The sequence below is a fragment of the Myodes glareolus genome, chromosome 4 (genome assembly GCF_982192425.1).
Source record: "Myodes glareolus chromosome 4, mMyoGla1.1, whole genome shotgun sequence".
Lineage (NCBI taxonomy): Eukaryota > Metazoa > Chordata > Mammalia > Rodentia > Cricetidae > Myodes > Myodes glareolus.
This window is the reverse complement of record NC_142029.1, coordinates 33,668,432-33,739,775: the sequence shown is the minus strand read 5'-3', so window position 1 is coordinate 33,739,775 and position 71,344 is coordinate 33,668,432. Positions and strand designations below refer to the sequence as shown.

The window sequence follows — 71,344 nt, the reverse complement described above, 5'->3', positions numbered from 1 at the left end:
CTGGTTGGATTTTATGTATGGGATATTTTTAATTTTTGTAGAGATGAGATATTATAGATCCATTAACTGAAGTTGGGTTGGGTTATCTTTGATACTTGACTCTTGGAGACAGGGTCTCATGTAGCCTAGCCTTCCCAGGCTGGTCTTGAACTCACTATATAGCATCAATGATGCCCTTTATCCTCTGAGTGCTGGGATTATAGGTGGGTATCACCACACACATGTGATGCTGGGGAAGGACTCAGGGCCTTCCTAGGTGGGTACCATCCTGAGCTATGTCCAAGTAGGTCACACTTTTGTTGTTGTTGCTGCTAATGTTGTCCGTTTGCTTTTTGAGACATGGTTTCTCTGTGTAGCCCTGGGTGTCCTGGAACTGACTCTGTAGACCAGGCTGGCTTGGAATTCACAGAGATCCGATTGCCTCTGCCTCATGATTGCTGGGATTAAAGACGTGTGCACTACTGTCTGGCTTACCCCACTCTCTCTTCTCTCCTCTGTCCTCTCCCTCAAATCCCCTTTCTGAGACAGGATCTCTACAGCGCTGGCTGGTCCTTGCGCCAAGCTGGATTTGGAAGACTGGCAGTTCTCCCACTATAGCTTTAAGGTTTTTACTTGTATTTGTGTTTGGAGAGTGTGTGTCTGTAAACACATGTGTACATGTGACTAAACATGTGTATGTAACCTGATAGGTCAACCATTGTGTATCTTTCTCTATTTCCACCTTATAACTTTATATTTTTACATTTTTACTTATTATTATTTTGTTTTTAATTTTCAAGTCTGAGTCTCACTACGTAGCATTGACAGGCCTGGAACTCACATTGATCCACCTGTTCTATTTCTATTTCCTGGTCCACACACCACTAATCCTCAGCCAGTTTACTTTTGAGTCAGAGTTCACTGGCAGGCTGTGCTGCCTGGCCAAAGAGCTCCAGAAATCCTCTGGTCTCTATCGGACCAGCTTGAGGGTTACAGGCATGAGCTACAATCCTTGACTTGCACGTGCCGGGGCGGTGAGCACAGATCCTCGTGCTTATGCGGCACGCACCCTACTGATGGAACCATCTCCCCAGGCCCTGTTACAATCCCTGTTACAGTGTTGAGTGCTGGGATCACAGGCAGGCCACACCGTAACTGACTCAAACACTTTCTAATGGTGTTTCCTAAAACTTTATTCTGCAAAATATTAGTTCCTGGAGATGGGAAGTTCTCTTCCTATTGCAATATGAAATATTTCCTCACTAGCCCAGAACGGAGTATAATAAAGGCTAATTTATAAGGGGGGTAAACTCACAGAATGAGTAGCAATCTGCAGTCCTCTGCGTGTGCTGGGAACTGGAACTGAATCCAGCAACCAAAGGGCTTGCACCCTCCCCTCCATCTGCCTACGTAGGACACGAGACCACGCCCGTTAGCATCCCTCAAACCATTGGCTGAAGGAGTTCCCACAGCATCTTCCCAGATACAACTAATTACAAATTCAGCTGAGAATGAAAACGTCTCCACAAAGGAAACACATCTGTGGAGCTGGGCTTGCCCTAGCTCTGTGGCACAGCAAGGAATTTGTCAGGGAGCTTGGACTTTAGAAGGAAAGCGTGGAGCAAGGGTGTTTGATGTTTGAACTCAGAAGCCAAAGACTCCTCTTTCAAAGAGATCTTGCTGCTGTCTCTTGGAACAGGTGAGAACACTGCTGTGCAGGCTCATCCTTAAAGAAAGACCTAGAACTGATCACAGCAGCTGCTGTGTCGCTGATTTGCTGTTTGCTCTGTGTTCGTTTTTAATTTCTGATTAAACTGGTACCAGCTGATCTGATTCATCTGATTCATGGGGACTTCAAGGCCACCTGGGGCCATTTGATAAAGGCTCATTAATATAACACAATTGTGTTGCCCAGGTTTCCAGGCTGCTTTCACAAACATGAAAGGCAATCTGGGGTATAAATGGTAAAAGGAACCGCTGAGCTGGAAGAAACCTGAGAGATTATCTCCTTCAGCTCCTTCATTGTAAGGATGAAAACTGAGGCTTAGCTTCTGTTGGGCGACTTCCCCAAGAAAGCATGCGTCAATGCCAGCTAAACCAGTACCCAGTGCCAAGTGCACTTTACCTGACGCAGCTCTTCCAAACAGAAACGGTGTGACTGTGTGTCCTGGGCAAAATCTAGATCCTTAGGCGGCAGAAGCAAAGCTCTATGGTTTTAGATTTATTCTTATTATTTTTAATTATTTGTGGGTGTGGCATATGCACATGAGCGCAGGTGTTCATAGAGGCCAGAGATGTTGGGTCCCCTGGAGCTGGAGCTATAGGCAGTTGTGAGCCAACTGAGGTGGGTGCTGGGAACTGAACCTGAGTCCTCTGAAAGGGCAGTGTGTGCTCTTAACCACTGAGCCATCTCTCCAGCACCAGAAGCAGGATTGCATCAGTTCTTAACGGCTAGCTCTTTTAGATGTTCTCCAAATTGTTTCTCTTCCCCCGAGCCTCTGCTTTCTCGTCTATAAAACAGTATTGATTCTGTACCTAGCTGACTTGTGGAGAAATCCTAAGGGTCAAATGAGGTAATGCTTTGGAAACACTTTAAATAAACTTTGTGGTTCTGGGGATGGAGCTCAGCAAGGTGGAGGGCTTGCCTAGCAGTTTCAAAGCCCTGGGGTGAAAGGTGGGTGAGGTGGTGAACAGTGAGAGAGGATCAGAAGTTCAAGGTCATCCTCCTGATCACAAGGAGTTCAAGGCCAACGTGGACAATGTGAACTCCTCTCAAAAAAAAAAAAAAAAACTCACAAAGTAGCCATTTTCTTTTCTTCTCCCTTTGTCAAGGACACACAATGAATAATTGAGAGCAAATCCACAAAGCATTTGCTCAAGGACTCTTGCAGATAAAAAACAAGCACCCACAGCTACGACCCTATTGGGCTTACTAGTTGAAGGATCAGATGTTTGTCTTGAATATTCTTGGTGCTGAGAGGCCAGTTAGATAGGCCTGTCACAAATGCTTTAGGGCGAGGCTACAAACAGGGAAGGGCTCTTATACCCCGGGTCTGTACACAGAGAAGTTGTAAGCAAAGCAAAGATGTATCTTAACAAACACACTCTTATCTCGCTATGATGAGGAACACACCTTCATAATAACCCAGAGCTGTGTGAATATAATATTCTCGGAATTTCACACACACAAATGTGGCTTCAAAGAAAGAATCAAACCTGGTCCCAGGCCCAGGCACCTGGCCCCTGCTCATAGCCCACGGGTGTACTTTTCATCTGTGGACACTGGCTGCGCTACGCAGGCAACCCCTCCACGTATCTGGCCATCTCAGTTCCCATATTCAAACTGGATCTCCACATTCCCTTTGAAAAATCCATTACCAGTCCATCCGCTAGACCAGGAGGTGTGTACTAGAAAGGTGGAGCCTAGGGAAAATGCTAACTGGCTCCCATTGCAGGCTCAGGACATTGGGATCAGGCATTGATTCCAAGGAATTTGAAGGCTCAAAAAGAGTTCTGCAATAGTGGTCTAGATTCAGGGACATATATTTCGAAGCAGGTCTCTTATCTGCCATTTCACCGCCGCCCTGACTTTGCCAAGAGAGGCAAGGCCCGTGGAAGGACAATCAGGATGTAAAATAAACATACAGAGCTGGGGAGATTGCTCAGGAAGTTAAGATAAGAGCACTGGCTGTTCTGCCAGAGGACCTGAGTTCAATTTCCACAACCCACACGGAGGCTCACAACCATTCGTAACCCAGTCTCCCAAGAGCTAGGATTCCAAGTCCACCCGTCAAACAGAATCGGTTCTTGTTCTTAGAGAGTGCTGAGAAGCAAAGGGGTAGAATTCCTTGCAGAGCAGGTCTCCCGCAGGTGCCGATAACGTCTGTGTCTGGACTATCAGGCAGTCGAGTGTACCCTCACTGCTGGTTCCAAATCAGTTGAAGGACAGTCTCAAGAGCCTACTAGGAACCCCAGTTTTCCTGAGAGCAGAGAGTACAGCTTGACCTTGTGACCAGGGGATTGCTGTCAGTCAGCATTCTACCATCTTGCTCTTCCTGTGGGTAGGGGTGCTGATCCTTGCTATCAAAGAGGAGATGCAGAGGGATGTGGGCCTCCCAGGGAGGCCGTGGGTCTCAGTTATCTCTGCCTGGCACATGGGAATAAAACCAGAGAGGGCAAGGGGCAGGCAGACTCAGCAAGAAAGAGTGAGCGAACAATGGACCTTCACCCCATCTGTCCCCAACATGGGCCGCTCCTCCCCAAGGCCCAGAGCCCAGAGCAGCTTTTGTTGCTTTACTGAAGGACAAAGTGTGAGCAGAAGTCACTTCAGGGCCAACAGTGGCAGAAGAGACGAGTGTGTCTTTCCTACTCAGAACATTGCAGAACAGGGGTTCCTGGAAGCTAAATTTCTAAAAGAACTCCCCTTTTTACAAGAATCTGCTAGCCACTCCATGTGGCTCTGGGTGGGTGAATGAGGTGGCAGAGAGGACATATGTAATTTACAAACTGAGCCGTGGCAACTGGAACTCTTGATACCAGTTTTGAAAAGTAGCCAAGCGCTTCCTGCTGGGAGTCCCACCCGATGGGATTGGAGAGAAGAAAGTGATATTTGTGTGTATGTGTGTGTTTTGTGTGTGAATGTGTGTGTGTTGTGTGCGTATGTGTAGGCCAGAGGTCAACCTTGAGTGCCATTTTTGAGGTGCTGTTTACCTTAGGTTTTGAGACAGGGTCGCTCATAGACCCAGAGCTCACTATTAGACCATCAAGACTTAGGGATTATTCTGAATCCACTGCCTCAGGGCTGGGGTCACAAGCGTGCAGTACCATATCTGGCTTTTTTTCTTTTTGATGTGGATTCTGGGTATCAAACGTAGCTCCTCATGCTCACGCAGCAAGCATTTTAGTGACAAGCCCATTTCTCCAGCCCCCCTCCCCCTCCCCGAAGTGAAAGGACAGAACAAAAAAAAACATGTCCCTCCTGGGACTGTAAGTCAGAGAGAAAAGTTTGGGGTTGGTTCGGGTGCCTAAGGATGTGCTGGAGTTTTGGCAGAAGTGTGAAAATTAGACAAATTTCTAACGCCTTCTCTCTGGCTCCCCTCTTCTCGTAGCTTCCTGTATGCCTGTCCCATCTTCCATGTCTTTCCATCTGAACTAAGTCAGATTCAGGCATCTCTTTATCCCTTCACATGTAGCTCATGGGTAGATGGAGGAGAAAATGTAATTAACTAAAATAGCCAACAGTGACGTAAGACTCCTAGGTCTCCTAAGACACCAAAGACACTTTTGTGCTTTGAAAGAACAGAGTGCTTATGGGAATAAGCTCAGTGGTTTACGTTCCAGGCAGAATTCTGAAGCTGTTTGTCTGGGGATGGGAGATAGGTCTGTTCTCAGCCCTCACAGACAATACAGCCTTCTGTGAGACAGTGAGCGGGGAAGAGCCAGTCACAGACTCAGCAGGGGTCAAGCATGGAGACATAGAGATGACCACTGATGGTGTAGAATGAGGTCACTGGTTACTTCAGGAGCTAGGGAAAACTGTCGATGATAAATGATACCATGTGGATTTGGTTTAGCAAGGAGTTTGGGGTGTTTGTCTGCTTAAGCCTGGGCTAATGTAACAATCTAGAGGGAATATATTACTTATATTATTCCATACTTATTGGAATAATAGAATATTGCTTCTGAGAAGTCAGAAAAAAAAACTTTTTAGAACACTGAACATTTAAAAAAAAAAAAAAAGGCAAGGTGTTGTTTCCCCAGGTTAACCTTGAACTTGCTGTGTGGCTGAAGCTGGCCTTGAACTCCTGATCTGTTGCTTCTATCTCTTGAATGCTGGGGTTACAGGCAAATACCATCAAGTTTAGCTATACCCTGGATGTGTAACAGTAAGCTTGATTCTTTTTCTTAAGCAAACCTTTAGTCTTTAACTAAGGAAAAGTTAGCCTGTCCCTTTCTGCCAACTCATGGACACCTGGCCCTTCTGCTGATGTAAGCACTTGGACAGTCTAGCCAAGCACGCAGTCCCTTCCTCACCCCAGGCAATCCCTCTCCTTCCTGATGTTGCTTTCCTGCTCTTGCCTTGGAGCCTTCATTCTTCTCTCCTCTCCTCTACTCTAGGTTCTCCTCCACCTTTCCAGCAAGGCTCCCCCTGCCCCTCAGAAGAGTGCACATCCTTCCAAGCTGGCTCAAGATTCCAGAACTTTAAGTACCAGGACCCCCTACTCCTGATTACTGAACTCTGAGGTTCTATCACCTTTTTGATCTATCTATATATCTATTTGTCTACATCTATCTATCTATCTCCACCATCGTCATCATTTTATTTGTACAATACTAAGGTTGACCTTTAGGCTCTTGAGCATTCGAGGCAGGGGCTCTCTCAATAAGCTACAGCCCCAGACTTCTTTTCACTCTTTGAGACAGAGTTTCACTTGGTTTCCCAGGCTGATCTTGAACCCATTCTCTAGCTCAGACAGGCCTTGAACTTGTAATCCTCCTGCCTCATCCTTCCCAAGTATCTGAGATTATACCCTGTGCCACCAGGTCTGTCTGAACTTGCAATATAATAACAACGTTCACAGTAACTATCATGCTTGTAAGAATGAGGCCTTAATGTTGGGATATTACAAAGAATGGCAACAACATGCGATTGCATTTGAGTGTTACAGGATTGTTCATAAGATAAGGGATTAGTAAGATTACTGCCTAAAAGTAAAAAACAATGAAAATGTTCAACATGGAAGCTGAGGTCCAGAAAGAACAAATTTGTTTCAGAAGATGGCGAGGTACCTGTGGTGGTTTGAAAGAAAATGGCCCCCAAAGGGAGTGGCACTTTTAGGAGGTGTGGCCCTGTTGAAGTAGGTGTGGCCTTGTGGAAGGAAGTATGTCACTGTGGGGGTGGGCTTTGAGATCTCTTTTGCTTAAATTTCACTCAGTGTAACACTCAGAACAATTCCCGCTGCCTGCAAGCCAAGATGTAGGACACTCAGCTGCCTCTCCAGCACCATGTCTGCCTGCATGTCCCCATGTCCCACCATGATGATAATGGACTGAACCTCTGAACTGTAAGCGAGCTACCCCAGTTAAATGCTTTTCTTTATAAGAGTTATTATGGTCATGGCGTTTCTTCACAGCAATAGAAACCCTAACTAAGACAGCCCCTTTCCATTTTGGTCTCTTGGACTTATGGACAGCTATGTAAATGGCCAAACACATGACAGACTACTTAAATCATTTAAGGGCTTTGTTTTCACATCTTAACTAGGCAGTTCTCTGTAGATGACAAACAACATCATTTTGCAATGTCACAAGTTTGAACACACCTGGTAGTTTCTGATCAACTGGGGTTTTACAGAAGCCAGGTGTGGTGGTACATGTCCGCAGTCCCAGCTAACTACTCAGGAGACCGGGACAGGAGGGGCAGGAGTTCTAGACAAGACTGAGTTACATGGTGAATTTGAGAACATCCTGAGTAAGTTATCAAGACCTTGTCTCAAGCACACGTGTGCTCACACAACCCCCCTTGCAGTGTTTTTAAGTCTTTTCCATTGCTAATTTGGCTCTCTAGTAAGATCACAGGTTTCTTCAGGGCAGGAGACCTCTAGTAGGGTTTTCATTTTGTTTGTATTTTTCTCAGCTTCTAGAATTGTAGCAAATGTGTAATTGGGGCTTGGGAAGGGCCACATCGAGCTGGGGGTGAAGTTCAGTGGGAGGGCATCCCTCCAGCATGAAGGAGACCTGGGGTTACACACCAGCAATGAAGGAGGAGGACCCTGTGCAAACATGAGTGTGGAAGAATGGACTCCTGGGTGAGTCCACGCACCTCATCCAGGTGTTGAAGGGAATGGAGAGTGTAGAGACTTCAGAGGACTCTTTGAAATGGAAGCTTCATTACTAATCTCAAAAGTTCTTCAGTGTTGGAATCCAGACAGGTAGGAACAAAATGTCTCCCTGTCAGATGCACATGGTAATAATGAAGAAGGCATACTGGGAAGATTGGCTATCCTGATGCTCACTTATTTATCCAAGCGGGGAACCAAGGAGCAGGGTTTTCTCTTTCCTGAGGCTGAGTTGGAGAGCGATGGCCTGCTGTTGATCCCTGGACAAGAAGAAAGAGAGGCCCCTGCGCTTGTTCCAAGTCCCGTTCCTAAAGGTGAAGCTACTGAAATCCCTGTGCAGACAGTGGGGACAGACTGAGAATGGACTGACTGTGTGTCCTCGGGATACTGGAGCCACTGGGTGGTGCATCTACTTGCTTGTTGCCACATAAACTTGTGTCCCACAATGAGGATATGCAGTCTTCTAATGGCATCAGAGAGCTTTGCAAAGATTTACATTTGTAAACATAATGGATGGAACATTAAAGTTTCAGTACCTGGAGTAAATCCTGAGTATCAATCACTGTGCAAAAGATTAATTTGAACCGCATTCTAAGTTGAGTACATAAACATGCCAGCAAGATTTCAGAAGCAAAATTACCAGTGTATGCTTCCTAGTCCCCAGATCACCTTTAATAAACATGTAACAACTACTTCGTTTCTAACTAAGACATCAAATGTTCCTGAGAACTTGACCTTCTCTGGAGGGAAATCAATCAAACTATGATAAGCAATGAATGCTCTGAATAAACACAAGAGCTGGGGAAATAAGAAGAATATTTGTGATGACAAGGATTATTTCATTTTCCAGAATTTTCTCCTTTCTATACATCAGATTAGGAAGTTTTAGAGACAGAGAAAGTTTAAAAAGTAGTTTGAAATTCTAAGTCCACGGGGTGGGGGCGTGTAGCTCAGCATAATGGTGTTTGCCTAGTGTGAATGAGTCTGGGGGGGTCTGATCCCCAGCATTCATAAACTGGGCATGATGACTTGTGATCCCAGAACTGGGGAGGTAGAAGCAGGAGGATCAGAAATTCAAGGTTATCTTTGGCTACATAGAGAGTTCAAGGCCAGCCTGGGCTACATGAGACCTTACCATAAATATAAAATAATAAATTCTAAGTATGAAAATACTTCTTGTATACATAGCAAGGTGTAAAATCATATCAGACATTCAGGGAAGCAATCAGAAACTATACTTTAAGCAAGAGAGACCAAAACATGGCAGATGTATGGAATGGGGCTTGTTATGTAGTCTGAGTTTATTCAACTGGTCTCTGAGGGTAAAATAGCAAGTTTTTCAGTAATGTTAGTTACATGCCTAGTGTTATCTCAAGCAATTTAAACATATTGACATATTTAACTGTCAACTCGATAACTTAGATTTTATTCTATTTGTTTCATAAATGAAGGAATCATGACCCAGATCAGTTTAGCAATTTATTCAAAGTCACACAACCAGTAAATAACAGCACTGAAAATATAATCCCAAGGATTCAGAGGCAAGATTATTTAGCCCAGCCTGACCTTCAACTCACAGCAATCCTCTTGCTTCAGTCCTGGTATTGTATGTATGCACTATCATGCTCTGCAAGGTCATGGTCTTAACCATATAGAATCTCATGTTTCAAATATGACCACTGATAATAGCAATAATAATAATAATTTTAGCTTTTTTCTTATGTTAAAATCCAAGGTAAAAGTTGGAATATTAATGAGATACAGGCTTGCAGACACCTGATCACAGTTCTATAGCAAGCCATATCCATGATCCCATCTTATTATGTCCTGGATTGTGACTGACAGACAAGGGGCTGGTTCTGGAAAATTCTGGAAGTTGAATGCTAGCTCACAGCTCATCTGAGGAATTCTCTACATATAGATTACTTACTGTGAGCTGTGGAGACATACCTTCCACTCCAGGCACAAACATCGGCTGGTGCCCTGCAGAATGGCCGAGGCCGAGGCCTTTGGCCACTCCTGGGACAGGCCCAGCCAAACTTTCTCTGTGCTGCTTCTCATGTGAAAGCAGTGTACCCAGGAGGAGTGGGTACCCTGTGGTAGCAGAGGCTAGACTATTTGGGAGGGGCAGAGCATCTGCTGGCTAGTGGGTAGCGGTAAAATGACGAGATATCAGTTTTGCAGACTTGATAGCTGCAGAGCCCATGGGTGACAGGACTGTGTGGCATCTTGAACCAACCCAAGTGACTTTGTCTGTGGAGACGGCAGTGTGAATGTGGAGATGTTCTCGGGTGTTCTTGAAGAGCCCATGAACCCTTAGGAGCAAGTCCTATCCTCCAAGAGGGCTGTCACCGTTTCCTGTTCTGCGATAAAATGTCTAGACAAGATGCAGCGGGGGTGGGAGAGCGTGTTCTAACACGTAATTCCAGGTTCCAGTCTGCGAGGGAAGTATGGGACCAGAGACTTGAAGCAGAGAGTCACGTCACAGTCGCAGGCAAGAGCAGAAACAAGTGTTCACTGCTCAGTTATCTTTCCTCTACTCCTGTATAGTTCAGGGCCACAAACTGGGGAGCAATGCTATACACTTTAGGGCTGGCTCTCCCCACATCAGCGGAGGCAGTCATGACACGCCAGCACAGACATGCACACAGGGCACCCCCTCATCTAGACAGTCTCTCGCTGAGACTCTGTTCCCAGGCCATTCTACTTGTGCCAAGTTGACAGTTGAAGCTGGCCGCGCTAAGAGCCTTTTCGCAGCTGGCAATAAAAAAGAACTAAGCAACTCAGGCACTGTGAGCCCCTTCTCCATTTCCCTGCTCCCAAGACCACCTACTCTCAAACAGAGCCAGCTCTGTCTGCCAGCCTTCATTCCCAACCTACCTCTACTGCGAGTCCCTCATCCCTCCAACAGAGGCCTACAAGGAGCTCCCAGTAGGACTCACTTTAGAAACAGAATTTGCTTAATAAACGAAACATTCTGATAAAGAATTTTCAATGAATTCTAGGCTCATTTGCAAAAAGAAAAACCTTTAAAATTTTTGATTAGTATGCTATTACTGCTGATTGGAATCAGAACATATGGAAATTTCCGAGCTGGGTTTCAGCAAAAGTGCTTGCATAATGGGGACATGGGGCTGAAAAATAGCGATCATGATTTAGGAACACACGGATTCCTTGGGGGTCTGCTTTACCTTGGTGAGGTGTCATTCACCAACCTTGACGCCCCTCAAATTCCATGTCAAAACACACCAATCTCCTGCCTTGAGAGATGCTTAGAATAATGGAGTGTTACCCACCTTTCTGCTCATACTTAAACTATTAATGCTGTTTCCAGGAATAACAAATACTTAAAAAAAATTATTCAGGGGTCCCATTGGCACAAAACTATGTTCTTAGTAACATAAAGCTTGGGTTAAAACTCTGCACAACAAAAATAAATTATTTATGAGCTAGGAGGGTACTAGGGCCCTGGATCTACAAGACAGTATTAGGTCATCTTCACCTCTTCTCCTCTTGCCTCTCCAGCCACCCTCTGCCGGTGCCCACCGTGCTGGCTGCTCTGCAAGATCCCGCTGCATGGAGCCCCTCTCAGCCTCTCCTTACACAGTGGTTTCTGTTGGTTCCTTACGCCATCCCAGATGGTTGAATTTGGTCTATTGGGAAAAAGCCCTTACTATTTACTTTCTCCTTTTCTCGCATCCCTTCATTCCCTTCCCCTACCCCTCTTCCTCTCTTGTACTAGAACTCAATCTGTAGTCCAGAATGGCTGCAAATTCTTGTCAATCCTCCTGCCTCAGGCTCCTGAGTGCTGGGATTCCAGGCATTAGATATCTAATGGTGGTTCCGACAGAGGCTCTCCAGCATGCTACCGGGATTCCCATCTTTGACTGACCACAGTTTTCTTATGCCCTGATGTTCCACATTTGGACTCACATTTTGGTAAGTCCTGGTCTCTGGCCTCCATCTTTGACCCCTCCACTCCCCCCAGCCTATTTAAACAGCTCCCCCGGAAAGGAAAGTCTCCTCTTGACACCCCCTCCCTTGTGATCGCATCCACAGCTTTCTGTTTCCCCCTCCGGGCCACCCGAGAGTGCAGGAATCCCATTAAACCTGGATATTTTTTAATTTGGCTTGTTGTGATTTGGCTTGATTGGGATTTTTGCATCAGCAGAGAACTTGTGTTAGGAAAATTCCTAACAGTCTGCATTCCTGAGAATTTTCCCGAAACTTCTATCAGCCCAGTGATCCCAAGAAAGCAGATTTTATGGCGGGCCCTGCTGTTTCACAAGCATCTGAGTATCACATACTCTGCTGTCTCAGGGGCCTCTGTGAGCACGTTGTTGTTCAAGCTTTGTGATATCAGCCTGAGTAATCTCCCCAGGGGACTCCCACCTTCCTTATGCTCTTAGACCTGGCCATACATTATATGCGACCATTTAGGCTTCCTGAGAATTAGCGACCAATCATTCCCATGAAAACTGAGGTCGACTCTTACAGTTCCTCTCACACAGCCCAGGAGGCAATCCCAGCTGCTGAGTGCCCTGAGTTCATGTTTAACCACCAGACATCTGCTGCTTGTCAGCATTGCGTCCAACAGGCTGCGTGAGCCACAGGGTAGGTTGGGGCTATGGAGTGGGCTTAAGCGCGTTTCAACATTAGGGAGCTCCCATCTCAGGCCCATTTCAGAGAGCCTCTGAAAAGACAAGGGAAACACCTTCCTTTCTGGTCAGAAACATTCCTGACGGAAATGACCTCACAGATGAGGCGGGGAATCCTAAATCACTCACAAGCCCTGGTCTTCTTGAGACACAGCACGGGGGATAGAAACTCAAGTTATTGACTCACCCGGAAAGGAAAGCCCAGCCACCTGTTATGACTCACGCGGGCCGTCTGTCAATGGTTTCCAGGTTTACTCTCCGATTAAGAAGCTGAGCGTAAGGACCGAGCCTGTCGGGTAACAGGTGTTCAGACCCTGAGTCCATGAAATCACTCCCAGCATGGGGACTTCGTCTGAAGATGAATTCTGATTTTTGAAAGTGGTTAAGTCAGGGACTGGGGATGCAGCTTAGCTGGTAGTGCCTAGCATGCACACAGCCCTGGGCTTAATTCTTACCACTGGCTAACCAGGCGTAGAGGCAGGAGGATTCCAAAGTTCAAGAGAGGTCAGCTGCTCAACCCTCAGGGTACTCTTTGTCTCTCTCTGTGTCTCTGTCTCTCTCTCTGTCTCTCTCTCTCTGTCTCTCTCTCTCTCTCCACACACACACATACACACCCCAACACACACATAAACAGGTGGTTGTGAGCTGATACGTATTATTTGTATATTATATAATATATTTTATATAGTAATTATATTTAAAATTATACATGAATAATATAAGTAATATATCACATCTGTATATGATATATTGCATATAATTTTAAAATTAAAGAAACAAAAATTACTGAACTCTGCTGTAGAGCCTGAACACAAGCGAGTCACTTCATTATTGTTAAAAGAATAAACAGGAACTTAAGTGACAGAATCAGTGGTTCAGCGGTCATTTAGCCTCTGGTCAGAGCAGTCCCATGACTTTGAACTGCATACTGAAATACTATCAGATAAAGCACAGCTGGGGAGAAGGTTGAGCAAGGCGGAAGCTAGGGGAGTGGGCGAATAGAAGTGAAGTCTGAAAGAAGAGCCTGCAGCTGAGAGTTCTTGGAAATGTGGAAACAACCCTCCTCCCTCCAGCCTGAGGGGCATCCTGAGGGGCTCCACCAGGCACCTGAACTCTGGAATGGGCCAACCACGAGTTGTGTTTTACCCATCCCCATGTGGCAACAGGGAAGTGGCAATGTGTCCGATCCAGGAGCCAGCCTTCAGCTTATGTGAAAGAGTTTGGAGAGGTCAGCTTGTTCTTAGGCCAGTGACAACCCCGAAACCTGGACTGAGTTTGAGTTAGACTCTTGAATGGACTGTTTTCTGCCGGGCCTTAGAACTGGCTGAGTGCGGTGCCCAGGACAGCAACTCCAGCTGGGTAAGAGGTGGAAGGAAGCGCGAGGAATTCAGATGTGAGGCCCGCCCGGGCCACATAGCAAGACAAGTGTTAAAAAAAAAAATCTAGGGGGTTGGCGAGAAGGCTCAGCTGTTAGGTTCCCAGCACCCAGGTCACATGGTTCACAAGAATATATAACTTCAGCTCTAGGGGATCTAATGCTCTCTTTTGGTCTCTACTGCACTTGTGTGGCTTATGCCTGCCTGCAGACAGACACGCACAGACACATACATACAGACAGAAACACACAGACACAGACATAGACACACAGATACAGAGCTGCTGAGTTAAGGGATCACATAACTCTGTAATCAAAATTGATTTTGTGGTATGTCTTTTTTGAATCAAAGCCAATCCCTGTTTGTCTCTATGCATTTTTTTTTTTTGCGGGGGCGTTCGAGACAGGGTTTCACTGTAGTTCCTGTCCTGGAACTAGCTCTTGCAGACCAAGCTGTCCTGGATCTCACAGAGATCCGCCTGCCCCTAGAGCCTCCTGAGTGCGGGGATTAAAGGTGTGTGCCACCACCGCCTGGCCCCTGTTTTTCTCTTAAGAGAAAATGCGATTGTTACTGACTAGGAACAAACTAAAGTTACTTTCTAGTTCAGCACATGGGCTGAGGGAGACTGGTGGCAATACACACTTCCTTGCTATTTCTGTACCAAAACAGAACTATCGAAACAGAGTGCGGTGGTTCACGTCTACAGACCCAGCTGCTCTGGAGGCTGAGGCTGGAAGAGCATTTTCAGCAATTCGCAGCCAGCCTGGGCAGGATAGTGAGCGCCTGTCTCGACAAAGTCATCTTCCCTTCCCCCTGGTTTTTGAGCCAGGGTTTCATGTAGCCCAGGCTGGCCTCAGATTCAGTCTGTAGTTCAGACTGGGCTTGAATTCCTGATCCTCCTGCCTCCATCTTCTTCGTGCTGGGACTGTAGGCATGTGTCACCATGCTCAGAGTCTTCATTCTGTTTTGGGGAGAGAAATCACTCGCTTCCCCCAATCTCCAAAGACCTGTTGTGTACAGCACACCTGCTTCAGTACACGCCCCTATTTTGTGACAGTGTGATCAATTTCCTGTTGATTTGGTTTGTCCCAGGCACGTGCCAACCAGCCTTATGACTAATGCACACCTTAAGCCCTAAATAGCTGACCTGCCATTCTGGTTTTTTTGGTAATAGGCCCACGCCTGGTCTCTCTTCCTCCTCTAGCTGAGGCAGGTGTTACCAAGGTCATTTTCCTGTTTCTGCCCTGTAGGGGCGTGGATCAGGTTAGTTACTTAGACTCTACTCTACTTCTTTATAGAGGGGGCTGGGAGTGTGGCTCAGGTGGCAGAGTGCTTCCCTAGTCTGTACAAAGCCCAGGTTTCGTCTCCAGCGCTGTGGGGTATAATCCCAGCACTTAGGAGGTGGAGGCAGGAGGATCAAAGTCTTTCTTGGTCACATAGTGCGTTCAAGGTCCTCCTGGGTGACCTGAGACCATCTCTCAACACCACACACACACACACACACACACACACACACACACACGGGCAGGCGAGCAGGGGACAGGGGAATGCTTCCAGGCAAGCATAATAAATAAATCTTACTCATAAAGCTCCTGTCCCCATCCTCTAAGGTCTATAACCTGCTTACTGAGAGGTTGGGCAATGAGTTGACCTGTCACCCCACCCCGCCAGCCCCCACAGCCCCCATGTCATAGGGAGTACCTGAAACTATATGTAAGTCAAACACTAAAGCTAAAATCACCCCTCTCTCCAGCTGGGAAAATGGACTTCACCTTGTGTAAGGTCGTCAAGACCCAACCATACCCTTGCCAGGGTGCTGTCAGAAGATTCACAAATCCAAACCCAACCCACCACACCCTTCCTTCCAGAAGGACACTCTTGAACTACCATCAGAATCTCGGAAGAGTGGGAAAGACTGCATCTCTCTTCTCCTCTACCCTGGTAACCAGTCCCCTAAAGCTATGTCGGTGACCGATGCTCTCAGCAAAAGTCTTCCCAATAATGATAACTCTATCAATATACTTTAACAACAACAAAAGACCTAACTTGTCATTTTCCAAAAAGTCACAGTGTACAAAGTAAAAAAAATATTTCAACAGTACAAAAGGTTATTCATTAAGATTAGTCTTTCTAGCCTGGCGGTGGTGGCACACGCCTTTAATCCCAGCACTTGGGAAGCAGAGGCAGGCTGATCTCAGTGAGTTTAAGGTAAGTCTGGTCTACAGAGTGAGTTTTAGGACAGTCAGGACTGTTATACAGAGAAACCCTGTCTCGAAAATCAAAACAAAATATAAAATAAAATAGAATTAGTCTTCCTAGATTATACACTAAATCCCCCCAGTTACTCCCTGATCCCTTCCCACCAGTCATCAGAATCATACAGAACCTCCAAAAAATATTCTCTGTGTGGTGAACATCTAATATGTGCCTTCCTCTATCACTTTCCATCTTCTTTTTTAAAAAGATTTTATTTTGTCTATATGCCTATATATGTATACATATGTATACATATGTGCTTTGGTGTTTTGCCTGTATATCTGTGTAAGGCTATTGGATCCTGGAGTTACAGACAGTTGTGAGCTGACAGGTGGATGTTGGGAATTCAACCTGGGTCCTCTGGAAGAACAGTCAGTGCTCTTAACCACTGAGACATCTAGCCATCCAGCCACCCCATACACACACACACACACACACACACACACACACACACACACACTATATATATATATATATACATATAATATATACACACACATATAATATATATGCACACACACACACACACACACACACACACACAGAGAGTTGTGTGTGTACTGCCCTTAGAGGCCAGAAAAGGGCAGTGAATTTCCTGAAGCTGGAGGCATGAGAAGTTGTGATCCCCCTAATGAGGTTGCTGGGAACGGAACCCACGTCGCCTGAACAAACAGCAAAGGCTCTTAACTGCTAAGCCATCGCTCCAGCCCTTCCACCTAATTCTTTGAGACGCTGCAGCTCACTAAACCTGGAGCTCACCAATTGGTTGGACTAGCTGGCCAGTAAGTCTCCATGAATTCTATTCTTTCCACTCTGCCTGTACTGGGATTTGTAGGTGTGGGCCACGTCTTGAGCTTTTTATGAGAGTCTGGGGATGTACACTGAGGTCCTCATGCTTGCAGGGCCAGCACTTCACCCACAGTCATCCCCCAGCCCACTCCCAGAAACATTGTACACATATTTAGGCACGTGTATGGCTCATATCCGCTGCCACAGCCCTGTTTCGTCCATGTGTGAGAACACTCTGAAACTCCTTGCACCCACCCCACCAATCTTTATTTCCTTGCTTGCTTTCGAAGTTCCGTTTGATCAGAAGACACTGTGTGCTGGGGACTCTGGCATTGCCTGGTTCCCTGCTCACCACTGCAGAGCTGGCCTGACTCAAGGATGACTTGGAGGCCTATGCCCCACACTCTGGAAACAAAGGGGTTTTTCAGCCTTTGTGCTCTAGAGTGCCGAGCCTTGGCAGCACTAGCAGGTGACCTGTGTTAGCAGAGATACAAGCTCACAGAACAGATTGATTATTCCCTAAAACGTGGTCAAATGTTTATAACTGGGTTCATACTAAGCTTGGAAATTAGAGGCTATTGGAGCCACGCGTGTAGCTCTGTGTGTGATTAGTGTGTGCAAGGCCCTTGCTTTCATTCCCAGCATCACCCAAAGAAGAAAGACACTAGAAACTTTGTAAACCTGGAGAATGAGATATAATGTCTGTCTTAGATAGGGTTACTATTGCTGTGAAGGGACACCCACCACAGCAAATCTTTTTGCTTTGTTTTGTTTTGTCTAGTTTCAAGGCAGGACTTCTCTGTGTAGCTTTGGAGTCTATTCAGGAACACTCACTCTGTAGACCAGGCTGGCCTTGAACTCACAGAGATCCACCTGTGCCTCCTAAGTGTTGGGATTAAAGGTGTAAACACCACCACCAGGCCATAAAACCTCTTAAAAAGAAACATTTAATTGGGGTGACTCACTTAGGGTTTCAGAGGTTCAGGCCATTATCATCACAGTGAGGAGCATGGCAGCATGTGGGCAGACACGGTGCTACAGCTGAGAGTGCTGCATCTTGCAGGCAACAGGAAGTTGCCTGAGACACTGGGCACTATCCTAAGCATAGGAAACCTCAAAGCCCACCCCACAGTGACACACTTTCTCCATCAAGGCTATACCCACTCCAACAAAGCCACACCTCCTAATGTTGTCACTTGCTGTGAGATTTTTGGGGGCCAATTTACATTCAAACGACCACAATGTCATATCCAGCCTTACCTGCCTGCATTCTCTCACATCTGGGTCTGTCACTTACAGGTTTGTGGCCACCGGTGGGGTTGACCCAGAGGGCAGTACAAGGAGTCGAGTCAAGGCTGTGAGTCAAAAAGTAGACACCAAGGGCTGGGGCTGTAGCTCAGGAGCAGACCAGTTGCCTTGCATGTGTGTCAATTCCTGGTATTGAAAGAAAATAAAAAGATTCATGTCCACGTCAACCTCCTCACACAGAAACACATGCACACAGACAGCTAGACACACAGGCAGGCGAACAGACACACACAGAGCCACACACACAATCAGGCAGGCAGACAGACACACAGACACATGCACAGAGTCGAATCCAAGAAAAAGCCAGGGTGGGGAAAGACTGAACAGTTGTTGGCTCAATGGCTAAGAGCACTGACTCCTCCTCCAGAGTGACCTGGGTTCAATTCCCAACACCCACATGGCAGCTCCTAACTGTCTGTAACTCCAGGATCCAATGTCCTCACACAGATATACAGGCAAAACACCAGTTACATAAAATGAATTTTAAAAAGAAGCATTCTATAAATCCCTTCATTTGAGAAAAAGTCTATTTAATAAGAAAACAAGCTACTTTTAAAAAATAAGGGAAAAAAGAACAAACAAATAAATAAGAAACAGCAGGAGGGCTCTTGTAGATGGTTTTAAATATTCTGGTAGCTTTTGTATAGATTTCTTCCAAATCACATCAGACCACAATTAGCTATATTCTAACATAGTTTTAAGTAGCCCCCTCTTGTGTAGAGTACACAGTAGGTTTTCCGTTTCCCAGGAGGAAGATAAATGTTATCTCTCTGAGCAGTATGTGCATGTGTGATCCTTCACATGATGTATGGGTTTGCCACTTATGGACGTCAACTTTTCTGTGCAGTACTTTTTTTTACTCCTGAAACATCCTTAGAAGGGGTGAGGATGCGGCTCAGTCAGTAGAGGGCTTCTCTAGAGCGCAGGGAGCCCTGGGTTTGACCCACGGCACCCCAGAAACTAAGCGTGGTGATGTATGCCTGTAATCCTGGCATTCAGGAGGTGGAGGCAGAAGGATTGAAAGTTTAAGGTCAACCTTGGCTGTGTGGTAAATTTTCCCAGCCTGGGATATATGAGACCCTGTCTAAAGGCTTAAAATTCTAGCACTTCAGAAATATTTAATTTTATTTATATATATTTTATTTAATTTTATTTATATAAATATTTATTTATGTGTCAACATAACTTTCAGCAAGCAGGAAATCAACAGAGAAGTCAGTGGACGCAACCAAGTGGCCTGGCACCCTCTGGTCAGTCGACCCTGTCCCTAAGGAGTCTCGACGGGTCTAAAGGAGCTTTGTAGTTTGAGATGGACATAAAGGTTTACAGGCATATAAAAATCAGGCACATTGGGGCTGGAGAGATGGCTCAGAGGTTAAGAGCATTGCCTGCTCTTCCAAAGGTTCTGAGTTCAATTCCCGGCAACTATATGGTGGCTCACAACCATCTGTAATGGGGTGTGGTGCCCTCTTCTGGCCTGAAAGCATATACACACAGACAGAATATTGTATACATAATAAATAAATAAATAATTCGGGAATTTTTTAGCATTTACTGCAAATTACATAGTATTAAGGATATAATTACACAATTTAATTTGGTTAACTGTGAGAGGCGATATTTTGACCCTAAAAGTGCTTTTATCTCTAAAAGATGTGCTCTGAGTTTTATTTATTTTTTTTAAATATTTTTATTTATTTATTTATTATGTGTACAATATTCTGTCTACATGTGTGCCTACAGGCCAGAAGAGGGCACCAGACCTCATTACAGATGGTTGTGAGCCACCATGTGGTTGCTGGGAATTGAACTCAGGACCTTTGGAAGAGCAGGCAGTGCTCTTAACCGCTGAGCCATCTCTCCAGCCCCATGCTCTGAGTTTTAAAAAACAACTTTTTTTCCCCTTCCCTGGAATTCTTGGTCTTTAAGAAGGAGGTGACAAAGTGACGTGGCTCTGCTGCCGTCTCATCTTCGCTCCAGCTACTGGAAAGCAGGTGGTGTGACTGACACGTGGGGACAGATTTGTGGGGAGAAGGATGAGCAAACGGAAATGTCTGTGGACATGCACGCACACCCCGCTCCTGTGTGGCCGCTGTGAGAAGTGAGCTCTACAAAGTCAGCAAGGCAGAGGCAGGGCCTGCATTACATAAAGCCAGGCTTCTTGCACCACAGTTTGGAACCCTCTTACCCACATCTCACCACACTCACTGGAGATATGGCTAGGCACTCTGAAACAGCGAGAGAGGCAGGCACATCCTTGTTTGCACCGTGTGTGCCAGGCCTCTCCCATCAGGGACCCGCTTCAGAGGTAGCAGGAAGCCCTGAGTTAATATTACCAAAGGCCTCACACGTGGCCAGGAAGGCAGACGAAGTCTCCAGGGGCTTTAGTTCCTCCAGGCGAGCAGACCTCAGAGCTATGCCTTTACCCTCTAATGAGCACCTCAGGAAAGAGCGCATATGAACTGGGCCCCAGTTTCTTGGACTGTGCAGTTTGGAACAAGCCTTGAGATTCACAGAGAGCCAGTGGCTCTGGATGTTCTCAACACGAACCAAGAAACAACTGATTAGAACTAATCCAAAAAAAACATCTCTGCTGGCTGTGGTCAAGCACACCTGAAATCCTAGCACTCTGAGGCCAAGGCAGGAAAGCCCAGAATTGGAAGCCAACTCAGGCTTGCAAAGTGAATTCCACTTTAGCCTATACAGTGAGACTCTGTCTCAGATGAAAACAACGAAAACAAAACCCCAGTCTGGCCTCAGGGCCATGCTTGGGCGGCAGATACCCTGAGTTCTGGCTGACTCAGAGGCCGGGTCCTCTGCCTGGTCTTCAAGGTTTTGCTGGGAGGGTTGGGTGTTTCATGGTGCTGGGAAGAGAGCAGGAAATAGCGGAGTATTCCACGGTTGCTCTCGGAGCAGGCCGGGATGCCCCTTCACCATTTAGCCGCAGGCTGTGGATTAGGAATGGCAGAAAGGATGTCTTTAAATAGATTGCCTTTTTTGTTTGTTTGGTTTGAGGCTTGGTGATGGAGGTCACTCTGGGAGAAGCTTGGGGCGTAGGGGAAGGCTCTGGGTAGGGGCTTTGGGCTTACATTTCACCACCATCGCCCTCCACTTTAGTGGGTGGGGGCAAGGTTGGCAGGGAGGGGTACGCAAACGAGAAACAGAATCAGTGCAGTAAAGTCAGCACGTGCGATCCTCGGAAAAGGCATTTCAGGGCGAGTGTAGCTCAGTGGTGGGGGCACTTGTTCAGCACGCGGAAGGCCCTGGGTGCCATGCCAAGCTCCACAAACAGAAGCGGGACCCACAGCTATGGCCTAGCGCTCCAGAGAGCTCAGCTCAGCTGGCACTTACTCCTTGGTGCTCGCGGCTGGAGAGCATGGGCCTCCTGAATAAAGCCCGCAAGGGATAAATAAATTTATCCAGGGTCCTAACGAGGTTAAGTCCTTCATCAGACACTTAACTTGCAGGGTTTGTGGGTGGGGGTGGGGTGGGGGGCATAAACAGTGTTCTACCATGCATCCCAGCCTAGCCTTAAACTCATAACGATCCTCCTGGCTCAGTCTCCAGTTTTGGTGTGCACATCATGCCCAGAGAGCCTTAGTGCTTAAAAAAAATTCTTTGGCTTCCCTGGGGCGACTAACAAAGAGCTGAACTCACCAGGGCCAGCTGCTGACTTGAACAAGTGCATACTGAAGTGAGCAGATCCGAGGTTTGGGAGGAAAGTGAATGAACCCGTCTCAGGTGTACAATTATGGGGGAAAAAAGTGTGTGTGTGTGTGTGTGTGTGCGCACGCGCGTGTAGTGTGCATGTAGGGCATATATATATATATATATATATATATATATATATATATATATATATATATATAATACAAATACAAACTTAATTTGCTTATAATTTTGTTTTTAAAATGACTTCAGGAAAAAAATGAGAAAAAATGATGTAGTGTATAGTTTCTTGGGCCTAACAAGGCCCAACTCCTAAACTTGGGAGTACCCTTTGCTACTTTTCAGCAATGTGACCTTGTGCACCTGGGGAGCCCTTGAACACAAGAGGAACTCTGCCTAGGACTCCTTGCAGAAGTCAGGAGGGTGGGAAAGGGTGGAGTGCGTAATTTGGCCTCTGAACTTCACATCGCTGTTTACTGGCTCATTCGTCCGTACCTCATCACTTAAGTGTCCATAAAGACGACATCTCTGCTCCAGTGTGAGCAGGAGCTAGCTCATTGTTTTAAAGCTCTTTATTTGAGCCGCGGGTCTTCCCAGTTTTGCTGACAGGCATGTGGTCAAGTGCTGCCATCTAGTGGCCAAAATACATATAACTAATCCTGAAAAAGATTAAGGGCCCAGGCATGTCCAGCTTGGAAATGCGGTCATCTCCAAAGTTCATGCTGGAGAGCGCCCAATCGAGTTATAAAGCCAAACACACACACAGAGAGACACACAGAGACACACACACACACACACACACACACACACAGAGAGAGAGAGAGAGAGAGAGAGAGAGAGAGAACTCAATGTTTTAATGGTTTCCATTTTTTTCTTTTTTCTTTTTCTTTCTCCCCCCCCCCCCCCTTTTTTTTTAGTTTCTTAGACAGGGTTTCTCTGTATAACAGCACCGGCAGTCCTGCAACTCTGTAGACCAGGACCTCAAGCTCACACAGATCTGCCTGCTTCTGCTTCCCGAGAGCTGGGATTAAAGACGTGTGCCATCACTGCCCTGCTGAATGCCAGTTCTTACCAGCTCTTTTCCTAGGATGCTGGTTAAGGGACGCCATAGGCTATGGATAAAGTCCTTGTCTTGGAGAGAGAACTTTTGGGACCTATTTCCCCTAAACAAAAGTCTTTAAAGATGAAGTCAAATGTACAAGATTCCTACTTCAGGTTTCCTTAAGGGTCTGGGTGACGACACAGACCCTGTGTGTTTCCAAACCCAGCAACTGGAGTAAGACTAGAGGAGAGGACTGAAGTGGGGCAGCTCCTTAAACCCCAGAAAGACAGGAGGGGGAGACCTCCCTCCCTGCCTAGAGTAGACACAGGGCTGAGCGGCCACAGAAGGACTGTTCTCTGCCGTCAGGATTGGTTTCAGTGCTTTAAGAAACAGGTGATGAGATTGCTCAGCAGGTAAAGGCATTTGCTGCCAAGCCTGATGATCTGAGTTCAATCCTTGGGACCCCCATTATGGAAGGAGTGAATGAATTCCTGTAAGGTTCTGTCTTCTAACCTCCACAAGTACACTGTGACAACACACACACACACACACACACACACACACACACAGAGGAGGGGAGAGAGAGAGAGAGAGTAATTTTTTGTTTATTTTTTTCTCCCCAAGACAGGGTTTCTCTGTATAGCCTTTGTTGTCCTGGACCTCATGCTGTAGACTAGACTGGCCTCAAACTCACAGAGGTCCACCTACCTCTGCCTCCTGAGTGCTGGATTTAAAGGTGTGTGCACCAGCACCACCACCTGGCAAATGTAATGTTTTAAAAAGAAAGATAGGAGACTGTGGCCCCCATAATCCCAAAGGAAGTGGTACTATTAGGAGGTGTGGCCTTGTTGGAGGCACTGTGGGGTGGACCTTGAGTTCCCCTCTGCTCAAACTACTCCCAGTGTCACAGCCCACTTCCTGTGGTCTTCTGAGGAAGATGTAGCCAGCACCACGTCTGTCCAGGAGCTGCCATGCGCCCTGCCTTGATGCTAAAGGACTGAACCTCTGAACTGAAAACTGCCACCTCTATTAAATGTGTTCCTTTATAGGAGTTGCTATGGGACTGGAGAGATGGCTCAGCAGTTAAGAACACTGGCTGTTCTTCCAGAGGTCTTGAGTTCAATTCCCAGCAACCACATGGTGGCTCATAACCATCAGTAATGAGATTTGATGCCCTCTTCTGGCATGCAGACAGAATATTGCATACATAATAAATAAATAAAATCTTTAAAGAAAAAGAGTTACTATAATCATGGCATCCCTTCACAGCAATAGAAACCTTAACTGAGACAGAAGTTGGTACCAGGGACTGGCGTATTGCTGTCTGTGATAGGCCTGACCATGGTTTTGTTGGAGGAATCTGAACTTTGATACTGTGGGTTAAACAGAGACACATTAACTATTCCCGAAAGGTTTTTGATTTTTCTTCTGACATCTTTTTTTCAGACAGGGTCTCACTATGTAGCCCTGGCTTATCTAGAATTCACTGTGTAGACCAGGTTGGCTTTGAACTCACAGAGATCTGCCTGTCTCTGGCTTCCGAAGTGCTGGATTTAAAGGTGTGAGCCATCATGCCTAAGAAAGCAATTCTGTTCTGATGTTTAAAATGTGAAAGCTTGGGTCTAAGAGATGACTCAGAGGGTAAAGGCAGCTGCTGCCAAGTCTGATTGATGACTTTGAGTTCCATACCTGGGATCCTTACTCTGGAAGGAAATAACGGATCCCCCCACGTTGTCCTCTGGTCTCCAGTTGCATGCTGTGGCATGTGTGCACACATGTGTGCACACTCACAAAATAAATTGATAGAAACGTAATAAAACACTTTAAAAAGGAAGTGCCAACTTGAGAATCAGTTGTTTTAATCGTGGCTGTGCCAGGGATCGAATGGGAACGAGAAGATAAACCAAATCTGCTTTTACCAGGTAAGCCAAGAGCCATTGAGGATTTACACGCCAGACGTTATGACAAAGTCTGCGTGAGCCCCATAACAACCGTGCAATGCAGGAAGGCCCATGACACAGAGAGGAAACTGAGTCTGGGGGAATCACTTGCCCATGCTCACAGCCCTGGACAGCACAAATTGGACTCAGTGGGCTGCTGACAGAAAAATGAAGTAGTGGTGGGTGGGGTGGCTCTGGGGGCAGGTATGGGGGAATAGGGTGTGCATGGGACCAAAATACATTATGTGGAATTCTCAAAAATATTAATAAAAATACATTTAAATTTTATTTTCTTAATTTTTTTGTTTGTTTGTTTTTGGTTTTCAAGACAGGGTTTCTCTGTATAACAGTCCTGGCTGTCCTGGAACTCGCCTTGTAGACCAGGCTGGCCTTAGACTCACTGAGATCTGCCTGCCTCTGCCTCCCAAATGCTGGGTTAAAGGAGTGTGCCACCACCACCCTTAATCTTTCTTTAAGCACAGCACTGGCTCCCATTCTTGGCTGTGCTGCCCTTTCACCCCCGACCCCAAAGAAAATCCACAGGCTGCTTCCCTAGGGCTGCAGGCCGAATAAAACCAAAGCACGCAAGCAGTGTCTCCATGTAAAGTGCTGGGAGACCCAACATTTTATTCACTACATCTCGGCGACTACACAAATGCGGAAACATCGGAACACTGGGAGCGTGATGACATCACCACTTGCTTTTTTTTTTTTTTTTCTTTTTCTTTTTCTTTAGCAAACACAGCAGATGATATTGCACGGCATAAAGAGAGAACAGTATTGAAGCTCAAAAAATTTTTTTAAAAAAAGAAAAGGAAAGAAAGAAACCTTAATGCAGTACAAACCAGAAGAATGCCTAACACACGACGCATTTTGTCGCTACACACGAAAAATACAGAAGAAGCGTCAACAGAGAGAAAGACAAAGTCTCAGCAAATGACTGTGACTGGGTACAATAATTGTTTCATCCGACGTGTTGATGCAGTGTAGAAACTACCACCGTTTTCTAATTGACAGAGAAAAGGACAGTAACATTTGTCTCCTATCAAAAATCTCCTAAGCCCCTCATGGTTAGGTGTGTAGTTAAATAATCACGTATTTACCTGTTCAGTTGTTTTTTTTTTTTTTTTTATTCATTGCTAAGGAAGAACTCCCCCTGCTCTTGGAAGACTTTCTACTCTACTGATCTTCTATTTAATTTTTACCTGATGATTGTCTTAGGCACCCTCCTTATATAATAAACCATCAAGCTAACTTGAACAGGGAAACTGAGTCACACTCCTCTTTCAATAGCTGAGGTCAAAAGTGTGCTGAAAATAGAAAAAGGGGAAGGGGTAAGTCTCGGTGAGTGACAGATGGGCTGGTTCTGGGGTGGGGGGCGAGACAGGAAACAGCTAACAAAACAAGTGGAAGGCAGTGGTTTCAAGTTTATTCTTATTAATTGTCAGTTGGTTCAGACAGCAATTCTAAAATAAGCCCACAATGATTGCATAATAAATGCAGAATGTACTATAAAAAATAATCAACACTAACATAGAAATAGAAGTGTGACCTTGTAAAGATAATTCTGCTTTGAAGTTCACTGTCAACCTTTCAAAACCTCCTGTCAGCATCGTGAATCCCGGCGCACTGACGCCTGGGGCAGAGAGTGGACTTAGTACCCATTCACACACACAATCAGTATAAAAAGGTTCCTCTTGACCGGAAACCTGCACCCTCCCCTCTCCTTCCCTACTCCAAGCATGCCTGCGAAAGAAAAGAAGGCCAAATGCCTGTGTTGAGGGGGATGTTGGGGACACCAATGAGTCTAAGCAACCTGCTATGTCAGGAAAGCTGACTGACAGAGCGATGGGGCCTGTGAGGGCGGCTCTGGTCCTCGAGGGTTCTGTGTGTGCTGATCAAGGACCAGACCTGCCTTGGCTAAGGAGCCTGGCCAAGGCTCGTGTCTAGGAGATGGAGGGTGAGAAAACACAAATTCAAATTGCTCTGCGGTACAGTCTCCCCCCAGGACCCTTAGAGTCCTTCCCATTTGGGTAGGGTACACAGAAGAAGGCAAGGATGGGGCAGCTGTGGGGAGCAGGGGTGTGGCACTCTTAATGTATTTCCTAAACTGGTGTGGTCATTAAGACAAGTGAATTTGTTTTGCTTCTTGCATGGGCTGCTGGGGAGTTAGTGGCTCCCAGTCCCATCTTTTTCTTAAAGACAGCTTGGTAGAAAGGCTGTCTTGGTGGAGAGGCTGTCACCCAAAAGGGCAGAAACAGCAGCGTGGAGAGAGTTTCCAGATTCAAGTTAACTTGTCTCTTTAGGTTTTTATACTTTGACTTCTTATACCCATGCCTGGATAGTTAAAAACGAACAAAAGCAGGGTGGAGCAAAGTATCCCACAGACACAGGTACTGCGAGACATTAGGGAAGGTCTTAAGCTCTTTGAAGTTTCAGGTCTTACCTGCAAAATAATTTTTTTTCTTCTAAAAAAATAATAATAAATTAAAGAGAAACCACAGGTAATGCCTTCCATCGTTCTACCTTGGTACACTCATTTGGCATGTACATGTTTTCAAGGGGGAGCTGGCAGTGTTCAGAGCACAGGCGGATGTGCTCAACAACAACAAACTAAAGCTAACACTCCGAAGGCAAGAGAGGCTCTTTCTCCAGCTTAGCATCAAGAACAACAGAGATTGTAACATAAAGTTTTGGCCATTTCATTGTACTATATACACCGTAAAAACTACAAGTCATAAATTAACGAAGTGATTAAATAAGTTCATATAAAATGTAATTAAATTAAAACAAATCACAGCACGTTATAGAGAAAAATAGGAACCAGTTTCACAAAAAGATTATATATATATATATAATTTTTTTTTACCCTGTGGAAACAAATCTTCTACAAAACACAAACTTTCATAAGTAATGATCAAAATGAAAATCATTTCTTATTCCATTCTTGCATTTTTACACAACCCTTAACTTTTAACCCACTTGGGGAACGTTCCCAAAAATTAACTCTTCCTTGAGCAACTGAGAAGTTCAGCCAAGAAAACAAACCCCAAACCAAAGTGGGAGGGGAGAGGGAACACCCAAACACACAGCTACAAAATAAATAAGAATTATAAAGGTTTTTTTTTCTTTAAAGTAACCTTAACAATTAACAAACTAGTAAGTTCTGCCTTATCACATAGACTCTCTATACAACATAACCCTAAAGTTTTATTACTATGAGGTATTTGAAGGAATTGGTAAAAGTGACACACGGCCTGCCTGGGGAAGGGACTCCGTGGAGGGGTGGGAAGGGCCTCAGGGAGAAGTAAGAGGAGGAGCTTTGGTTTATCAGCAAGAATTGGGGGTGGGGGAAGTCATCCTTTGGTATCAAAGAAAGTTTCATTGCATGGTTGCGCAGAAAAAGCACCACGGTGAATAATTATTCCTTTTTTTTTTTCATTAGTGGCCTTTCTAAGAGGCTGAGGTATTCAAAGAGTATAAGGTGAGAGAGGTTAACAGCGGTTTAACACTTTGGTTCAAGCAAGGCACTCGTCCTAGGAGTTTACAAACTTTGCAATGTGTTTGCCTAGAGATTTCCAGAAGTAGCAGGAATAAGAGTAGGCGTTCCTAATGTCGTTGTTCTCGGTATTGTGTTGTTAGTAAGAATGAAGACAACTTTACACACTGAGTGAAGAGGGAGAAGGCGGGGAAGGGGCGGGGCGGAGTTCCCTCTGCAGACCATGGCCGTGAATGAAAATATCTTTGGTATTCTTTGGTATATCAATGTGATTAAAATCACCAATGGAAATTGAGTGAGGTAGCGTCTTTGGTTCACACTATAAATAGTAGATCTTTACACTTTTTTTCTTTTTTTTTCTCTTTTTCTTTTCTTTTCATTTTTTTTATCTTTTTTTTTTTTTTAACACATGGAAGTAGCTATTTCTTACCTTCTGCTTCTTTGTCCACACTATTTGGGGAGTAGTTACCAAATGCACTGTAGAGCAAACCCACACCACAGTTATAATCCAGAAGGCCAAGTGCATCCCCCAAACAGCCTCTGGTATTTGAATGCACCCTAAACAACGAGATAGAAAAGGGAGACGTGCTTTCTCTTTGTTTGCTAAATGCATAGTTTCATCCTGTATGTACAAAGGAGGGAGGATGGACCATAAGGAAAGTGTCCTTTGACTCTTTGGTATAGCAAAGTTACAATTAACCTGCAAAGACGGATTCTTCACCTGGGGTAGCAATGGGAGTGGGGTGAGTCCAAATGTAGCAATTGCTTTCATGTTGTTCTGGGAAAATAATTACGTGTTTCTGGGGGACCGGGGAGCGTGATGAGTTCTGCTAGAACTCGTGAATCTCCTCATACATTTTCTTTGGTCTTTGGAATCAATTCCCAAGGCGCTCAGAGACAGGAGTACTCAGCCCGGGGCATCCAGGATTCCTCTATCTGGACAGTTACTGAGATCCAAATTTTATAAAGTCTCCAGACTCCAAACATCCCTGCTGGCTTTCGGCAAAAGCTTCCTGTTATTTGAGGACCTGAATGACATATGGCCAAAAACACTAAACAAAACAAAACAAAAAACAAAAGAAAGGAAAGAGAGGAAGAAAGTAAGAAGGTGTTTGAAGTCGAAGTCTGGTTCTGTTTGCAGTGTGGACAGGGATGAGGGATGAGCTCTTGAGGTGAGGGTGTGAAAGGACTGAGAGATGACAAGATCTGCTCTGGAGAGCATGGGCGGAGCCATAAAACAGGAGTGGAAACATGACCTCTGAATGCTGCTTCCAAAGCAAAGAAAGAGTTCGTCCTACAGGGTGTGAGAAGGTATTGCTTATGAAAGCTGAGTGAATCTGCTACGGTTTCTAAGAAGCAAAAGTTTGGAGTACGCTCGGTCAAGTAAGAAAAATTCTCTTCAGGCTCTGACTTGTGCCTTTGTTTACGAGAAAATATATCTCTAGGCCCTGAAATTGTGTAATTGGTGCAAATTTAATGCTGGTATGAAGTCATCTTTGGTGTCAGCAAGTAGGGTAACTGGTTATTTCTCAGATAACCATCATGGTGGGATTTTTAAAACGTAGTCATTTTTTTTTTTTTTTAAAGACTGTGCCTCCACAGTACCAAAATGATTGGCTTGAAAAAATTGAAACATGCAGTTGGGTTAACACAGTAAAAGCCAAGCTAAGTCTCAGGTTGAATGAATCTTTTTTTCTTTTCTATTTTTTTTCTTGGAGTATTGAATGTTGGTAAGACTGTGTAGACACAGTCAGGTTTCCCCTGAATTTTTAATTCCCCCTTTTTAAGTAAATAAGGCTATGCCCCTCTTAAATTATAAATGTACCTGTACTCCCCAGCTCCCTCCACAATGAAGAGAGAAAACAATATTTCTATTTTTAGCTTTTGTTTTTGCTACTGAAAACTTCGGGAAATCTCGAAGGGTGGCAATTTACTGGGTTTTTATGATTGGACTAGAATTGTGCCATATTTAGAAGAAAAACTTTCAAGTTGCAATTTTGGGTGAACATTAAAAAAAAATTATGATAAAACACGGCAAGGCGCCCGCTGATTTCCTTTGCACAGTTGCCAGCGTAAGGAAAGGAGACACATGGTTCACTGGTTGGCTTAGGCACCTCTCTCGGGGTGCCGACCTTTGACCCCCAGGAGTGAGATTTTGTGTTATATAATTTTAACTTTTAAAAATTCGTTTGGCATTTTAGTGAATTTCAATGGACAGCTTACTATTAGGAGAGCTTTTGGTGTTACGTATCTAGTTGGGTGTGATATTAACTGAGGGTCCCCCATTCCTGACTTCCCTGTGCAGCGACTGTCTGCTCACATTAGTTGGAGTTAGCAGAGTTTAGACAGAGTGTTTCTGAGTGTCTAATGATTTCTAGAACTTTGTTTTTGCTTCCTGCCTTGGTCTGTGCAGCCCCAGTTAAATGATTTGGAAAAAGTCAAAATTTAAAACTTTGATTAAGAAGCTTAGGTTTAATTTAGGTCCCTGCCAGAGAGGAGAAGCCATGAGATAAAATTCCAGGGTTGTTTATAGCGGGAAGGAATGTAAATGCTCTGGAGGCTATGTTTAGTAAAATGCATCTGTTAATTCTGAAAAGAACCAAGTCTTGTGTGAGGCTGGCGCTTTGGCTTTTTCTGTGCAGGCCTCTCTCAGTGGCACCTGTTGTCTTCCTGACGTCTGCCTGATACGACATCTGAAACTGACAATCAAGCTAGTCCAATTGCTTTTTTAGGATGACTACAAAATATAGGATAACTAATTGTTATTAATATTGATCTGCTGTCTTCATTAGTATTTAGGAGGAATTTTAAAATAAACATTTGGTGCTAAGTACATAAAGCAATTTAAACAAAATTAGTCTAGGGTTTTTTTTTTGTTTGTTTTTTTTTTTTTTTTTTTTTTTAAGGAGGACATTTACTAAAAACGATCACTTTGGGCAACTTTTTAAATTTAGTTATCTGTCCTGTTAAGCTTAGTTTCTTAGTGTTTATATGGGAACCTACTCTGAAAGGGTCCTCACATCTTCTTGGCTATGAGTAGATTATGCATTTTGTCTTTTCTCTGTGTAGGTGACATTTACAGATCCCATGTGCACCGCGTCGGCCTCTCTGCCATGGTGGCCACTGCTCCACTAAAGCTACATTCTTCCTTGCCAGTCTGAAAACTCACATCTCAAATGCTTCAAGAGTCATACACAATAGTCCTGAATCTACGTGGCATGTGGATGACAGCTAGGTCAGTTCATACGTATAACTTTACATAGTATCTTGTGTAAAAATAGCTTTGGTTATTAAAATCATTGCAATAAAATACCTGCACTATAATATTGTGTGTTCTTTGGTACCTGGGTGATACTTTTTTTTTAATGGACGGACTTTGGTTTCATTTTTTTTAAAAAATATCTGAACTTTTCTTAACAAACAAAGAGAGTGCACTAGTTTAGGCGCCATTCAAATTTTCTTTGCTGGGTTTGAATCCGCATTTAGGTTGTGGGCCTGGCAGGTTCAAACACTAGGCTAGATGAGCGAAATCACACCTTACACCCAACGAACTTAGAGATCCCACACTGTGTTGGCCACACCCCTATGGTGCAACCCTTCCCGAAGACCAGCCCTGCCTGAGTCCCTAACCACTGGTGATGGCCGATGGGTGTGCGGAGACCCGCACACCCACCCACACAAGATATTGAGACACTATACACCTTTGTGGCATGGTGGAAGAGATGAGAATGTCTGATCTTAAAATATGACCGCTCGGCGGCTCAAACATTACTGTGCTTCGAGCCACGGAGCAGCCACGCACAGTGAGGCGCTCGGGTTGAAGGCGTGAGATCCGATGTTTTTCCGATCATCGTTTACTTGCCAAGTCTTGCCCCGCTGAAGTATGTCTCTCGGAACAAAGTCAGAATGCAGGTGAGCTTCAGTCTTTGGTTTCTTTGGACTATAAATACCACTTTTATCTCTTCAAATATTTCTAAGTATAAACCTGCTATCTTGAGGTCCTGGTCTTTAAAAACTTTTTTTTTTTTTAAATTAAATTTAAAGCTTTTCCACCGAGGTTCTAGTCCGTGGTTCTTCCTTCATGCTTTGGTACAAGTGCTTGATGAGGATGAGGAATTGCCTGAGCTAGAGCTGCCCTCGTCCTGCCACTTGTCCAGACTCCTCCTCCTCGCATTCATGAAGAAGTTGCTGACAGTGCTGAGCTCCAGCCCCAGCTGCTGGGAGATGGTGATTTGTAATTCTTTGGACGGACGCTTATTTTCCTTGAATATTGCATGTAGAGTTCGACGTTGAACGTCTGTGAAGACCAGCCTGGGCTTTTTGGGGGTGTTGCCTCTATCCTTCCCGTGTTCTTGCTCTTTCCTTTTGCAAGCTGCAAAGAAACATGGAAGATGTTTAGAACGAATTCCCTCTGGGGGATTGGCCAGCCTTTCCTCATAACCTACTTTTTGGTCTGCTGAGCCCTGACTGAAGTACCAAGGATGACTGGGAAGAAGTGTAAGAGAAGTACAGAGGGCTGAAGTACAGGTGGAATTTTGTACTCTGTGGGTGGGTCCTGGCAACAATCGGTTTCTGCACTCTGTCTTAGGTAGGTCAGGTAGCTCCACCAGGCCTCTGGCTAAATGAACTGGTAGGTTTGAGTTTTCCTTCTAAAAGGACATTTAATTCTTTAGAAATTGTACGTGTGTCTGTGTCTGGGTATGTGCACATGAGTGCAGGTGCCAATGGAGGCAAGGCGAGGGCATCAGATGCCCTAGAGTTACAGGTGGTGGCAAACCACTTGACAGGTTCTGGGAACTGAACTTGGGTGCTCTGAGAGACCAGCCACGCTCTCAACCACTTAGCTGTTTCTTTAGCTCCTAATTTGAATACCAGTTTTTTTAATTTTTAAAATTATATTTGTGTGTGTGTGTGTGTATGTGTGTGTGTGTGTGTATAACTCCACCACTCTCTGCTAACTAAGCTCACCCTTCCCCCACAGTCATAATCCCCTAAGGTGTACTCCATCTCCTCCCAGTGTGTAAATTTCTGAAACACCGAGGTTGTCTCCCACAAACCCTGAGCAGAGACAGAAGCCAGGTGAAGACCTAAAGCTAGACAGTTGCAACTGAGGAGAGGGACGCACTTCTCAAGAGGTAGAATTCAGAGGACATTCTGACAACCTGGCTGGGTGGGGGGTGGGGCGGGTGGCCGGGGAGCGGTGAGCTAAGGAGGAAAAGTTTAAAACACTCCTAGGTTTCTGGCTAGATGGTGGGACACATAAAACGGAGTTTTATGAGTCTGTAATTACTTGTATATAGGACAAAGTGCATTGGAAGTGCTGGCTGGGCATTCTGCTAAAGATCTCCGATAGGTAGTTGTCCAGAAGACAGCAGGATGTATGGAGCCTGGAGCTCGAGGGAGAGGTCTGAGCTAGAAATACAGCATTGGAAGTCATTAGGGCTCTAGATGATAAATTATACAACACATACTTATGGAAAAGTAAGTAACAATATTGGGCGAAGTCTCAACTTATCCATCATTCAAAAGGCAGAGCTAAGGAAAATCTCCACAAAGAGACGTCCATCTTCCAGTGAATCAGGAAGCACATTTGAAGGACTTTAAGAGGTCCTGGGTACTTGGCAGGATTCTGTGGCCTGAAGCTACCCACAGCCCATGTTTTCCAAGTGGCACCAGCGCTGCAAGAACCTCTTCCACCGAGGTTCTTTGAAAGGAAGGTTTACAGGTCAAGAGCACTTAGAGAAGAAACCTTACCCACCTTAGCCTCTTCCCCAAGGCTCACAATGTAGGCCAGCACATCTGTTTCTCAGAGCCATTCAACCCAAACCCTTTGTGGTGGAGTATGTCTAATCATAAGTCATAAGCTACTCATCAGGGGAACATGGGTCAGTATATTTTGCCCCAGGGTTTCAAGAGCTATAGCTATTGCAAGGTCAGAGACTGGGAGGTGAAACTCTGTTGGAGCAGGGACTTGGCTAGCCTCTTACTCCCCTCCCCCACTTGCCAGGGCATCCTGAGAAATGCAGACTGCAAGGGGAGCTTAGAACCTGTGAGATTATTAGAGATGGCACCTGTAAGGGTGTGTGCTTATATCTCTAGAGAACATAGCAAAAGTCAGAATTGCCAAATACGAAGGTTGTGGTGCCAATAGATTAGAGACCAGACAAGCTCGTGTGGGATCATAAGGTTCCCAGAGGAGAAGAGAAACAACCTTCAGAGATAAAGTCATACTTCTGGAAGCTTACGTAGAACTGTAACTGTTAGAGTCCTTGAGAGACCATATGAATGAGAGAAATGCTTTGGGAGACATTGCGACATAGAGACGACCGAGGTCAAGACAGGAAAGCTGTCAGCTAGGGGTCTGAGTCGCCACACATGCATGGTGGGGAGGGTGTGAACCAGGAACAAGGGGCCAGGGACACTGCGGTGCAGGGAAGTACTCTCATAGGAAGGCACACACCAGATAGACACAGGCGGTGGGAGGGGGGCAGAGCTGGGTTTGGGGGTTACTGAAGATACACGAAGTCCCAGTTTGAGTCCCCTCCAGGAAGGAGGCAAGCCAATGTGCCTTCAGGATTCTGTGGGAAATTGTAGTGGGAGATGCCTCAGCCGCACGGGTAGCTTTGATCTTCAAGGGTGCAGCCATTCATAAGGCAGAAGTAGGCATGGATTGCGCACATTGGGAAGAAAGAGAAAAGAACCCTGTTCAGGTAGCACATCTGTAATTACAGCACTCAGGGAACGGAGGTCGGAGGAGTGGGAGTTCGCAGTGAGGAAAGGCCAGAGGCGTAATGGCTGGGGTCTTGCTTTGCCTACAATGTGCAAAGCAGAGCCAAACGTGTTTTGGAAAATATAAGTCTTCCATGAGCAGAGCTGTGAGGTCAGGTCAGTTTGGAAATGCTAATTGATCAAGTGCAGCAGCTATTTAATTAGGATGCCACCACTACCCCAAGCCTGTACCGTGGGAACGTGCCCAGCTCACGCTGTCAGGAAGCCCTCTCTGCAGGGAATTTTAGGACTTGTTTCCCTTGGAGGAGTGCTTCTCAATATGTGGTTGGCTGCCCTCGAGCTAGTGTATGAGCTGTCGCTGACCTACAACAAGATCACGGCAGGAAACTGGGAGTGGCCAGGAAGAGCTGTTTATAGATGCTTGACATTGCTGGGGATATTCAAGCATGAGTGTGTTCCTGACAGTTATTTTTTTCCGTATTCTAGAACTGCAGGGATAAGATACACGCAGCTCCTTACTACCTAGGTTTTAAGGCGCTTTTCCCTGGAACACATTTTATGAACATGATGTGTAGTGGCACCCCAGAACTAGCTCGGGGCCTCTGTCTTAATGCCACCTTGTCTATTTTTCTTCCTTAAGGACCCAAAGCCCTATCCAGCCTGGAAAGTGTTGGCTGATGGGGCTGGAGAGATGGCTCAGTGTTAAGAGCTCCTCGTGTTCTCACAGGGGCTGGGAGCTGGCTCTCAACTCACATCAGTCGGCTCACAGTTGCCTCTAACTCCATCTCCAGGAGATTGGATACCCTCTTTGGGCCTCTGCACCGTACTCAAGTGTGTATACCCACACAAGACACACATCCATACACATACATTAAAAATAAAGTGAGTCTGAAGTGTTGGCTGAGTTGTGCAAAACTTTACCAGGAATCTGTCTGGGGATATGTGGGCATGGATAGCTTGGCCTGCGGGACATTTACAAAGTCAGCTGGGGAGCCAGGCGATGGGGGCGCATACCTTTCATCCCAGCACTTAGGAGTTCAAGGCCAGCCTGGTCTGCAAGAGCTAGTTCCAGGACAGGCACCAAAGCTACACAGAGAAACTCTGTCTCGAAAAACAAACAAAACAAAACAAAACAAAGCCAGATGGACGAGGAATACTTGTTAGATAAACCTGGTCTCAGAAGATACAGTGGATAGTCCTGGGGCCACTAAAGATGTGCAATTCTGTGCAAGTCCCTTATTGTTCTTTTTAGCTTAATGTCCCCATTTACAGGGGGCTTTTTACTTCCCAGGATAAGTTTTAAATAAGAACATATGTACAGATGTGATTAAAACCTTGAGCTCTTAAGTAGTGCAGAAGTTTGCAAATTAGCAAACACAAGGCCCTGAGTTCAATCCCCATCACTGTAAATTCTTTTGCATATGAATTTACCATGCTTTCCTTCCTCCTTTAGTCAGCGTGCTAGACACTGGGCTCAGGTCTGTGCTGACCTGAACTTCTGTTATGAAGCCGACAGACCCTGGAGACCTCTTTCGCTGAGCAGAGAGCATGGCAAGGCCTCCGAGGACCCTGGAACTACCACTCGGGCTGAAGCTCCTCTTCTGCTTTCCAGTCTATTATGACCTTAATTAAATAATGTCCAAGGTAATCCTTCTCTCTGTCGCGGTGGATAGCTCCTCCAGTGACTTCCATTGTACCATCTATGACCTGTATGGATTTTTAATTCCTTATTCTTATTGTTTGCTTGTTTGTTTGGGACAGGATTTAATTTCGTAGGCTGACCTGGAACTCACCGTGTAACCGAGAATGAGGATCGGAGATCCTCCTGCTTCTTTCTACCTTTCAAGTTTGGGGTTCCTGTTCATATGTGCCACCACATGCCGTCTGTGTAGTTCTGGGGATCGATCCTAGCTTCATGTATGCCAGAAAAGCACTTTACTTACTGACTGCATCCCCAGACTCCTTTGCGGTTTTTGAAGAAGAGCAAATAAGTCATGTGCTACACACCTACAATCTGCCCAAGGCCACACTGGGCTACAAAGGGAGATCCTGTCCTCCTCCAATGAACGAATAATAATAGCAACAACAAAATAAACCAATGATGGCTCTGCAATCAGCTAGTCCAGATTCAATCTCATGCAAATGAAGGTGTAAAGCAAACGCTTGCTCCTCATGAATCATGAATTCAAGAGCTTAAAGTAAGGACAAACACCACAGGCTCCATTAACAGCGCAACATTGTGTCTTCTAGACTGCTGAGCCATTAAAAACAGAGGCTGGAGGGATGACTCAGCAGTTGAGGGCAGATGCTGCTCTTGTAGGGGACCTGAGTTGGATTTCCAGAGCCCGTGTCAGGTGACTCACCCGTGTAAGCTTTGCTCTAAGGCAACTGCACTCATGCACACCCACATGTAGACACACACAGAAACCTAATTAAAAGTAGTCAAACCAAATCTTCAAATATCTGTACACACACATGTGCTACATAGGTATGTGTGTGTCCTTGCTCTTTGAAGCTGAGTTTCTTCTACTTTTGCATTACAGTTGTAGACCGATTGTCTGAATGTTCTGGTCGGTGTCCTTAATACATCTGTCCCAGGGTTGGGTGGAACACAGCAGTGTTGTGGGTAGAGAGAAGCTCTCTTTCAGGGCGTAGGTGCTATAAATTCAGAGGGGTCTGGGAGGGCACATCGGAAGAAAAGTACCACTCCGCCAGAAGCCTCGATTCTGCTGCAGAGCTAATAAAATCCTTCTACCATCCTGGGCCATGTTCTTCAAGGGAAAAAAATGACATGTAGCTCCATGACCTGATAATGCCAACACCACCATGACCTTGGGGCACGGCAGGCAGGGCAGAGCCAGTCAGGTATTGATTTCTGTGTAAGATATGGACAGCATGAGCCCGGCCTGGTGGCACACGCCTGGAATGACAGCACCTAGGAAGTTAGGTTATGGGGACTGTTGAGGGTGGCAGGCCCAGGCTACATTACAAGATCCTGTCTCAACCCTCTCCCCAACCCAGAAAAGAAATGTTCTCCTCAAGAAGTTTGAGTTGAACTGCCGTCTCTTGGATCAGCCTCTCTGTTCCATAGCACCTTGTCTCACTGATCATGTAACTGAGCCTCAGCCTTAGTCCTGTAAGCAGAGGTGAGCGTAACGTGGAACATACTAGGAAAAGAAGCCCTTTTAGCATCCACGTGGAAGAGGAGAGATGGGGAACTGAGGACTTTATGTTCACATACACACACATAATCTAAAAATATTTAGAAAGCCCTTCTATCACTGGGAGTTCAGTAATTGGTGTGGTTCTACAGCTACGATGTTTGTTCTACAAGTCAGTTAAGATATATAGCTGACCTGATGAACTACATGCTTACTTTGCATTTTAGCTCACGTAGGTCTATTGTGAATTGTAAAATTTATTGATCCACTTTTTGTAATTAGTACTATACATTTTATAGTATTCATAACAACTAAAAGTGATATATATGTATGTATATGTATGTATATGTATGTATATATATATATATATATATATATATATATATACAAACAGAACTATAAAACTACACTTTTCCAGGAAGGGAGATGACTCAGCAGGTAAGAACTTTTACTCTACAAGAGTGAGGACCTGAGTTTGAATCCCCAGCTCTCACATAAAAAGATGGATGAGACAGTTTTTGCCTGTAACTCCAGTGCGGTGGAGTCAGGGGAATTGCTGAGGCTTACTGGTGCCAGTCTAGCTCCAGGTTCAGGGAGAGACTGTCTCAAGGGAATAAAAAGTTACGGAGCTGGGCATCTGACATCTTCCTCTGGCCTCTGAGTACAGACAGCATGGCTGTGCACAGTTGTGTACATAAATGTATATACCATACACACAAAAATTTTAATTAAAATAATCTCCTATAGTTAATTTCAAACAAGTGAAGTCTGCCTTGTTTGTATTTCTGGAAAGATGCCTATATATCCACACTGCAAATGTCTATAATATGCCAATAATGTGCATGAAAAATGAACTTCACAGAAGTCTTCTGAACACAAGAAGAAAGCCCAATGCCTGCTCTACCTCAGTGTCTGAGGATCTTGATACTCTGGCCTCAACCCTCTTCATCTTTCTCTCACTTATTGCCCACCCACTCACTGCCCACCATGTCCACCACGCCCACCATATTCACCATGCCTGCTGCACTGCTTGGAGGCTGTGCCTAGATGCACTAAGCACATTCATGCTTCTACACCTTTGTCTACACTGTTTCCTCCACCCAGGATGCCGTTTTTTCCTTCTTTCCATAGAAAGAATTCCTTATATAGCTAAGACTAAATTCCAGCATTTTCCTTTCTTCTACACCTTCTCTGTTCCAGGGAAAATTGTTGATTCCTGTGATAACAGAGCACCTCGCATCAATCTCTCCCACTAGACTGGAGACAATCTATTATATAGAAAGAGGAAGAAGAAGAAGAAGAAGAAGAAGAAGAAGAAGAAGAAGAAGAAGAAGAAGAAGAAGAAGAAGAAGAAGAAGCAGGAGGAGGAGGAGGAGGAGGAGAAGGGAAGGGAAGGGAAGGGAAGGGAAGGGAAGGGAAGGGAAGGGAAGGGAAGGGAAGGGAAGGGAAGGGAAGGGAAGGGAAGGGAAGGGAAGGGAAGGAAGATAAAAAGGCAAGACCACAGATTTTAATTTTTTTCGGCATTCTTGTTATTTAAATGATCTTGACATGGGCCTGTATAAACTAGAGACACTTAAGACAAAATTTAGTATCAAATTTCTAAAATCCTTTTCCTGTACAGTTACCCTTGAAACAGGTTACCGCTACTGAGGAGATATTTCTAAAGTGGCATTAGAAAAATCAGCGAAGGGCTGGAGAGTTGACTCAGTGGTCAAGAGCACATGTTGCTCTTGCAAAGGACCTGCATTTGAATCTTAGCACCCTAGTGGTGACAAAACTGTCTGTAACTCCAGTCCCCTCTGATTTGCCACCCTCTTCTGGCCTCTGCAGGCACCAAGTTCTTATACACACACACACAGGAAAAACACTCATACACATAAGCTAATAAAATAAATGAATCCAAAAAGAAATAAGGGAAAAGAAATCAGTAGAAGTCAACTGAGTTGTTGGGGGAAAGAAGTTGAGATGCCTTGAATCAGAAGGCAGTTCAAGGCCAGGTAAGGAGCAAGTGGGAAGGATGGAGCTGGAGAGGCAGAAGGTGCAGAGGAATTAAGCTGGTCTGAGACCCCAAAATGAGTTGAGCGTAAAGTAACCACACCTGTCACAGACAATGGTGTGCAAGTTGAGGATCCTAGCCCCAGAAGGATAAGATACACTATGATCGGCTTTGCTAAGTCTGGAGTGTAAATGATCAATATATGCCTAGTTAAGGGTACAGAAGAAAATAATTGGATTTTTTCCCTCCTAAACAGGGTCTTTTGTAGCTTAGTCTGACCCCAAGCTTGTTATGTATCTGAGAATGACCCAGAACTTCTGATCCTTCTGCCTGTACCTCCCAAGTGTTGGAATTACTATGTCCAGTTTGTGCTGGGGAACAACCCACCACTCTACCAATGGAGCCATTTCTTTAGACCAGGAATTGAAATTGTGCTTGTGGACAGCACTTATGTGGTTCAGCGGGGTTTGTAAGAAGCCAAGTGATGTAGTGGGTATGCTTGATGGAAGAGCTGAGAGTTATTCCTATCAAAAGCAGATTTGGAAACAAACCTGCTACAGGATCAAACAAACATTGAGTGTGTGTGTGTCTGTGTGTCTGTGTGTCTGTGTGCATGTATGCACATGCACACATGCGCACAATGCACACAAACACATATGAGAGGAATAAAATGATAATTGATAATTAGGTGTCAGACTTCTGACTGTAGACTGAAGGATATATAAATAGGGCATGAGGAATGGCAAAAAATCCATGGGAATATTTCACAAATGTGTGGGTGCAGATATTGATATAAATTTATGATTTTACACACACACACACACACACACACACACACACACACACACACAGAGCCAGTAAGGTGGCTCAAAGGGAAATTGAGCTTGTCATTAAGTCTGAAAACCTTAGTTTCATCTCCAGGACCCACATGGTGGAAGGAGAGAACTGGTTACTATATGTTGTCCTCTGAACTTTACCCAAGTCATATCATGCACGTGTATGTTCATGAGTATAAGCATATACACATAAAAATAAATTTATGTAACACAAATATAAATATTAAGGGTATTTGTGAATGTGTCTATGCATAGCTATGTGTGTATATTCTTCCCAGCTTTACCTGAGAGAGTGGAGAAACAAAGCCATGCTAAAAGCTCATGCATACATAGTACTCAGCTCTTCTCAGTCTCCAATGCCTTATCAACCAACATAAGCCACAGCTCATCAGAGAAGGGGCAAATCCAAAGCTTGGGCAAAGGAGGGTACCAGATGAACTTCGAATGTCTTTTTTTATGTTGGAAAGTTTTCAAAAAATAATGAGAACATGTCACAGAACATAGAAGGGGCTCACATCATCCAAGGATGTTAAAGGGACTCCTATCAGTCACATCTGGGACACCTTGAGCTCCAAAACAATTAAAAGCAAGTAACACAGTGCAAATTGTTGATTAAAAAAGAGAACGTGTGAGTCCACACCAATAGTAAACGGGTAAGTGACACAGAGCGGGGGGGGGGAGGGGCTGAGGACTGCCTTCCCAACGTGCAGAAATGCTGAGGATGGAAAGTTAGACCAGGCAGAGCTCAGCAGGTGCTAAATAGAGAATTCTGAGAGAAGTAGAATAATAAAATATCACCCATGGATTTCTTTTTAATTGGAAGGAAGGGGGAAAATGTCCAGTGATTACACAGTATAGGAATTAGACAAGACATTGGGTAAACAAAACACACTCACCAGGTAAGTGAGGAACAGACAGTTGGGGGCCTCCAGATGTGATCCTCAGAGAAGGCACACTGCCACCCATGCCGCTTTCTGGGTAAGAGAGCAGAAGCTCAATGGAACACAAGGAAACAGAAGCACACACAGGAGAACGAGCAAATTCTAAGGGGGCCGATAATAAAGGTAACTTGACCGGAGTTCAATTTCTGGGACCCACATGTTGGAAAGAGAGACACAACTTCTGCAAATTGTCCTCTGGCCTCCACATAGGTGCTCTGTCATGCCCGCACCCCCACACATACGCACATGCATACACACCTACAAACAGACAAATGAATGAATGCATCAATGCAAACAAAAGGTAAAAATTTAAAGGAGAATTGCATTCCTCAAACGTGCAAGCTTGGTAAAAAATAGAGGAAGACGGAAGAGGAGCATTTGACAGTAAAGGAAGCAAAAGAGCTGTGGCAGCAGAATCCGAGATGGAATTCTGTACTGGAGAACCATGCTCTAAGGACATCACAGAGTCACCCGACAAAATTGAGCAGTGACCGAACATGAGAATATTCCTGTCCTTAGGAAAACACTTAGGCATTTTGAGGTAAGGGGCCATGATGAATGTAGCCTGCCTTCAAGGAAAGTAAACCTACATGGGAAGAGAGCAAACATGAAGCAATTAGGACACTAACCACTGGTCAGAGTTCACTGGTGAGGAGGGCATCCCGATAGCCTTTGTTCTATATATCTTTGCAGATTTTCATAATTTGGAATGAGTTTCAAATGAAGATTTAACGAGCTTCTGTACTCCTGAATGGTATTTAATGACACCGAGGCATGTTTGATCATAAATACTCTAGCAAGTTAATTTTGCAATAAAATAAAAACTTAAGGTATATCTTATATATGACTTTTATTTTTATTGTATTGCATTTGTGTGTGTGTGTGTCTGTGTGTGTGTGTGTGTGTGTGTGTGTGTAAGAGAGAGAGAGAGAGAGAGAGAGAGAGAGAGCGCAGGTAGAGGTCAGAGGAAAACTTCAGGGAGTTGATTTTCTCCTCCCACCATGAGGGTCCAGGAGATTGAACTCAGACCATCCGACCCCTGGTGAGTGCCCATTTACACACGTGCCATTAAAAAGCTAGAAGAAAAGAGTGTAGGCTCCAGAGGTCAGGGAGGACTGGAGCAAAACAGCATCTTGTGGACATGGCAGGACCCCTGCACTCACACGCTCACGGCAGCTATGGCTGCCAAGAAAAGATCTGCACAAGACCAACCAGCCAACACCCCAGCAAGGACTTGGAAGGGGTTCCCAAGTTCCCATCCATAACCGAGGAGCTATGAACTGTTGACAGCTTTAAGTGTGTGGTCCTTGGTTGGTTTTCTATGTTCTAGCAAACCTCACACCCGTGAGATTGTGGGTAGTATAAATTGGACTCAGGGTATTTTTTTTAAAATAGAGGCCATGAAGTTTGGAGGGTAAGGAGAGTAAGGGAAATCGTGGAGGAGTTAAGGGAAATGGGTGTGGGTGATATGACTGAAATCCAGCGTAGGGAGTTCTCAAAGAATTAACAGTGTTACAGCTTTATCAAGCAAGAAAGAACTAAACCAACACATAGAAAGGTATTCTCTCTTGGTTTTAGAATAATGAACAACTGTGTCCTGTTTCTTTGTTATAATCTTATATTTTCTAAAGTTTCAATGTGGGCATCAAATGCTTAGAGGAACAAAACATCTTGAAAATCAAATCTTTGGTAAAACTTCATCTCTAATACTGCAGGCTGCTGTGTCATTCGATGGTGAAAAATTCCCGAATACAGGGGAATAGTCAAGGCTAGGGATGGTTGCTGGAGAGGACATGTGAATTATGATACTTCTAAAATATAAAACCATAAAACTTTATTTCCCTGAGCAGTTTATAGACCAATGTAAGTGTCTAAAAATAGGAGATTGATTAAATAAATTATAGCACAACTATAAAATAGAAGATTCATAAATGTTTTCTGGCATTAAGCTCTCTGAGAGCAAAGGCAGAATGTGGGCTGTGTGATCTTGCAGATTGTGAGCACCCTTATCTTTACACAGCTATTGAATGAATGAATGAAGGCTACTCACATTAGTTTGGGAAGGAGAAATGGTGGAATTCCTAGGGATTGTTATATCCTCTGTTATTCTTTCATGTGTTCTCAAATATTCCACTGTAAATGTAATAACACGAGACTTTTTTAAAATAATTTTTATATTTAATTATGTGTATACCTCTGTGCCTTTGTGTGTGTGTGTGTGTGTGTGTGTGTGTGTATGCAGTGTCTGTGGAAGCCAGAGGAGGGCATTAGATTCCCTAGAGCTAGAGTTACAGGTGATTGTGAGTCAGTTGACATGGGTGCTGGAAGTTCAACTCCGCAAGAGAGGTATGCTCTCAGCCTGCGAGCCGTCTCTCTAGCCCCCGGGGAGCTTTTCAAAGATAACCTGGAATACAGGAAACCCTGTTGAAGTTGGAACCACTTTCTATCCCCCTAGGTCATGGTCACCTTGCACCGCTTCACTATTTTGTCACTCAGCCTGCTGCACTGGGACACTGCCTGATGTGGAAATAAACATTTCTAGAAATGTTGAAAGAATTAAAAGTCAGTCAGAAGAATGAAAACAAGATGCATTCTCCACTTTCCCTAGAAACTTCTAGTTTGAGGAATGAAGAAGTCTTTAATTATTTACAAAGAAGACCACCCACTCTACACACCCACAAACATACACACACACACACACACACGCACGCACACACACACACACACACACACGCACAGATCATCGTGAGTATCCTGGCCAGGTGGTCCTGGGTGTGTAAGAAAGCAGGCTGGGCAGTCTATGAGTGATGGGAAGCAGTGAGCCGCATTCCCTCCTCAGTTTCTGTTTCGTTCTCTGCCTCTAACTCCTCCCTTGACTTTCCTTCATGATGCACTGGAAGTTGGAACATAAACTCCTTTCTCTCCCAACTTTGTTTTGTATTTTGATAAGGGAGGGCTGGCCTGGACCTCACAAGAGATCTGACTGCCTCTGCCTTCTGGGTGCTGGGATTAAAGGCGTGTACTGTCATGCCTGTCCCAGTTTGGTCTGGACAGTATTTTATCACAACAGTAGAAAGCAAACTAAAGCAACTCGATTAAAGAACAGCAGAATTCTCTTTCTGATGAAATAATGCTTGTGTTTAGAGTGCTGTTCCCACCACAGGGTGACTCACAACTCAACCAAGACTCGCCAGCACTTGCCCACAGCACACACATATGCAATTTTTGCTGACAGACTGGTGCCCTGTTCTTAGGGTTACCTTTGTTCCTCTAACAACAGGGGTGGGTGTGTCTGATCCCTTGCCTTGGTTCTCTAAGAGAGTGTCCTTGGAGGCAGCAATTGGCTGGGGTGGGAAGGACTGACTACCACACCATCACAGTTGCTCTGTGGGTAAAGGTACCCAAATGCCCATCTTCCCAAGGCAGGGTCACAGGAGTTAGTCCCCACCAGACCCGCGCCCAGGATGCCTGCTCCACCTTACTTTAGATGTAGCTCTCAAACTTTACTCCCTGCCCCCATGTTTGCAGCCCATCTCTCTTAGCCACTACTCAGCTGTCCATCGGCCCCTCCATTCCAGGATGCTTTCAAAATCACGAACCTGATCATTTCATTTCACAACTGGCCTCAGCTGCCTTTAACCCCGGCTGTCAGAGGCCCCTGGCCTTGTACAGACTCACAAGGTCTCTGTCAGTACTTTTAAGGTTCCTCTTTTGTGTGCCTGTATTTTGTCCAGTGCCTGGTGCATGAGCGTCTCTAGTCAGTCAGTGTTTGGGCAAATAAAGCAATAGGGACACGCTGAAGGCTTTTCTATTGTCCTCTCAGACTGTACACATATAGGAACCTCCTGGGGGCCCTGTGAAAATACAGACTTAGATGCAGGAGGTCAGGGCTAAACCCAGAGTTCCTAGGTGATGCTGTTGGTCTCTGAGATTCACCCAGAGAAGAAACGATGCACAGACTCAGGATGCCTTTCAGCTGGAAGAGTGTATTTGGAATTAACTCTTCCTACAGGGATCTTGAAATCATGAGTGAACTTTACAATTGAAAGAGAAGAAAAGAAGTTAGAGATTTTGTTTACAGTCCCTGTGCACACCGAATAAGACTATGAGTTATTCCAGAAGTAAGAGACATTAAATAAAAGTCACTTGGTATTAAATTCCCAAGATCAACTTTTCAAAAATCAGGGTCTTACATAGCTCGACTGGCCTTGTACTTCTTCCTGGTCCTCTTGCCTCAGCCTTAGACTGCAGGGGATACAGACGTGCATCACTACATCATGCCGCACCTGGGAATCTTTCCTTTCCTCTACTTCTCCACCAATCTGATAGTCTCCTCTGGAGGAATGTGAGATGTATGGTACTTTGTTCTCCATTACTGAAATCAGAGACTGGAAGATGCTTTTGTTGCTGATGGGAAGGTGTTGCTGAGCTGGGGGAAGAGAGAAGCTGCCAGCTTTACAGTAATTCAGATCCAAGAAATCTGCAGAGAACAAAGGTATGGGCAACTCAGGCCCATAGCTTCCACACTGGGGAGGTGAAGGCAGGAAGATGAGAGGCTTAAGGCCAGTCTGGGCTACAGAGTGAGTCAGAGATCAGTCTGGGCTACATGAGAGAAAATTATTTTTAAAACAAACAACTACAGAAGGATTTTAGCTCAGGCTCCATGCATTCTGTTCCTGCTGCCCTGACTTCGGACTTAATCCCATCACATTCTCTAGGTCTTTAGAAGTTTTCTTTCACTACACCCAGACTTCTTCCTGCAAGACACATTGAACTGAACACCCTCAGCTCCTGGAAGAAGCATATGAACAGCCTGCTGTCTCTCTCCACCAGTCCTATTTCCTGAACAAGCGTGCAGTGCCTTTGGGTCTTCCTTGAGCTAACTGCTCAGGTATTTAACAATTCTTCCCAGACCTTCTGTCCCTTCCTACACTCTGGCCACAACGGACTACCTTTCCCTGACAAAACAGTTATCTAGTAAGAATCAAGTTCTGAAAAAAATGACAACACAGAATGCTCAGGATATATTTGAGTAAAAGTAGGCTGAGTTGTTAGACTAAAAAACAATCCCAAACAAACAAACTCCCTAAACCACCTTCTTCCTCCCCAATGTTTAAACTATTTAATACTTAATGTTTTCAAAAGACTATGTGTCATGTATATAGGATTCGAAAAGGTTACAAAATGAGCTCTTTTTTTTCTTAAAAAATTAATTTATTTATTATGTATATAGTGTTCTAACTGCATGTATGCCTGCATACCAGAAGAGGGTGCCAGATCTCATTATAGATGGCTTTGAGCTACCATGTGGATGCTGGGAACTGAACTCAGAACCTCACTGGAAGAGCAGCCAGTGCTCTTAACTTCTGAGCCATCTCTCCAGCCCCAAAATGAGCTCTTAAACTCACCCAGCACCCAACAACCCAACAGGAGAATTTAAACACCTCTGTTGTATAAAGACACAGGGAATTTGTTTTTCTTTTTGTGATGCCAGGGATATAACCAAAGGCTTGCTTACACTTGAATGAGCACTCCACTACTAAGCTAGAGCCATACCCATTTTCTGTCTGTCTGTCTGTCTGTCTGTCTGTCTATCTATCAATCATTTATTGCCTATCATTCATTTACCATCTTCTATCTACTATCTACATACCTATCTATCTATTTACCCATTCACCTATTTATCTTCTGTCTTATCTATGTTTAAAAGACAGTTTGCATCACATACCCACAAATCTCTAGGTATAGTTGTTTAGCTTTGCTTGCTTTTGAGTTTTGCCTTATGTAAGAACATTCTGCTTCATATGTGCACACTTTACATTGGGCTGTTTCTGTTTCATTTTCTCTTCAGGAAAGGTTCCAGCAGCTGTCTTTTCACATTTCCAGGAAAGCCGTGAGTTTAGAATTACACAAAAGAGTGGAATTACTAGACATGTGTGGACCCATGGTTATATGATGATGACAAATCTGTTGTAGCAAAGATGTTAATTTACACTCCCACGGTAACATAGGTAGTACATATGTGTCCATGAAAGTCTATGTTATCCCTGTCAGTTTGTATCCCTGGAACACAGGCAGTAGACTCTTACACTGCAGCACTTCTGTGCCAAGAGACAATGGTCTTGACTGCGTGAGCTGTTAGCTCCTGAGCACCTGACAAGAGAGGTGAGCCAGAGACTACCATCCGGGGTGAGCACCGTGCCCCACACCTTGACTAATCCTAATATAGGTGGACAGGACACTAAATGGAGATAGGAGATGAAGGTGTCCACCGGGCTTTGCCATGGGCCCACAGTCATGATAGGAGGCAATCAACGCCAGAATGAGACCTGGAAGGGACTTGAAGGCCGAATCCTTCGTTTTACGTTTAAGGAGATGGAGACTCACAAAGGTCAAGCTACTTGACAAGGTCCAAGAACTAATTACTGCATGAACCTCTCTCTACGGCACGTGATTCTTAATCCAGAGTTGCATACTTTTAGTAATTTAAGACAGCATGATGTCATGTATGAATTTCTCAAAGAATGAATAAAATATTATATTAAAAAGGCAGCATGACGTGATTCATAATGACCTTAAATATTCAAATAATCGATTTATTTTTAAAGGTAATTGTTTAACTTAGATGACTGATGAATTTGGTAATGTGCACTTCTTTGCTTATGGTGTGCACTGGAGTAATATTCAATGGGATGAACGGAAGACAGAGACAACCTCAATTATGGTTTCAATATGCAAATTTAACTGTACTAAGAGACACGGGTCTCTTGAGGACAATAAAATAATCTCCAATTAATTTATTGATGACTCTTATTCTTGGATAACTTTTTCAGGAAAATGTGAAGGCACCTCCTTAAAAGGAGAGAAAGAGAGAGAGAGAGAGAGAAGCAGACTTCAAATTCTTAAGTTCCAATTTAACTCTCTTTTATGAACATAATTAAGCTATCCTAAGAGGCTGGGGGTTGTGAGATTATGGCAGGACAGCCTCAGTAAACTTCTGCTTTATAGTGTGAGACACTGGGACATGGAAAACTCATTGGAAAGGGACCAATTTGTAGGAGATACTTAGTGCTCTTCAGAGTGAGCATAACGATTGATGGTGCTTGTAACCTAGTGCAGGCGTCTCTGACTCCCTCACTATAGGGAAAAGAATCCAACTGGGGAGGGGAGGTTGAGCACTCAGAGAAGTGTTAGGAATCTGCAGGGGAGCGGCTCCTGCAGTCTACAGGGGAAATGCTCGCTCATGTTTGCCTTGGGAATTCTCTGCTTCCCCAATCTTGCTCACCCTCCTCGACTCGCTCCTCTCCACTCCAAGGAGCCATTCTCCTTTTAAAAACATTTCTTTAGGTCTGGAGATGGCGCTGACTGGGTCGTGTGCTTGCCTCAAACGCTTGAATGATCTGGATTGGATCTTGAGTGCTACATAAACTGGCCATGGTGGCATACCCCAGCAGTCAGGAAGTGGAGACAGGAGGATGAGAAGTTCAAGGGCATCCTTGGTTACACAGTGAGTTCAAGACCGGTCTAGGATACATAAGAAACTGCTGTCTTTTTTTTAAAGAGGGGGGGGGGAAATGTTTACATTTAACAATGTCTTTGGTTTGATAATAAAAGCCTTCTGTGTGCCACCCCCTTTCAATGATAGAATAAAGCTCACTAGGTGTTCATTACTTTGGGGCGAGGGCTTGGAGGGAAAGAACACCTACTGATTTTGCCCAAGAATGCTGACTATACTATACTGAGTTACTTCTCACTCAAGTTTTCCTCCTGGCAGCCATTTTAATCAGCACTTCTCCTATTTAATGAGCATGTAGTGCCATGACATAATCACCCAGCTCGCCAGATTAATGATGAACAGAGGAACTGATTTTTCCAGCTGCATCATTTGAAGTAAACGTTAACTTTCTTTCTGAGTCCTTCGTCTAACAGCATTAGCGTGACAAATATGTCTTTCTCTAGCATAAGTAATTAGAATTTAATCACTTTAACTGCATCTTAATTACCCCAAATGAATTGAAAGGACATTTAATAGCAAAGATTAAATTGCCTTAATGAACGATTTTTGTGACTCCATCAATACTGGAATCACGGTAGCCGCTCCTCACCCACTCATCAAGATGCCTGTGATGAGCGCCACTGTCACTAGGTGGCGCGCTTCACACGCTTGCACATTTAGCCCCCACCCCCCCCCACCCCCAATTCCTCTGCTTAAGGAGGCAAGAGGAAAAGAAAGTGAGAAGCTCATCACTTGCTGTGTTCCTCTGATAGCCTCTCTTAGAGACTATGCAATCATCATGCTAAAAGAAAGGACTTATGGCAGAAACTGTCCGTTCTCAGTACCCTGTGACATACGCAAAGAATGAAGGGCGGCGGGTGTACGGGTGCTGACTGAAACTGAGCTGTTCTCAACCACCAACATACATGCAGAGCTTCCTGTCAGTTCGCTTGTGTGTGTGTGTGTGTGTGTGTGTGTGTACGTGTAGTCATAACGTATGGATAATAGGCAGGTGTTGTTAGAATGGAGCCAAAGGCAGATGAGAACATCGTCCTCAGAAGCATGGGTGGTCTTGGGCCTTTGGGCCTTCCTCCAGGCATGGGTCCCAGAGGGCCAAGCTTGCCCGCAGAGCACATCTAATGAGATGGGCCTTTCCCATCAATAATTGTTTAAGTGAACAAGGAGAGAGAGAAAGAGAGAGAGAGAGAGAGAGAGAGAGAGAGAGAGAGAGAGAGAGAGATATGAGCTTCATGTCTGTTACCAACCACTCTCTGACTGCTTCCTTGGAGCGGAGCAATTAAAAGAAATCTTGCCTAAACATCAGAGAAGAAAGAATGTTTCAAAATTTTTCCTTGAGAGCCCAAGAAGAAAAATTTACTCTCTAATTTCAAGAGCTTTATAATGCATGGACCTTGTTAAATGGACACGTTAGAGGTTAGGCTGGCCCGTGGTGGCACATGCCTTTAAACCCAGCACTCAGGAGGCAGAGGCAGGCAGATCTCTGTGAGCTCTAGGTCAGCCTAGTCTACAGAGTGAGTTCCAAGGCAGCGAAGCATACATAGAGAAATCCTGTCTTGGAAAAAAAAAAATCAAAAACCAATCGAGCGGGGAGGGTAGCGAGTCAGATGTCCACATTCTGAGTGCATTGACTGTGGTCTGGAACTGTCCACAGAAGCCAGTGGTGGAGAATATGCTTGGCCAGTGCCTTGGGGAAACTGAGTCCAGGGCATTCGTACACTCCAGTGCAGTGACCAGAGACAAATTATTTCAACCCACTACAGAGAACATTGGAGAAAGCAGAGGAAATTACCACACACCATATAGATTCCCAGACCTCCATGCACATTAAGGTCACCTGGGAGCCCGGGTCACACCCCACTCAATTAGACGGGAATATCTGGGGTTGCAGCCAGATATTAGTTGTTTAAGTCTTTAAGTGATTTCTATGTGCAGTAAGACTTCTGAGCCATTGGCATAGACAGGGTATTAGATGGGAATGTCTGCCGCAACAGGCAATAAATAGAAGTGAACAAGCAGCTTAAATTCTCTCCTTTTTCATTAGGTATGACAGACCTGACCAATTGTCTTCTAGGGTTGGGCTCTGCTCAGCTGTTGTCTTATTAAAGCTACACATTAAAGGGATGGAAATGTTCTAGAAGCTATTTGTTCCATTGTAACATCTTTGGGAAGAAACATATGTAGCCGATAGAACATTAAGGCCTTGATAAATAATTGTAAGTTTGTATCAAATGGTTACATTGTCACATGGCTGGCCTAGTCACCAGTCACGTCAGCAAGAAACTAAGCTTTATCAGAGGGAATATAATAGTTTTAAAATAAAAGCCTGTAAAGAGGATGAGATAGAAATGTAAGACCGTGTACTAAACTAATTTACCTTTGAAATGAGACCTTCCTTCCTCACGGACTGTGAGACTGACATTTCTCATGTAGAAAGAATGGAGCTATCTTCTGAAGGTGCTCACAGGTCTTATTCAAATGTCGACACACAGAAAATAATCTGTGATGCATATGGATTGAATTTTTCATTATAAATGTGTTCAATGACAAGCATAACTTCATGAGATTCTTTTTCTATAGCAACCTTTGGTTGGGGGGGCATTCAATTTTACCGAAGTGTGGAAATCTTAGTACTTAATTAGGGTCTGAAATGAAACCAGTTATTTCACTTTTGAGCCACTGGGGTTGAGTTACAAAAACAAGCGTGTGTTTAAATACTTCATTATACGCAGTTTACAGAGAACACTGGGCATTACCACTTCAAGGACGTGGCGGCCACTGACTATGGAAGCCCAGGAGTGAGACACCTGGGACCCTCCTTCTAAATTACCCACAGCCGTTAGAGTTGAATATTTCCTTTTCTTGACAAGAAAACCAAGAATGGATTTTTACCGGTATGCTCTGTAAGAACCGTTGCTTGGGAGAACTTTGGGGACCAGCGTGTTTGATTAGCTGAATTTGCCACGGATGTGGAAGATGATGTCATCAAACAGCTAGTGTAACAACCGCCTTAAAGACCTCGTAGATTAGAGATGACTATAGATTTTTCCCCAGCACGGATCAAAGGGACTGAATTGAACGTTTTAGCTTAATGATCCAACTCTTGTCACACCCACAGGGACGCAAATTCCGATTTTATATGCTGGTGTGCACGTGCCACGCCACGTGGGGACAAACCAATCAGCCCCTGATCTTTGACGACGGTTTTGATCTTTTTGACGACCCGACAGGGCCAGTGTTTATTCTGGGAGGAGCCTCCTGCTCTCAAAAACTTCGGAATATTAGATATTAATGTTTCTTTGCTGCAGCGTGGAATCCTGTACCATCCCAGTTGCCTCTTTAGAGATGGAGTCCTGCCTTAGGCTGCGAGGCTGTGGGGATCTGTCCAGGGTCCTGACTCGGGGCCAGGGTTCCATGCCTGCAGGCTCCAACAGCCCTTACACTCACCCCACGGGAGAGGAAAACAAAGGCTTCCAAGCTTAAGGCCTGGGGGCTGCGTTCTGACTCACTCTGGCCAGTTTGCTGGGAAGCAAGCCAAACAAAGGAACTGTTAATCTGTGCGGACTATATTGGTCCCAGCTTCCGACTTCAGACTGCCAGGGTCACCTCTGCGCTCATCGTTCCTCTTAGGTAAAAATATGTCAGAGAGTGTAATTCCGGCATGGAACCGAAATAGTCACCCTTTCTGGGTAGGTTAGAGTTCGGGGTGTAATTGGTAGGGAAGGTAATGGTGTCTTCCTCGACAGGGGCCTTTGATAGGCATCCTCTTCCTCCTCCACGCCTTCTTACTACAAAATACTGCTTAAAAAAATCTTGAGGACAAGGATGCTCTAAAAACAAAGCCTCGGCCAACCTTACGTCTATCTCCTGTCCCCTCGCCAGGCGGCCACTAGGAGGCGCGCGCAGCGTCCTCTGCGCTGTCACCGCAGCTGCAGCAAAGCTAACCTAGGTTCCGAAGTCCCGGAGCAAAGCCAGTTCACCCCTGTCTCTGCTGAGCTTGCAGGGGGCAAAAAGCGTCAAAGATAGTCACATTTTAGGTTTTGGAATGACTTTACTGCTACGATCTACCTGTACTATTGTAGTTTTAAGCGACTGGGTCTGAAGTGATCGCAGTACCCTGACCCTGGGTATTCGGAGTTGACACTCCGAATTATCCAAGGATCTCCCGGTTCCGTCTTGGAGAGGGGGTGATAGTTGGGCACCTTCTGAACATGCCATGGCGTTTGTTTCTGGTGGGCGTCCTTCTTTGCCGGCCACAAAATCACAATACAGCAGCCACCAGGTCTCCTTCAGCCTCAGAAAGCAGGCTTAACCCGGTACAAAAACTACAATCGCTAATTATCGCCACAGGCACCCATCAACCTCACTGCACTTCCTCTCCTCATGGGACGCCGTTGCCACCACCAACAACAAAAAAAATGCACAAAGGCAACTATTGTCTCACCGAGGGGACAGATAGTCTGTAAGAAAAATGTCGCTCAGAGCCTTCTGGTGACTGTTCCCAAGTCCTTTTGACTTTACATCCGCTTGGTGTGTGTGTGTGTGTGTGTGTGTGTGTGTGTGTGTGTTCCGATTACCCCAGTTCACCCCCACCATTTATCTCTTGAAGCTCTGGGACTCTCGGTTGCCTTCTGATAACGGGTTATCCCTTAGCCACGCTGGGAGAAAGCAATCCCAGGCCTTGACCCCAGCCTCCAAGGCGGACACGGTCGGTCGCGCCCTGCCGGCCTTTTGTTCAAGCGGCAGAGGGCTAGGAGCAGCTGCACCACGGGAGAGCCACAGTGCAGGGCGCCAGGGAATCGGTGTGGCGGTGCCGCCTTCCCTTCCCACTCTGGAGCCCAGGAGCTCTTCCAGCCCTGGCATTTCTCATGCCCAGGCCCGCCCTCCCCCGCCCCCATCTCTCCATCCAGAATTCTTCTGGGATTGAACAACTGCGCTTCTTAGGGTCCAGTCTGGCTCTCCTGCCTGGCTCTCGCTGCCAGGGCAGCACCGGACATTTGAAATGTCACTGGTCGGGATAAATATTAACACAAAAGCAAATGGACGTGTGCAGAGCCAGTTATCAATCAACCAGGCCACAAGGCCACTCACAGCAAACATGGCCCAGGTTGGGTTGGGCAAGACTTTCTCAGGGCTACTTCCAGGTAGAGCCCCCCCCTCCAGCCCCCAGCTTAGATCTGCCACTAGCACAGAAGGGCAAATACCCGACCGTAAGTGGACAAAGTACCGGGTGCCGAAGAGCAGGTCATCTTCTCCTAGGGCTCTGGAGGTCTCCTCACCTTTGGCAGGACTGAGTACCCAGAAAGCCGCCGCCTTGCCTGGGCGGAGGACCTGAGCCAGCATCACCTTCTGGGTGCACAGAGTTAGTCGCACTCACTTGTGGGTGTCTCTTGCAGTCTTTTCCCCGGGAGTGCCAGCTCCCGCCTAGGGGCCAAAGCCTTCTGGAATATTTAATTGGAAGCTAATCTCCTCCTGTCTTGATAGACGCCCACGTCAGAGGCGGGGCACCCAGCTTAGCTTCCCCACCCCACTCGGGACCAGAAGCGGTGTGCGTCTGGTCACGCTGCGTTTTAATGAGCAGCAGCAAGCATTACGTTGAGGCAACATATATTGATTTTTAAAAGGTAGTTAATTTGGTGAGAATTTCCTCCAGTCTTTCACCAGCGCTTGTAATTTATACATTCTTCTGGCGCCTCCCCAAACAGACTGCCACGTGCAGAGGATTTTGACCCACCAAATACACTGCTTGGACCGCGGGTCCCAGAGAGGCAACTGAAAAAACCACTCTTCCACCGAAGAGTGAGGGAACTCGGTCAGGCCTTACAAGGGGCTTGAGAAAAGATGAGGGTTGAGTCTTAAGGGCAACAGTCAGCAAAGCTGCAGTGGCTGTTGATGGGGAGCCGGCCCTGAGATCCTGGGGCTGCCAGGGCGGCAAAGTATCCGAGTATCAGTCCTCAGACTCCATCACTAAGGCCTGAAGCGTCTCTTAAGAAGGAAAAAAGAAGAAGAAGAAGAAGAAGAAGAAGAAGAAGAAGAAGAAGAAGAAGAAGAAGAAGAAGAAGAAGAAGAAGAAACCAGGCTGATCTTTAGTTACTCAAAAAATGCAAAAATGGGCCTTGACTTTTGAGGCAGAATGGATGATTCTGGGTTTCTTGCATGTGCACCTTGCCCCTCATGGCAGACTTAGGTTCCAGTCTTCTCACTCCTTCATGTTCCAGAAACAAAAATGAAAGAGGTGGAGCTCCACTCCGTCTCAGGACACCCAGTGTCCTTGGGATCGGTGTCAGCTCGAGCCTCCTACTTTCCACACATTCTAGGAAAAGGCCACATGCTTGGAGCCAAGAATAACAGAGCTAGTCATTTGGACCTAGTGTACAGACACCCTTTGGTGACCTTCTGGGTCCCATGAGCACCTGCTCAGCTCCCAACTCATGCCTTTGGTGTGCAGGTTCTAGAACTTAGTCTTCATTCACAGAGCTCCCCAGCACCAAGCATCAGCCCCTCCCCAACTCAGTTTTCTTATCTGGAGGTCAGGGGGCTTTGCACAGAATAGACAGGCTAGGTTTTCAGGACTAGGCACTCAGCACAGGACCCACCAGTCCCTCCTTCCAGGGTGTGACAGAAGACCATGTGGGGTGTCGCTGATGTTTGGAGTGTCTTCACCAAGTGGTGGGATGAGACTTTCGCGTGAGAGTTCGGCCTTTTTATCCACCTTTCCGAGCCCCACACAGGCTAGCCTCAGAGGCCTCCCTACCTGCCTGGAAGTCGGGAGCCCTGGCTTCAGGCGAGGGTGCTCTGGAAGGTTCTGAGGGAACAGTGGCAGAGCAGCAAGATCAGCTGCACGCGGGACTCAATAGGCCCACCAGGGGCTCCAACACCACAGAAAGTTAAAGTGGAACCGTGAGGTTTAGGCACGGCAGTCGGTTGGCCCTGGGCCCGAATCGCCTTGTCCTTTGCCTCGCCTTACTCCTGAGCGAAATAACCCTAGCCTGCCTTGGGAATTTTAGAGCAAAGGACTGAGTGAGTTAGCCTGGGAATTCTGGGCGGCCAGAGACTGAAGCAGCGTAACCCCTACCACCGAAGGCCTCTAGAGGCCAGATGCTGGGAACACTAGGGTAGCCCGCGCCTAGGATCCCAGGCTAGTCCGCACCTGCCTTCCCCCAGCTTCTCATTGGTAGGCACCGGGTGGGGGAGGGGGTTCGGCCTCACGCTTTGATTTTAGTCGGTGAAACGGCTCAGTGCCCTCGGCTCAGAGCGGATTGACTGTCTCTCGTTCTCTAGGGACGAATTAATGGAGAACGATCAGTTAATTAACAAACCCTCATTCTAGCGTTTACCTTTCTCTTCACCAAGACTCAGACCTGGACGCAGGGCTCAGATGAGGCTGTAGGTGGCTTGAGGCCGGGTGGGGGGTGGGGTGGGGGACTTGGACACAGGAGTCAATCAACGCGGTAACCTCCACCCAGGTCTCCTGAACACAATCCGCCCCTAGGCTGCCCTCTTCTCGCTTCTTCAAGGGTCGCCGAGTGTGTCTGAATGCCTGGCGCGGCTCATCATCTGGGCTCAGCTGGCCGCTAGGTCTCTTGGCCCACTACGGAGTCAGGCATGGTGCCTGCACTTGTCAGCTGAGACTTTCAGTGCTCAAAATCAAACAATCTGCTAGGGGTTTTGAACTGGGAGACCGGCTTGCTGATTTGGGGAACATTTACATGTTCCCACCCAAGAGCACAGAGACTTGTATGAAAAAAATCACAAAAACGAAAAAGCGAGTTGTCAGCGGTGGGTCCCCGGGCTCAACGGGAGGTTCCTGGGGACCTGGTCACTGTCTGTCTCTGTCCCTCTCCTTTCCACAGCCGGTTACACGCGCAGCCCATGTGTGGTAACCCTGCCGAAGCAGCCCGCCATGCACACAGCGTCTGCAGGTTTGGAATCTGTGTACAAACCCTATCGAAGTGCGGCTCCCCGGACGTGCGGCGCCAATAAAATGGGGCAAGGGTGGGTCGCCGCAGTCAGCTCAGCCAAATATTGACAGGCAGCTTGAGTAGCGCCAGTCCCGCGCCGGGTATGTGCCTTGTGCAACCGGAGCTAGTTTTAGGTTTTTTTTTTTTTTTTTGTCCCTTCCTAAACCCGCTGTGTTCCGCTCAGAACCACACAACTCTAGTGTTCCACCAGGTTCTAAGAGTCTCTCGGCCTGAGGCTCAAAACCCTGCAGTTCTGTCCCCGAGCACAAATACGACCCCGAAGCCTTGTTCAGTCTTCGAAGCCTCCCACCGCCCAACGCACTGAGTCCCTGGAGGAGAAGGTCGGTTGCCTAAGCTGGCTCTTCCAGGTCAAGGAAAGAAAGGGGAGGCGGAGCGGGACGAAGCGCGCCCAGCCTTCTCTCTCATTCCCTCCCACCTTCAGTCCCTTATCTCGCCCACGCGCCCGTCGGCTCACCTGCTAAGCGGAGCGCGGACATGCGCTGGAACTCCGGCTCCTGCAGCCACTTCCACATTCTCCGGAAGGTCTCCCGGCCGGACTTGAGTTTGCTCCAGGGCTTGGGGTTTCGCAGCAGGTCCGAAAGGGTCCCCTGGGAACGGCAGAGCACCCTCTGCGCGAAGATGGCCTGTGGGATGCTGTAACGTTTGAGCTCGGTGGTGATACGCTGAGCCACCTCTTTGGTATTGATCTCTTCCATCTGCCCTGAATTACTTCCATTGCTGACCTGCGAGCCGGTCACCGAAGGGTTGGGCTCCCGGGCTGTGCCCAGGAGCTGTCCGTGGCCCTGGGCATTCAGGTGGGCATGGGGATGGTGCGGAGGAAGGCCGTTGATGGGCACCATGCCGGCCGAGGTGGGCGTGAGGTGCTGCTCTCCGTGGCGACCGAGCATGGCAGGGTGGTGGGCTTCAAAGCCATTTGGGGTGAGCATCTTGTCGGTGGGCATAGCCGCTCCGGGATGAGCATAGTGGGGAAGCCCTTGCTGGGAGTTGTGAATGCTGCCCAGACCGGAGCCAGAGAGGGGCGAGAGGCTCTGGCCCATGCCAGCCACGTCCTTGTGGTAAGGGGTATAGAGGTTATTCATGGAGGCTAGCCCGCGCTCATCCCGCATAAGAGTGAAGCTACCACTCACGTTGCCCGCCAGGCGCTGGTGGTGGTGTGGGTGGTGGTGGTGATGGTGGTGGTGATGGTGGTGAGGGAACTTGTCGGACACAGTGGAGATGGGCGGCAGCGGCTGCAGAGGGGTTAAGGTGGTGTAGGTGGTGGGCATGCTCATACCTGGGGGAGTTTCACAGGCCATGGTCATGGTGGGGTGCAGGGGGCCAGCCAGGCTGTGCTCAGGGGCGCGGTGGTGGTGGTGGTAATCGCTGCCTCCGCTGCCGCCGTCCAGCAGGGACGCCATGCCCATGGAACGCGGGTGCGCCGGAGGCAGGTGGCTGCCGCGGTGCCCCACGGAGCTGCGCGCGTGAGGGCTGCCGCCCAGCAGGTCGGCAGGGGCGGGCACCGGCTCATGGCTCACCCCGTGCAGCTCGCCGATCGCCTCCATGGTCAGCTGCGCGTTCATCGTGATGCGGGCGAGCGGGCTGCAACATCGATGTGGCCGGGCAGAGGCGGCGAGGGGCACACGGAGTCCAGTCTTCACATCGGCTGCCGGCGACTGTGGCCTTTCTTTCTCTCACTGTGGGGATCTGTGTCTCTCGCTCTTTCTCTGTGTGTCTCGCCTTCTCTCTTGCTCCCACCTTCCCCTCTGCTTTTTTTTTTTTTTTTAATATTAATCTCCAAAAAGGATCCGCGCTGTTGGGAGAGCGCGGTGCCCCCTAGCCTGCCCAGCCCGGCCCCCTCTTGCCCCTCTCCTTAGAATCGTGCTGCCCCCGGCTCCCTTAACGCGGCCCGTGCTCCTGCCGCGGCTGCTGTTTGCCTGCGCCGCCCGCCAGCTCGAGCCATGGCTCGGTTACTGTTGCTGACTGTGGCCGCGATTCGGTAGCCGCCGCCGCCGCCGCTGCCCGCCCTCACGCCCGCCGGGCTCAGCGCGCATGCGCGCTTCTAGGCCCCGCCCCCTCGGTCCCAGAGCAAGGGCTCCGTGACGTCCCAGTACAAATGAACCGGGGGGGGGGGCGGCGGCAAGCTTTCTCGGTGGCGCCGGATGGCCCCGGAGCGGTGCGCACGTGCACGGGACGCGGGCAGAGAGCGACCTGGAGCCTCTGCCACAGTCCCGGGAGGCTTGCTTCCCCCGGTCTTCCTCACTGCCTCCCTCTCGCTTCCCAGTCCCAGACTCTCTTGCCTGGTTTCTGTCACAGAGGGTCAGCTAGATTAGAGAGTTAAAGTCCCTGGGTCTGAGTGGCTGTTTGTCTGTGTAGGTAACCCGCGAGGGGCCGGGGATTGTGCCATGGCCCTTGCCCACTCTTCCACTCGTCCCCCTGGACTTTATTCCCTGGAAGGTCGCTGGAGGCGAGCTCATTCCCCATCCTTAAATGCCTGGGCTACGGGTCCTGAGAGATGTATACCTTAAAGGCCTATGTCAGCGTGGCTGCAGTTGAACTAGCACCTATGATCCTCCTGGGTACTCCTAGATACATCCACTTTTCCCCATCTAAGCCAAGCGCAGAGGATCATTCAGTGCCTTGAGTCCGGATCGAGGCCACACCTCGCTGTCCCAGACTTCGGAGGAGGTCATCCATTATGCTCCCAATTAAGGCGGCACTCCACTTCCGTTAACTCTGCTTGGAGGATCGTGAGGTGGACTAAAGAGAGTGCCTGGATGGGTTCCCTGGTTAACATGGGGGGGGTGGTCTTTTAGTTACTCTATAGCCTTCATAGAAAAGCACCTAGAGGCTGCTGCTATTCGGGAGGAGAACCCACGCAGGCAGAGTGCACGCAGCCGCGCTGGTCTCTGCTTGGCCCGCAGGGACGCTTTCCTCTTCCCGGCGTCCCTGCAAGAAGCCTCCAGATTTGAAAATCAATTCAGCTCTGGGCATAATTGCGCCCCTGTCACAGTCACGCTCCAATCCGGAATTGAACCCGGGCCTTTAGCCTGGTGGGGACGCGTGGGGAGGCCCCCAGTGTGGGACACACACCCGGCCGCCACATGCCGCGGCTTTCTTTTATTTACAAAAGAAAGAAAGAAAAAAGTCCGTAACAAAAGGCAGAGCCTTGTCTGCTTAGGTGCTTTTATCCCTTGGAGAAAGGACAGATGTGCCCATTGTCAGGCCCTTGGCAGTTATGGCCGGGTCAGCGCCGAGCCTCAGCCCGGGGCTAGCGGTGTTCACAATAAGGATAGCCTCAGAGCCGGGCTTTCAGGGCTCAGCTACTGAACAAAGTGTGTGAGCCCAAAACACAGAGCCCATTGCCTGTAACTGTTTTTCAGAGGCTAGGACTGAGTCGTGGTGGTGGGGTCTGTGAGGAAAATTTGGTATGGTGAATCCTGGAGCCGAAATCCCATCAGCTAAGGCACACATGGGCTCATCTCTTAGCCTAGGTTCCTGCCACCAACAGCCCAAGACCACTTCAGGTCAGTCAAGGTCAGTCTTGGGTACACCAAGACTTCCCAGAACACTGGGCTCTGGGCTGAATTTGCTGGGTCTCATCATCAGAAAGCCCCGTCCTATCCAAATAACTCCTGTAGACCCTACTTTTTGTCTATTTGGCCATAATCATTTAGGAATATGGAGCCCCCCACAGGAAAAAGTCTTGGCGGGGGGAGAATACACTGGCTAAAACTACACTAATTTAATTTATTTTTAAATCATCTCTTCAGACACATTCAAGGATAAAATATTTTCTATCTAATAAATCAGCTTCAGAAGTCAAATCCACATTTCTTTATTATTTTTGAATCCCTTTCCTGTAGTATAGAGTACTTGCCTCTCATATAAGACCAAAGGATGAATTAAAGCATTGTAGGCTCAACTGTTTCTGCCATCACATTTTAATTCCTTTGAAATGATTGCTCTGAAATGATTGTCCTGAAAGACAGTTCGTTTAAAAAATTAAAGTAATCAGTAAACAAATTGTTCATCCTCCAGCCCGTTAGAGACTTAATCTTGGAAGTCTTCCTTCCTGAAGACTCCTGGCTGAAGAAGGGAGGGATCATGGGAGTTCAACTCTGCTCCTGCAGCAAGGGCTTTATCAAAAAGGTGGCTTGCTTCAGCTTTGGTTCCCAAAGGAGAAAGGGAGTTCTGGAAGGATCTCTTGGCCTTGCTCACTTCAGTATTTGACACCTCACTCCTTATAAACAGACTCTGAATCTCGCATTGCAGGACTTGGTTCCCGAATCTCCCTCTTCCTCCTCTTCCATTTCACACCTATTACTGAAGCATGGTTTTCCTGTAGTTGCTGAGTCAGAAGCACGGTGTCTTTTGACCTCTCAGAAGCATTTCCTGTCATCGAGTATGGTGTGGAGAAAGCATGTTTTTCTCCTCTGGCCTCTGAGAGATTGTCAAATGCTAGGGGACTGGGATTATTTTCTGTTATCTTGTTTCCTCTTCTTCTCAGAGTGCCCAGCACAAAGCTTGGCTCTCTTAGGTGTACTCCAAGGAAAGAGAGAACAAGAGTCTACAGAAGAATTCCTTGAAACTGGAGAGGTAAGTGTGTGAGGGGAAGGAAAGGGTTTATATTTAAGGGCTTTAATCCCAAGCAACTGCAGGAGTATTAAAGAAAAAATAAAGCCAAAAATGATATTAAAACACGTGTTTTAAAAACAGGAACCAAAGGCTCCTTACACGTATTTTCTTGTTACACGTAAAGGCTTGTTACACGTATTTTCATGTTGGAAATCAGCTTTATTTTGCTACTGAGGATTGAACCTAGGGCCTTGAGCTGGACAAAGACTATCACTGATGTTTATTTTGTAAATGTCTTAAGAGCCTGGGAGAGGTAGGTAAATGAAATCTGTCCTTCGCTAAATAGACTTCAGTTTGCAGGAAACACCCTTAGATGTGAGGAAAAGGCCGTTCTTGTAAATGCTGGCCACACAAGGTTCTCTAAAGAGGGTCCATGTGATGCAGTCAATGGCTTACTTTTCTTCGTGAGTAGTAGAGATATAACATATGGACATTCCAAAGAAATGTTTCTAGGCTCTCCGGACCATCAAGTGCTCAGTTCCTGTTTGGTGTCTGGCAGTCCTGGGGTTCAGCAAATACTCCCATCCCAGGCTTCAGGGTGAGAGACCCTTGGTTACAGCTTCTGAAGCCTCCAGCATTTCTGAAGCTCCTGGGGAGGGACCTGTGTGCGGCATCTGGTTACAGCAGAACCCTTGATAAATGGGGTGAAGGATTTGATTACAGACGCTTCTAGCAAGGTTCTCCTGTCTTCCTCTAGAGTCTTTCCATCTTTGGAGAATATTTATTCAGAAAATTGCTGTTTGTGCTCCGAATAGACAAGAAGTTTAGAATAAGGGGTCTGGTGCTGTATTATTGAAAAAATTAAAACAACAAATTAATTTCCAGTTAATTGCGATGTGACACACCCTTCCAAACCCCAGCCCCTGCTCCACAGGGGGAAAATAGTGACTTCTCATTAGCGTGGAGAACGTGGGAACCAATGATCCTAGCGTCTCTCTTCAAACTTTGCCCCTGTATTTATTGTTTATATGGGTTTTGTTTGTCTATCCGGCTAACCTCCCTCTTCTTTTTCCTTCCTAAATATGAAAGTGATTTTAAACTCAGATTTTTTTTTTCTGTGCCACCCATTATTTCCTCTCCTGTCCCCTCATAGTCCCAAAGAAGATGCCTGCGGAAGGGCGGTCAGCTCCCTCCAACCCCACCTTACATGGAGTTCCAGGAATTGCTTGGAGCCGCCTTGGTGGCTGTCGGAGAACTGACCACGCCAAGGAAGAAAACCGCCTGCTCTCCTGGGACCCTGGGTGAACTATCAACGGATTCTTTTGGGTTGAAACTCTTTCTGGGGGTCGCCTACTTTGATAAAGTCTCTGCACATCTTCAAGCCAAGAACGCTGAAGGGGTGCCACAGTGGCTCTGGGACTGAGGGAGAAGCTTCTAATTCCTGGGTGACAGGTGGCAGGGCCCAGAGCGGGACAAAGTTAGCCTCACTCCTTGGAAATTGGCCTTCTGTAGTCTGACTTTCAGTGGGTTTTCTCTTTTGGTTAGAATTCTATATTAATGGAGGAGGAACCCTGCCCAAGATTGTGAGGGAGCCGGTGAGGAGACGACGAATTTTCCAGATTTGGGGCATCGTGAACACTACTTTTTTAGTCCTTGTCTTTTGAAGGTCTGCGATGGATTCGCAGTGGCCATCTGATGGCGGAGAGTGTCAAAGCCGGGAACTGAAAAGGCAGGGGTGAGAGTGAGGACCCTCCTGTTGATGTCCTTCAAAGCGACTCGAAGTAAGGGAAACTCGGAGGGGTGGACCGAGTGCCAATTGTATTAGCGATGCTCTCTAGTACAGCCTTCTTCTCCGACGTTGGAGATAATTACTAAAGAGCAGAAGTCACCAGGCACCACCCAGCCGGAGCCTCAGAGGCGCAGGGCTTGGAGCAGCCAACCTACCCCAAGCCCGGCCCGTCGCACACCCACTTGGCGAACTCCACCGTCGCCCAGCAACACCGCCGACGACGCAGGCCCAGAACAGCTGCACTTGGGAAGGAGGAAAACTCTTTAAACAAATCATTTTGGTGTCTAATCAATTAGTGTTTGCGCAGTCAAGTACCATAGATTTAACAGAATAATCGTTACTGCCCTTGTCTTTATTTGACCCGCAGACACCTAGAAGATTTAAAAATAAAACGCAGGTGTTCTGAGCACCGGCCCTGTTGCTGGCACCTCCCTACTCGGCCTGCTCCGCAGGGTTTGGCTTTTGGTTTTTCCAAGACGGGGGTGGGGTGGGGGGTGGGGTGGGGCGGAGGGACCCATATTTTTCTTTGTCCTTCACTTTCCTACTTCACCCTCCCCCATTTCCGACTTGGCCCGTCTTTCACGTATCAGTCACTTTATCGGTGTGTCCCCATCCTTGTTCTCTGACCCAGAGACTCTGTGCCCTGGCCCTTTTGCCTGATGATGTAGAAAAGCTTTGGTCCACATCCCATCACCCCATCACGACCCGACTGGGAAGTAGGCTATGCCAGCCGGTGGGAGTCAAGCCAGAGGATTGTTAAGGCACAGGGGACTGTCCATCAGAGGCAGGCTTCTCTGGGCCAGGGCCATTCCAAGGTCCCTCTGGAAGGTCTCCAGACTCTTGTGCTTTGCCCCCGAGTCTTTTACAGATTTCACACGTGGATCCCTGTGTGTGTGTGTGTGTGTGTGTGTAAGTGTATGTGTAGTTGGTTAGATACACTAATGCATTTCTCTACGCCTGAGATGAGGTCCCAGACTATTGAAGGATGTCAGTAGGGCCAAGAGATATAGAAGTGGGGCTGTGGGAATATGTCCATGCAAGTGAGAAACCCTTTGAAAGACCCAGGCAGCCCAAATACTTGCAACCACAGTGGAGCCCATGCACCTAGGCTGCGGGTTTTGTTAAATGCGAGGCTGTAACTCTACAAGCAGGGCATAAGTAGAAAGTGAAACTGCAGGTGAATCTACCTTCCTGCCACCTTGCCAGCCCCTCCAGTTTCAGATGCCCCAAACACTTCAGAGTGTTACTACCTGGTTGGAAATGCCTGGCACGCCAGTTTCCAACATCACTAGAGGAACCTTCTTTTAAAAAATAGATGATTATAATGTGCTTGACTAATGCCCGTATTTTCCTGTTTAACATACATTAATCCAAGGAACAAAAAATCAATATTGCTAACAACATTGCAAACAAATTCTAGTCCATCTCACACAAAAACCTCAGATTTTCAATCACTCCGATCCCCTTGAATTTGTTAATCTCTGGGGATACCAGCAGGTCCTGACTGCTGTGAAAATCAATCCTAACTTTTCAATACAGGTCTCTAAAATCCCATTCTCCCCCAGTCTTTTATTGTGGGTATATATGGGGAGAGGCACTGAAGGCACTCTATAGCCTAACCACCTCTCTTCTGGAGCTATTCCAGAGCCTCAAGTTCTCTTAATCCTGTCTCATTGGTCACCAGCGAATGCCTAAGGTCACTGGACAATATTCCAGGTTTTCTTTTCTCTCCTGGACAAAACCCCATAGGTAACAGATTCCAGCATTTTCCCAGAGTAGGAAATCCCACATTACCATCTTCTCACTTTTTTTTTTTTTTGCCTGTCCTAACTATCTGAACCTAATGTTAACTGGTGGCTCTTGTTGGGAGTTTATTGTAATTATTATTTTTTAAAAACTCATGTTTTCCACCAGGAGGAAACAAACTAGAGGGGCTGGCTAATGAAGGAACTTAGGTTTGCAAAACACCGTAAATAATTTATTATTGTATTTCAAGGGAAAAAATAGCTTTCTTAAATCATCCCCGCAATATAAATGGCAGACTTACAGTATGGTCCTGGTAAGTCTAAATTTTTAAAGGAGCAATATTCAAAGAGACATAGATGTCTGTATTAATTATTTATTCGCCGGTGCCTTCCTTCGTTTCTGACTTATTATTAATTAGGCGCCTCTAGTCTTTCACAGAGCGCTCCACTGAGCCGGTTGCAGCTTTAAATATGAATTAAAAGCAAATCCAAGCTACTGTAATGCGAAAATTATTCCGTGTCTTGCATGGCAGAGATGAATAGCTGCGTGGATCAATACCGTGAAACTCGGCTCCCAACGACAAGGTTATTGATAGTTCGTAGTAATGACATTAATGATGGAAAAAGGGGAATAACCGCCCACCCCCCCTTGGAAACTTTTTAGCCACTGAAACCCCGCAATAAAAATGGGAAGGGGGCAGGAATCGGTCTTAAGTGTAAGAAGAAAATTATTTATGAAACCCGGATAAACGACTTCGGAACCTAGATGCATTTGAACCTAAAGCTCTTGGCTTCTGGCGGCCCTGGCTCCAGCTGGGGAGACCGCGAAAACCCCAAGCAGTGGAGAGCTGGGGGGCTAGGTGCGCTGCAGCAGCCTTAGCCTCCGGTGTGCAGCCCCTCTGCCCGGTTCCCCGCTGGGAGAGCCAGGTGGAGGCGCCGAAGACAGAAGCTTCTGGAAGTGGTTGGAAGTGGTTTTGGCTTGAGGCCGGTTCCAGCTGTCCGGGAGGCTACTGGAGGCCGAACCTCTGTGGTCGGGACTTTGGCCTGGGTTTTACCTCTGGTTGGCTTGGCACCAGTCCCCGAAGAGGGGGTCAGACACTGCGGCCTCGCGGGGGCCCATGGCCCTCTGAACAAGGCTGTCGCGCCCGGCTCGCCCCGGCCCGACTGACGAAAAAGCTGTTTGAGACCCCGCAGGAAGCCCAGGCCTCGCACCCCCCCTCCTTTTCCTGCTATCTGCCTGGTTATCAGGGTCTTGCCCTGCGTTTGCTCTATGATGCTGGGTGCTCCAGGCCTGCACAGCCGGCAGGCTCGGGTCTTCACCCACATCGGGTCCTCTGTGGTCACCGAGGCTGCCAGTCCCAGTATCGGTCCCTCTCACTGTCCCCTAGCCGACGCCACAGCGAGAGAGGACGCGTGCAGCGGGGACGCGAAAGGTTACTTCTTGACCCGGCGGGGCTGCAGAAAAGGTCAGCGCCCGAGGGACCGTGGCAGGACCGTGGTCCCCTCCCCCTTTGCCGGGCGCTCTGCCGCCCGGTCCCCCTCCTCCAACACGAAGACCCGCCTTTGGGAGCGGAGGTCGTGGTGACCCTGACAGCTACCCGAAGGTCTGTGCAGAGGCTGCGGGTCGCTGCTGGCAGGCAGGCCTGGCCGCGGTTCTGGAGCGTGTCCTGACAAGTGTTTTGGGTTAGAGTGAGGTCTTGGCACGTTTACTGTGGCCCCCGAAAGAGACAAGAGGACACCCAGTGCTGGGAGAGTGGGGGCCACCATATTCGCCCCCGGAAATATGAGTGATTTTGTATTTTTGCCTATTCAGTCTCCCTCCCTCTGTTTCTCCCTCTTTCCTTTCATTCTTCTCATCCCTTAAACTTCTCCCATTTTCGTCCTTGTAACCCTCCTCATCCTTCCCCCCACTTCTCTTCCCTCCCACCCTAGTCTTATTCGGTGCCTCTAGCTTTCTTCACTACCCCTCTTCTGGGGTCTGCTACAGTCCTCACCTCTAGACTTTCTTACGAAAGGCGCCAGTTCCATTTAGCACCAACATCAAGGAGTCTTGCTTTTGAAGAAGGAAGGCAGGTGAGCAAAGGGATCACCTGTTCTTTGGTGGTCCCTTGCTGTGAGCTTCTCTGCCAAGGTTCATCTGGCTGGAGCCTGGACTTGTCCGGAAGAGCTGCGATGCCTTGCCGACCTCCCCACACTAGCAAGACTTCTGCGTGCTGCTTGCTTTTCTTTTACTTTATTTTATTAGTTAAAGGAGGATATCAAAATTAGTCGCAGAGGTCATAACTACTAAAATCAACAGTTGAACCTTAGCTCTATTTCAGAACATAAGAGTGGCTAAGTTGAAACCGGTCTCCGGATAGTTAAAACAACCCCGAACTTCCTGCCACCGAGAAAAGTCCATAGTCAGGTTAGTGTTTCAGAGAAACACCCTCCACACACACACACTGAATGCACGGGCCTCATTCCCACAAGGTCCACAAGCAAAGAGTGTTTTCAGAAAGGAAACACAACAGACTGTAAAAGAAAAAAAAACACACTTGATTCTGGAAAAAAATCAATATCAAAATTAGATTTATTGTCTGCTTATGCGATTAAAAATGACAAAGTGTTGGCTTTTATTTTCATAAAAAGACAGAAGGCTGAACAAAATAATTTACTATTGAGTTCTTTGAGTTTCATTTGCCTGGCAAAACCCTGAGGGGGCTGATAAGGCAGTTGGGAAGTGTAGTGCCCCAGTCAGGAGTCCCCTGAGGAGAGGCGAGAGCACTTCTTAACCCTCCCCCACCCAGGTGATTGCTGCTGCTCCTAGAAGACGTCTCTCAATCTCAGATTGTGTCCCACTGAAAAGCTCTCAGCTCTGCCTTGCTCCAAAGAAATGCTGGGTGACCCCAACATGACCTCAAACCCAGGTCTCAAGTTTTGTTTCCCAAGGTAACTTCTGCATTCAGGATGATCTACTTTGCTTTTTTGGGACTCCACAGCTCTAGAACTCAGCCAGCCACAGGTATAGGAACAACTAACTGTTTGCAGTCTGCCTCCCCTCTTCCCCCTAGGTCTCTGTGTGTGATCTTTTGTTTGTTTGTTTGGCTTGGCTTTCAGAGCTGCTGGAATTGGCAAAATGTATGTTTGTTTGCTTGCTTGCTTTCCACACCAGCCTAGGCTAGTAGATATAAGTGTAGTGGCTGGGGGTACACGTGAGGAATATACTGCATTGAGCATCTCATAATTGCACCAACAGCCAGGTTCCGTTTGTTTTTAAGTGTTTTGAAAGAAAAACAAAAGAGCCCACAGTGTGTATGTCCCTCTACACTCCCCAAATTCTCAAGTTGAGTGTCAGAATCCACGGGAGTCTCTTCACTTTCACTCCCCGCTCTGCGTGCTGTCTGTGGTGCCCACTCCTACATTTTTACTGCATTGTTCTGGAACAACAGGGCCTCTTGACAGTGGCTTCACACACTTTTCACAATATCCGGGCCAGGTCCCTTAGCGCCCCTAAATGCACCTTCAGGTTTTGCATCAGAGCTCTTTGGAGGTGTGGCACATGCTGGGGCTCATTTAGAGAACCTTTAATTGCTTCTTCTTTTCGTTGTTGCTGTTGCTGTTCTTGAAATCCGCCTAGAGGGCTTAGCTCATAGTACTTGTAGAAATGAATGCCTCTTCCTTGGACCCTCTAGGTGTCAGGGCTGAAGGAGAAGGGTATGGATCGAATTGCTTGTTCCTTGGAAATAGGACAGGCTCTGCGGAGGGATCCAACTGTGCTTGTTCTCTCTTGAGTGAGGCGACCTTCCCCTATTTGGAGACAGTGAGAAGGTCCCTCACTAGGATATGAAGGAGAAGGGCAGGCAGCCTTTGGCAGGTCAAGTCTTCCGGGTCTCTTGCCTCAGAGTGGCATCAGTTCCTTGGAGATCTGGTAGGCATATTCCAAAATCCAGCTTCCTGAAGCACTCATCTGGTCTTCCCCACTGCCCTCAAGGCCCTCTGCTCAGGCCTCATTTTGGGACCAGCCTCTCTCTAGCAACCTCGGGCCTTGAGTTTCAGGGTCAAAGGTCAGGTATTCTCTAGGCAGAGGTTCTTCTTTACCATAGTTGGGCGTTGAAGTCGTGGCTCCTGTCATGGAGGCTGGGTGCCCACTGCCAAGCAGACTCATTGCAGGTCGCTCAGTCCACGCTAACCTCTCTGTAATGTTGTAGAGTGGGAGGAGTATGAAATTTAGGAAATGATATTCAAACACAAAAATAAAGAATCTTTTGTTGAAGGGGCATGGTTTAATGCTTCTTTAAGTATTCCTGCTGTGGGCTAGGCTTCACCCAAAAGCCAGAGGAGAAATCTTCCATTGTCTGATTTTCTTCCCCGGGCTGGCTAGAGCTGGAAAGAACTTACCAACGAATACCCAGTCTTGCAAGTAGCCTTGTCTGTTCCAAAGGGACTGACCTTTTGCCTGAATGGGGGCAAGGCCAGCAGAGTAAAAAGCTGGTTTCTATGCATGCCCACGCGGCTCCATGTCACCCACACCTGTCCATCAATTCCTGCAGGTCAGAGCTGGATTTACGTGTTTCCAGGCTCAGCTCTGAGCTCAGAGCCATCAGGAGTTAGAATTCTCCCTCCCGACGAAAGCCATGGTCAATAGAATTCTGGGTATCAAATGAGCAATAATTTGCTGTGGCTACATACTGGATAATGAAAGATGTTAGTGGGATCAATAAAAAATGAAAACACTTTTACTTACATCTTGAGTTACAGTTTTAGGAGAGGGAGAGAAGCAACCAACCCAATGCTGGTTCCGAGTCTCCGGTCTGTCCCCAGAGCCGCTAGGCTTCTCCACCACTTGACTGGCCATTCCTGACCCCCCGGGGCTTCTACTTCTCCTGTGCTGACAGGAGAGTAGACTATTTGCATTAAATTAACTCCACAGGAACTAGTAATAACTGCCAGGCTTTGCTTCTCCCCCCCAAAGGCAGATATAAAATTAAAATAGTTTCCCGCCAGAACTAAAGGTTCCCTAATTGGTTGTAGTTTACTGAAAATGTATGCAAGTGTCTTGAAGTGAATCTGTCTTTTAACATCCTCGGAGTGCACACTTGATCAAGACGGCTTTGGGCAGGCCTCTTGTCTTCGGTTAGATACACAAGGGCAAACCTACGTATTTAATTCCTTTGGCTTCGTTTGCGTTGGGAGTAAAACCTAGAGATTTCAGCTTTTAAACCTGCTTCCCCCACAGATATTAATTGCTCATATCTTTTTCATAGTTTCGCTTGCTTTGTCCAATTTGCTTTTAATTTATGTTGGATTTATTTGCTCCAACCTGTCTGCTTTTCTCTTCGTTCAATTTCAAACAGACGTTTACTTTTACTGTTTTGGATTCTTAAGAATCGGTTAGGAAAAGAACAGAAACAGTCTACGTTTTTCAAAGCTATCAAAACAAACAAACAAAAAACCGAGAAAAATATTCTGTGCATCCTGCATAAAGCGGGGACCATTAAGCTCCCTGCTCGCTCTTAGCACTGAAGCAACATGAGAAGAATATTTGAAAATGTGTTTGGCTATGTCTGCAGGTTTAAATAACCTACGTCCTCCCTCCAGTACTTAAAACAAAACAAAATAAATTTAGCCACTGCTGAAGTAAACGAGGTGATTTTTGCCACAACATTCTGAGCGCCAAGGTCAGTGGCTGGGTTATCTTTAAAAAGGTTGGGTTAGATTCCTAGGAACAACGGAGTAACCTGGGCGGTGTAGAAACGTCAACT

At 46.5% G+C, this 71,344-nt stretch overlaps 1 protein-coding gene and 1 long non-coding RNA gene across 3 annotated transcripts in view; both read right to left on the bottom strand.

Moving 5' to 3' along the window:
- Window positions 1–25,451: 25,451 nt before the first annotated feature.
- Window positions 25,452–59,575, bottom strand: Onecut1 (one cut homeobox 1). Of its 2 annotated transcripts, XM_048424365.3 has the most exons (3): window positions 57,967–59,575; window positions 41,973–42,050; window positions 25,452–32,726 (listed from the first exon to the last, which is right to left on the bottom strand). In XM_048424365.3, the coding sequence occupies exons 1-3, from the start codon at window positions 59,069–59,071 to the stop codon at window positions 32,434–32,436; spliced, it is 1,476 nt and encodes a 491-aa protein (XP_048280322.3). In that variant the 5' UTR covers window positions 59,072–59,575; the 3' UTR covers window positions 25,452–32,433. The 2 variants fall into 2 exon arrangements, with proteins under 2 accessions (XP_048280322.3, XP_087761503.1); XM_087905377.1 differs by lacking the exon at window positions 41,973–42,050 and having other exon boundaries at window positions 57,967–59,569.
- An 8,566-nt stretch (window positions 59,576–68,141) lies between these two features.
- LOC146894600 (uncharacterized) overlaps window positions 68,142–71,344 on the bottom strand; it is a 3,738-nt gene continuing 535 nt past the window's right edge. The window contains exon 2 of the long non-coding RNA XR_015001790.2: window positions 68,142–69,776. This is a non-coding gene — a long non-coding RNA (uncharacterized LOC146894600). The remainder of the gene's footprint in view (window positions 69,777–71,344) is intronic.

What these genes read in the sequence shown, in the direction of transcription:
- Onecut1 (XM_048424365.3), bottom strand. Translation starts at nt 59,071, where the DNA reads ATGAACGCGCAGCTGACCATGGAGGCGATCGGCGAGCTGCACGGGGTG. An exon ending in GTCCGCGCTCCGCTTAGCAG is followed by an intron (nt 42,051 to 57,966) that starts GTGAGCCGACGG and finishes TCTCTTACCCAG; the next exon opens with AAAGCGGCATGGGTGGCAGT. An exon ending in GTCTGTTCCTCACTTACCTG is followed by an intron (nt 32,727 to 41,972) that starts GTGAGTGTGTTT and finishes GTTTCTTTGCAG; the next exon opens with CTTGCAAAAGGAAAGAGCAA.